Genomic DNA, 67,871 nt, shown 5'->3' with positions numbered 1-67,871 from the left:
ACCTGCTGTTGGGTTGCCGTCCCTGAATAAGTAAATTTAAGGAAAAACATTGAGAATATCCCACACCCAGAGGCAGACTTCAGCTTGCCCCTAAACACATATATGTACAAGTTCAGTGAAAATGGATGTAAACTCATACTAAACTCCAAAACATATACATGAACTAGAATTAAAAATAATGCAAGACACAAAAATGCTGCAGGGTTAAGCATGGTTTGTGAGATCTCACCCTCCCCCTCTACCGCTATTCAATGTAGATTAAACAAATACACTACAAAAACGCACATCAAAACTCAGTGTAAAAGAATTCTTGAGTCCGATGACAGAATAGGTAACAAATAGATGAGTTCAGTTGGTTCCTACTGGAATACCAATTGTTGAAAAACATGTAATCAAAAAAGTAAATAAAATATATTTTTTCAATTGAAAAATCAATGCTATTTACATCTTAATTTAAAAACAGGGTCTTCTTATTTATAGTGTTCTCTTAAAAAAAGATATTTGTACCTTCTGACATGTAGTGTTTGTTGTAAGTACCAGAACTGATAAGTGAAACGTTGTTTACTGATTGTCTCAAGTTAGTAGCAAAATTGAGTGTGTCACAAACATGATAAAATACACCATATTGCAAAATTTTGTGTCTGTTCAAGACAAGAATTCTTCAGTGTATTATTACTTGGTTGCATGCCATGTTTGGTTTTCATTTAATATCAGTGCATATGTATATCATATGAAGGGATAAAGAAACACACTTAAAACAGCTAACATGAAATGTATGCCGATGAAATAAGGTTTTGCACAGCCAAATAAATGTATGGTAAAAGAAAAAGTATATCAATGTGTGCTGAAGGAAGCACTTTTGTATCTGGCCAGTTACGAAGGAAAACTATTTAAATAAAACCATATTTCATAAAGTTGAAAAGAGATAAGATTTTCATGTTTCAATGATTGCTGCTTTTTGAAAAAAGTATTAATGAAAATAGATTTTAGTTTTTTGTTTTGGTCCTGTGAATTTCTCACTTATTACAAGTAATAGGAAACCTATATTTTGTACATGGGTTCCTTGCATCATCTGCATGTCCGTCAGACAAGATTCTACTAACCTCAACCTCATTTCATTGATCAGTGATCTAGGTTAAAGTTACATGGTTAGGCCCTTATCTGAGATACTAGATGCATTAGGTCAACTATATGTGGTGTATAGAATGAATTTAAGTTGTAAATGTAAGTCTTGCATGTTTCATCTGACCCCTTCATTTTCATGGTTCATTGGCCACTGCTATGTTTTATGTGGTTGTCTGATTTTTAATTGGCATAAGCAATAGGTCAAACATATTTGGTGTATGAAATAATGAAAAATTATGTAACAATGTATGAAAAAGAAGATTATGTATGATTGTCTATTACTAGTATACAAATGACATAGAAATTAACAACTATAGGTCACTACATTGCCTTCAACAATGAACAAAGCCCTTATCGTAGTCAGCTATAAAAAAAAAAACGGAAAAACAAATGAAAACGCTTCAAACGAGAAAACTAACGGCCTTATTTATGTAATTATGTACAAAATATTGAAAGAAAAACAAATACTTGTATGTAAAACAGCACTAAACTACAACCACTGAATCACATGTGCTTGACTTGGGAGTGTCACATACAGAATTTGGCGGCGTTAAACATGTTAACGGGCGCCAAACTCTCCCTTAACCTGAAACAGTTGTGTAAGAGTACAACAAAAAGACCATACTATAAAAACCAGTTGAAAAATCAGGTGGAGATCAATAGAAATACATCCAACAAAAGTATAGGGTGGACTTGGCTGGGTACTTGTACATCCCAATAACAAAAAGACATAAAGTACTGATCTGAGAGTTATTGACTGATATTTCAAAAGCATGCATCTGAGACTTAATCATCATTCAGTTAACATCCAATATCCAAATAATTTAGCATAAAACTTCATAAACCGTCAGAGAAAAACATAACTGCAATGCAAAGATACATGAATCGTTAGATTGTAGAGCCATGAATGTGTGTGTGTGTGTATATATATATATATATATTATAAGTACGTCTGAGCCAGTGACATCTCTACAACAGATTTATCCATCGGATCACCAGCAGTGATGGTGATACATGGCTGTGTACATTATGTATATACAACTCGTCTAAACATCAACCCAACAATGTTAGATCTATTAATTTGCTTTCGCAAAGTTTTTGTTCTTCCCCCGCCGGGATTCGAACCCATGCTACTGAGATATCGTGACACCAAATCGCCTGCACTGTAGCCATCCCGCTAGACCACACGACCACCTGGGCTTCAAAATGAAGCTTTTGGTGTAATAAAATTATTAAACATGACATCGGTTATATATTGCTTATTAAAACAGAGAGTTCAAATATATGCTTTAAATACAAATAATAATGTATGGTATGAACTAGCACAATTCTAAAACTTTAACGGGAACGACAATTATGATGGTACAAGAATGATTACGTCAATAAAATTACCAAATAGACAGCACTGAACGATCTAAATTTATAAATATTTTAAATTGACAGAGTAAAGTAGCTGCAACAGACTCTGAGTATTTAAACATCGCGAACAAACAGCCGTTAAAATGTAATAATAAGTTTTGAATAGGTATAACTAGAAGAACGTGGCTTGGTACTTATACATCCCTCAAAAAATTAAGCAATTTAAATTGGTATCTTCAACAAGTTTATTTAATGGATGAGAAAGGTTAAGAAATAGAAACAGAAACTGTAATAATAAGTAATATAACCTAAATGTGAAGCACTACACGGAGTCGAACTACATCTTTTCATTTATCCCATTTGTTGCCAAAGTTGTTAATTTTCTTTATCCAAAACCTTTCCCGAGCGAGTCTATCCTCCTTAGACCAAGCAGAGGTGTGGTCAATGATTTTAATGGTCAGTCGATTGAGATCTGCCTTAGTGTGGCCAGGGGATCTCAAATGTCGACTGAGAGGGAGGTCTGGCTTGCATTGGTAGTCGCTACGATTCTGTTTCTATTTCTTAACCTTTCTCATCCATTAAATAAACTCAAAGTGTGTTTAGTTAGATCTCCCACGCGACATAATAGAACACGGGAGCGATGAGAGATCGGTTTTTAATTAGATTGATGTATATTATATTTGATTTTCTTTTATTGCTATGTAAAATTCATAAATCGAAAATACACTGACAACGCCGTTGCTCACAAAAGGGGGAAGACAAACAGACAAATAATGATGACTTCAACTTCACCATTTGGAAAAAAAGAAAAGGTCACAATTGGGAAGCTGAAATCATCTCTTTCACGTCTTTTGTTGTAATTATTTGTGTTTATAGTCAATTCTAGCGGTAAGTCCTAATCAAATGACACATTCAAAACGTATGTTATATTTACCAGTACATGTATAATAATGATCTTTTTGTGGATCGAACCAGTCAACCCAATGGTTCGAATCATCCCTTTTGTTGACGCTCAATTCGTTTTAATAGTTAAATACATTGGTAACCCATCTCCAGCTAAACGGTTACATTGAGATCGAACTTTTCATTTGCAAGTGAATAACTCATCAGCCATGTTTCTTAGCTTATTCTGAAAAAAATGAACTAAATCTATCTGCAAAAAGCGAATTATAATGTGATTAAACAAAAACAAAAATCATATTTAATTGTTTGTAATTTACGACCCATTTACGAACCAAATGTGACCTTTATGGCGTTTTATGATAAATTTGATATTTAAGACCATTTTCTGCTATAAGTGAAACTTGATTATTCAAAATAAAATAAAAATCTATTATAAAGCGAATGCCCCTTTTAAATAGCAAAACGGTATATTTTTAGGATGATAATTTTTTTATACCATTTCACTGACCGTCTTATCATAATCACCTTAATTTTTTTATCATCTGACCACATAACAACATTGTTTTAACAGTAAGTAAATAGATGTAAAAATTTATTTAAAAATTAGTAATTACTGGTATTAACTAGGCAGATTCAGGAATTGCTTGTATTCACCAAATGCATCGGGAATTACATGTAATTCCTAAATTTTAGTAATTACATGTACTTCCTAATTTCACCTATTTACTGTAACATATATAAATCAGGGTGTCAGTTTCTCCGCTGAATTTGTCGTTCATGGCCTTTTGATCAATCTATTACCTAATATTTGTAGAGTCAATTTAAAGTTTGGTGGTTGTTTATATATATATATATATACTTACACGATTTGAGTTTGATATTCAATTCTGTAACATGTTGATTATGTTACTGTTTAAAACTGAAATCATTACTACAAGATAAATATTTGTTATTTTGTACTTTTTCCTGTTTTAAATACGGTATAAATACTTGATGAAAATGTATTTCCCACATCGAATGCCTTGTTATGGTAGTAAAATACAACGTCACAAATCTCACTATTATGCAACGATACATATCACTATGTTCTGCAAGTTTGTTATCAAATGTTACAAGCATGTTTGTAAATTGCTCTTTCAGTTTTTAAATTAAAAGAATTTAAGTTACAAAAATGATCAACCCTGGTATTATTTCATATCGATTAAAAAAATATTTTTGATATTGATAATCTTTCGAATGGGAAATACATTTGTAGCATGGAGAATACATTGTATCAAATAAGTGAACAAGAAGCCTGCAATCAGGAAGTGTGTCAGAAAATATGTATGAAGGTGACGAATATTTTAGTTACTGAGATGAAATTAATTTGATAACGAATAAATGTCAAGAACGACTGAAAAAGATTACATGCATTACAGGTTGAATTTCACTTAATGATTTGAAATATAGAATCAATAAAGCCAAACAAATATTTTAAAGATATATCAGGTAAGTAGTTAAAACTAGAAACCTAGCACATGCAACTGTATGGAAACATATAGGACATAGTTCATCATTCACTATACTGTGTAGACAGATAAGTAACGAATATGTCTTCAGGGTGAAAAATATATATGCAACTTTAAAAGAACAGTTTTACAACATTCTAAGGAAATATAACACTTTCGAGTTATGTCCATCACCGGAAAAGTTCACCAATTATGCGTGGTCATTATGGTAATAACTATTAGTGTCCATTAAGGCTTTTGGGTCATACAGAATGAAATTATAATAACATATAGTGCTCGAATAAAAAAAAAAAAACACGACTGGAAGGATAAAACAGTAAGTTGAAGAACATTTGAAATAAAAAAAAATTAACTACTCATGACTATTTTCTCCTATATTTAATGTGTTTCCCTTAGTTTTAGTTTGTAACCCGGATTAATTTTCTCTCAATCTATTAATGATTTTTTTTAAAAAGGTATACTACTGTTGCCTTTCTTTAATAAGTAAAAGATAAAGTTATGTTAGAATATAATGCACTGCAATAAAAGTTATATAAGTAATAAACTTAAGATTATATTATGAAACAATTATATTATTAGATATGAGATATATCAACTTCGTGCGTTCGTAGCGTAATCCAGTGTAAATAGGATCTATATGATTAAAATCATAAGAAAATAAGCAGAGTAGCCGAACTCATGGTAGATCAAATCAAACTCATTGTAAGTTTCACTAATTGGACAATATGGCTTAAAATATCAACTTTATCATTAAACACCAAAAAGATCACAATTTGGTTCCTAAATGGACCTTTTTCGAAAGCCTTTATGATAAATCAGTTCTTATAATGAAAATTAATTATATTTTCTAAAGTAAGCCTATTTTGGAAATTGTGTCAAATTATATGATGATTTTATGCAATTTTCAGACTTGAAAGCTTTAGGCAAACGCTGGCCACCACTTACGATCCTTCGTGTTTTGTAACCGAAAGATTCCAATGATGATTTAGAATTCATCAATACAAAAACGATTTAGATCGTTGATGGCGAACAAGGTAAATTATGGAAAAAAATCTCAAAATTGACGTTAAAAATACAAATAGTGTTTGTTCCATAACTTGATAAATTTTAAAGGAAGTTGCCAAACAATGTATTTTTGTCTCAAAGGTATTATCCTAAGACAGTTAGTATTTCTATGTGACATGTGTAGTATCTTGGTCTTAATAAAAACATCAAAATCTAAGGGCCAATTCTAGCACGTTCCGAGAACATCTATCTTTGCTTGAGGGAGTTAAATAAGTTTTTTTTAGGAATAATGCAAAACTGATAAGGAAACGCACACACATCTGACTTAAAATTCACTAAACGCAAACAGGTATCATATCATTTTGTCAACAATAAACATAATACTATTTGAGGATCTGCAATCGCGTTCATGTTTTGAAGATTACTAAAGTGAACTTCACTTGTCTATCAGTTGAAGGTCGTACGGTTATATATATATATATAAGACTACAGGTTTGTACGATGACCAATTGTTCCACATTTGCATGTCATACGAACTCTTTTTATCGATGATTCACAAAGAAGAAACAGTTTCCCTTAAAGCCTTCCTGCGCTCCAAGTTTAATATTATTATTGTACTTTTAATTTGAGTTTTTGACTTTACGAGAAAAGTTGATTTAAAAAAATTCATAACGTTCACTTTACGTAGATCATGTAGATGTATGTACAGTGTTCTGAATCTCAAGGACTGTAACGCATGTTTACCTTGGATCAACCAACCACAATGTTATCAATAACTAATTACTAGATTTTCCATTTTCGCAATTTGAAGATTATTTGACTCACATTAATTATCTTGAAAGTTAAAACACTGCTTAGGATACGGATTCACTACAAAAGATACGGGAACAGATATTAACGGAAGTTCAAAGAGGTCACCATTAATTTTGTTAACACTTTGAGTCGTTATCTCAAAGTACATAACAGGAATAATAAACAATCCTTAACATAGTACTTTTATATCACCCACTACATAGCAATACAATTTCATTATAAAGTATCCAACCTGGTGATAAACTTTTATTTATGAAGAGACAACGTGTTGCAGGCCTCACTGTTACTTTGAGACGACGAAATGTAATAAAAGCGCTGTTTCCTTGTTTTTGTATTTGCTTATGTGTTTAGTTTGTTTTTAGCTGTGTATGTACCGAGTTTTTGTCATGAAGAGATACCTAATATCTTTTATTTTTCTATTATGATAGATATTTGTAGCTATAAAAGTCAACTTAATGTCGGTTATATCAATATAAGATACTATATCTCTTAAGGTGTTAAGTGGTGTCTTAATCTATATATTATTTCTGTATCTTACAGGTTATGCTCTCTTAAGTTTACCTATTTTTAACTTCTTTGGAAAATATAATTTATAACTCATTGAAATTACATCTCACCTGCGTATGTCAATACACAAAAATTTAGCAAAGATGTTCGCTCATATGATGCCCAATGCCATCTTACACTCGCAGTGGTAAATAGTTCCAACCCATGTTAAAAGAGTTTGAATTGTGACTCTGAGACAGCAATAAAAGCATTGTTTCTTTGCTCTTGGTTTTTTCATGTTCTTGGAATCATCTTATGACACTAATTGATCCAACATATCTTTATTTCCATAACAGATGTTTCATGCTCTGTATACTGTTGGTTGTCCTTCCGTAATGTTTTCTTTATAGCTGTGGTATTGTCTGTTGTTTGTCGAATAATCATATTTGAGGAGGAGGACAGGGGGTACCCTCTTCTCCTTCTCCTACCCCGTTCTCCTTTCTCCCATTAGAATAAAACATCTCCTTCTGAGATATTTTTTCTTGAAATATTAGAATTTTTTTTAAAAGGAGAGATATTTTATTTTTTCTCCTTTCTCCAACTTTTTCTCCTTTCTCCCAGCCTTCCTCTCCTTTCTCCTACCCCCTTTCTCCTTTCTCCCACCCCCTTTCTCCTTTCTCCTACCCCCTTTCTCCCTGTCTCCCTTACCCCTGTCCTCCCCCTCATATTTTAAAAGTTTATTTTGTTTCAGAGTTATCTTCTGTTTGTTTTTGTCTGAACAAAACAAATGGTTGCATGCTAGAGTAGCCCAGTATCCACAAGGAATAACATGGAGCTGTCATTTTTTTTCTGAATGGCTAACAATCGGTAGTATACAAATGAAATTAAAATTTGCAATTTGTAGACAATTTTTTTTCCATAACACAAAATAATTCAAAATCAAACTAATGAAGACAAATGACATGAATACGGGTCAAATGAAATAAATACTTCCACTTTATAGATGTTCTATGTGAGTCAAGGCTCCGCTATGACCTTTTACATATTGTGACGTTGTCTCAATGACACTAATATCACATTTTCTTATTTAAGGAAGTTCAAAAAGGTGAACAGGTATAATTGAACCACATGTTGTCCTTATCGCGGGTACTCGAAAGGAAATTTAAAATTACCAGTGAAAAATCCACATCAAGCCTAACATTGCACCACAATTCCTGAAGATGAAGTAAGATACTCGATTCAATAGAGACCAGATGCCGTAGATGTTGGCAACTTTTCGGTCGTAAAAAAAATGAGGAAAAACAATAATGCATAACTAGCTACAAAGGGCCTCAACATGACAAATAGGACATACTTTAAGGCCTAAAAAGTAAAATGACACAAATACTGAACTCTAAAGAAAATTCAAAATGGAAAGTCCCTAATCAAATGGCAAAATCAAAAGCTCAAAGACATCAAATGAAAGGAAAACAACTTTCATTAAACTTATTAATACCAAAACAAAAAAAAACAAAAAAAAAAGAAAAGAAAAACATATACAATGATAGCCAACAATAAACGATTGATATGTTTATGCATAATCCAAAGTTTCTGTATACTTACAAAAAATCGATTACTATTATCAAAATTGACAAAAGCACCCGGATAAAAATTCACCACGAGGTTAATATCAAAGGTTCATTTTAATCTTATCAGTCGTTGCGCAGACAGCATTACTACTAATGTTAATAAAATTATATGTTTGCGTAATTCTAATATGGAATGTTGAATTTATTAGATTAACTCCAATTAAGATCAATTACAACAATAATTGGACATTCTTATTTCCGTCGTCAAGTAAGTAACACTTGTTATTAGGTCTTCCATCAAAAGTAAGATTCAAGGTTCCAAGTATGAAAACGGAATATGCATTTTTTCATGCAATTATTATTTTAAATTTTGCGTTTTGCTTACCAGAATAATGATATGCTTTTTTTTAATTTATTTTAATAAAAGTAAGATGCTATTTTACAGATTTAAGCATTAATCGAGGGTTGTTATAACTTTACATATCCGACTTTGCAAACATTTTCTATGAAATTAGGGCATTTATACTATGATCAAGTATGATTATCTTGATAACACTAATAAAATTACTTTGAACAAGCATCTTTCAAATATTGTCCATGTGTCCTTGTTTTTTTGTCATACTTTATTAATACAAAATAGAGATTTCTTAAAATTGCAAATAGAGATTTCTTAAAATTGCAAATGAGACATCTGTTCAACATTATACAGATTGCGTTTAAAGCAACTTTAGCAGTATTAAAGACATATAGTATAGTCAGTTATGAATTGCCCCGACAAGACTTATAACAAAACAATTAAAACGAAAACAAACCAACGGCCAGTTTATCACAAATCAAAAAAGAAAAAAAAAATACCAAATATTTTAACAGACCGCTTTCTGCGACAGCCACAGAAATTACAGGCTCTTCAATAATATATGTTTACGAAATTCCCGAATAACTAGCTACTGATAAATGCATCAACAATAAATAAACAATGTATATGCATCATTTATTTGATGTTAAATATTTCACAACAGACACTTGCATAGCGAATAAATTAGAAAATATGATCACCGTCGGTAGGAACAAAAATAACATCCACATGAAATCGGTGTTCATCTGTGACAAAGTATATCTTTTGATAAGTGTACTTCTGTATTGGGCTTCTTTCTATATAGCAAATGTAGGCTAGGAAAAGTTGACACTTGGGCAACTTTCGACAAGAGGCAAAAATTAGGTTATTCATGGTTACGAAATCCTTGACTAAATTATTTACCAGTTACACATGGAAAACGTTTATAGAAATATAAAACGTCACTACAGATATGTGTATACTAATTATATATGGAGTATATCTATTGATAATGGTGGTATTGTGCCGAACTTCTATTATGAGTATTTGTGTTTACTTCGAAATTCATGTATTTAACTAAATAAACTCATCATAGATACCAGGACTAAATTTAGTATATACGCCAGACGCGCGTTTCGTCTACAAAAGACTCATCAGTCACGCTTGAATCCAAAAAGTCAAATAGGTCAAATAAAGTACGAAATTGAAGAGCATTCAGGACCAAAATTCCTAAAACTTTTGCCAAATACAGCTAAGGTAGTTTATACCTGAGGTAGAATGTTTTCACCAAACTGTGACAACAAAATGAGACAAGGAATTGCCAAGGTAATACCTTCACACGTTCAGCTTATAATATTTCGTTTGTATTTTTGTAGATTACAGTGAACAATGCGATTGGTTTGTCTTTCTACTAAAAGGAAAGGTGTGTATATAAAAATACATGAAATTAACTTCTTAAATAATCATATAATGGGTATACAAGATTGTCCAGGATATGTCTACACTTTAGGAAAGTAAGATCATAACACATAGTACTTAATGCTTTCCTAGGTTTATTGAGTATCTAGATTGTCAGCTGAATTGATATTTGAATATACTTATCCCTTAACAACTTTTTGATGTAATGCACACAAGCATTATTTTTTTAGGGTATGACAGAACATAGATCATTGAGGTAAACAAATGTTAAGTAACATTTGTGTATTTAAAAAAATAGTTATTAAATGATTTTTAAAGTATTTGGTAAGCGTTTAATTGATCATTGTTGTAATGATGACATTACTTCATCAATTAGTCACTGCATTTTTAAAACTGTACAGTTCTGCGTATTTCTGGACAAAACCTTGATATAAAAAGTGGTGGATTACTGTATTCCGGTCCTTTTAATTTCATGTAAAATGGTTGACGACTATGTTATAAGGATTATCAGAAAGCTAAGCCTAGCACTTGCTTAGATTTGCTTTAAAAATCACTATGGTCATAATGTCGCGTAGAAACCCTTCTCTTACCATCGTGGCATAACTCTATGAGCTTTGAAATTTGCTGTAATATAATATAATATAATTATAGAAGTTATAACTTAATTTCAGTTGTATCCTGTGCAGTATTTTTTTCTGTGCTGATGGTCACACACCATTACCTGTTTTATGAACCACCTGGTTACATATGTCCATACTTTAGAGGACGTCTTGGTAATTTAATGTTCATATATGCATCAGTATACGGCATTGCAAAGAGCAAGGGTATGGTATTGGTTGTAGACACTTATGATCTAATCCGGACAGTATTTCCAAATTTAAATGCTTTAGCTATTGACTCAGCTTTTGACTTTTGTAACAGTTCAAGGTTAGTCTATGAAAGAAGAGCCTGCGCATATGACATTGATACCATGCAGTTTGATAACAAGAAAAATACAACATTAAAAGCATATCTACAATCTTGGAAGTATTTCAAAGATGTCGAAAAGGAAATAAGAAGGCAATTTGTTTTTAAACAAGAAGTGCAGGATAAAGCTCAAGCTATTATCAATAACTATACTAGGGAATATATCCAACACAGCAATATATCAAATAATTTACAAATCGTAGGGGTACATATTCGCCGAGGAGATTATCTTAAACCTGGAAAAGTTGCATTTGGTTATAAAGTGGCTACTAAGTCGTATTTGTATAAAGCATTTAAGGTTTTCCGTTCGAAATTCAAAAATTGCTTATTTCTTATTTTTACGGCACCGAACAGAGTAGATTTAAAATGGAGAAAATACCACATGAACGGAAGTGACGTCATAAACGTAGATGCTAATGAACCTGATGTTGACATGTGTGCTTTGTCAAAATGTAATCATACTATTATTACTGTTGGTTCATTTGGATGGTGGTCGGCTTGGTTAAATCAAGGAATGACTATTTATTACAGTGATGTAGTACAACCAAACTCGTATCTTAGCAGAGATTTCAGTAACGATATGAAAGATTACTTTCCGTCAAGTTGGATTGGAATGCAATGATTCATCAATAAACTATATGCATTTATGTTTTTGGATTTTTACATTGAATGTTTTCATCTATCATTTTTACGAAGTTATCTTTTTTTTAATAAATGATATCAAATATCAAGTATTCGCTCAAGAAAATGATTTTTAGAATGACACTGCTCAGTTGGTTATGTTTTACGTTATAAATAAAACAAAATCAAATAAATATGAAAGTTAGATTAGATAAAATCATCATAGAAACCCAGGATAGAAATTTTGTAATTGCGCCAGACGCGCGTTTCGTCTTCAAAGACTCATCAGTGACCAGGGTTTCCGCTGGCGGTCGCCATTTTCGCAATTTGCGAAAAAATAATAATTGTGGAGATAAAAATTCGTCATTTGCGAAAGAATTTGGCGAAAGAAATATATAGAACGATTTATTTTCCTCCATCTTGTTTATTTACTTTTTTTTCGAGTTTCTCGGACATTACCGGATTAGACAATACTCGGAATTCACCTTGACCTCATTAAGATTTGGACAAAAAATAAAAAATCAGCTGATTGCATTTTATAGCTATCGACAACAAAGGACTAATTAATAAAGGTGTTGATTGAATTGTTTGACAAAATGATATGGTTAAATGGCTTCCGCTAAATGTCACATAAAGAATTTATTTACCACTTTGCGACGCACGTGTTTGAAGCAAACTTTTGACGTCTCCTCTCCTTTTAAAGATAGTTTAGAAAAGAAAGCTTATGTTCAAAAGCAAGAAAAATCTCCGATTTAAAAGTTTAACATCCTTAGACTTTAAAATAGGTAATTGATTAGGGAGACTACTTTAAATTCGTTTGAGTGACACATGTGTTTCAAGCATAGTTTTACGTTTCAACTTTTTCATTTACGATGGTTAAGAAAAGAAAACTGTCGTTATGAAGAAATCTATTGAAAATGTTGGGAACAACACCTCAAATGAGAGTGACCCTTCAATGTAATGACTACACATGAAATGAGGGATCAATTTCATGTGATAAAAGCTTTTGTTTTGTTGTAAAAACCACTTCTTAGTACAAAAGGGCCCATCAGTATTTTTCTTTTAAAGAAACTTTCCCAACGAACTATACTGGTATTATATGATCATTTAACATGTCCATGAATTTTGTTATATTCTAGGACTTATATCTTCTTTATTATTAAAAGTATATTGGCCCCTCACCCCTCATTTAGCATGTTTAGAAAAGTTGCTTAAAATACAATGAATATTTTTCCCTTTTAAGTTAAAAAAAATCTGTGGTTTTAAAGTTATTGTATAGTGTTTATTCATTAACAAGTAGAGCTAAAATAAGTTTGAGAGAATAATCATACAATGGGCAAAATCATCTTATTTAAGTGAGGGGGTGGGGGAGGGGGGGGGAAATAAAGGTAAATTTAAACGAAAAATATATTAATGTTACTTGGCGAAAAAAATAATAAAGTGGCGAAAAATATATTGTTTTGGCGAAAGAGATGGCGAAAAAAATAATTGACCCAGGGGAAACCCTGTCAGTGACACTTGAATCAAAATATGTTTAAAGGACCAAATAAAGTACGCAGTTGAAGAGCATTAAAAACCTAAAACTCCGATTTGTTTTGCCTAATACAGCTAAGGTACTCTATTCCTGACTATCATATTCATATTTAGTCATTACATTTCCATCTTTTGGGGAACTTCTCTATTTTTGAAAAGTGTTTGGCTATAGATATTAATCATTTTGTTAAGAATTTAAATGATATCCTACATAAAGTTGTGAGGAAGCAACTCTAATTCACTTTCAAAAGGTTAATTTTTTGCGGTTAAGTAATACTTTTTTTTAAACGGATTTATATTTCCATAATGATTAAGTATTACTACCTTCAATATTGGTCCAATGAACGGAAAACTTTATCTTTAATTTGAAAAAAAAAGTCTTGTATCGTTTTTTTTGTTGACTAGTATATATTTCTATTCACTAGTACCGGCCAAAAAGACAAACACTAAAGTTTGCCATTAAACAGGAGTCAGTGAACTACAAACTATATATGAATCATTTATCATATATCACAATATAAGCTTTTTCAAAACAAAATAATAATAACTGAAACATGAATGCTATAAAATAAAACAAGTTTAACGGCATCAAACCTTCGTACGGTTGATGCTGCCGTCGAACACCCACGATTTTTGTCGAGAAAAAGTAAAATCACAAAAATACTGAACTCCGAGGAAAATTCAGTCGTAAAGTCCCGAATCAGATGGCAAAATCAAATGACAAAACATATGAAACGAATGGACAACAACTGTCATGTTTTGTCGAGGTTACTGTTGTTCATATTTTCGTTTTCTATGCTGTATGTTGTATGTGTTATATACTGTTTTTTTTTCTTAATCTTTTTTCTTTTTTGTTTACCTTGTGGTTGTGTCTTATGAGTTTCAATGTCTCTTTGGTATCTTTTGCCTCTCTTTCGATAAATTAACATGTTATGCAACAGAAATGTAGCCATAGCTTTTGGTGCTTTGTTTAGGCTGTCTTTCACAAAAGAAATATCATATTATATATTTGCTTTCGAAGCTTTACAAGAAAAAAGAAAAATTCCATTTTTACATCCAGTAAAATCAATGTTCAACTACACTTGTCTCGGTTTTTCTGATCTCTGCAATCACTATTTAAACATGTTAAAAAAATTAAGAAAGCTTTTGATTTTGCAATTTGATTAAAGGATTTTGCCATTTGAAATGTCCTTGAAGTTCGGTATTTTTTACTTTTTTTTTTACATCTTCTTTTCCATAAATCATTCTGTTACTACAGTTACAATCGTTATAGTTCCTCTTTCGGTAATAATATTATAAAACATAATACTGATAATAAAAATGATTAATAGAAACATGATGAATAAAGGCAACAGTAGTATACCGCTGTTCAAACTCATAAATCCATGGACAAAAAACAAAATCGGGGTAACAAACTAAAACTGAGGGAAACGCATTAAATATAAGAGGAGAACAACGACACAACACTACAATGTAACACACAGAGAAACGGACGAAGCATCAGACAAAATCCCACGAGAATAACAAATATAACATCAAAACCAAATACAAGAATTTGGGATAGACAAGTACCGTGACACGTCTTATCGCAATGTGAATTTACACTAAAAAATAAGAGAAAACAAACGACGCAACGTTAAAATGTAACACACACAGAAACGAACTATAATATAACAATGGCCATATTCCTGACTTGGTACAGGACATTTTTAAAGGAAAAAATGGCGGGTTGAACCTGGTTTTGTGGCATGCCAAACCTCCCCTTTTATAGCCATGTGAAATATAACATTAAAATGACAACTCAACACCACAGGACTACAATATAAATAAATTGGAGAATACAATTGAAAAAGAAACACACGAACAACAGCCAACAAAAGGCAACAAGTTGAAAATTTTAATACGCCAGAAGTGCATTTTATCCACACAAGATCTACTAGTGATGCCCAGATACAAAAGTTTCAAAGCAGAAACAAGCACAAAGTCGAACAGCATCGAGGACCAAAAGATAAAAAAAGTTGTGCCAAAACCGGCCAGGGTTTATGAATGATTTGCTTAATAATGTGTGCTTGTTAAGGAGAAAAGGAATAACAGCTAGTGGTTGGTAATAAGATGGGAACTCACTACATGTTTATCTTATTGCAAACGTACATGAATTCCTTTATTGTTTTGAATATGACAAAATTTCATATAGAACTGATAAGTCACAACTTGATATAAATTTGAAATAAATATCTGGAAATAGTTCAATGATATATTCTATTGGTTAAATAGACAAAGGGCATCGGTGACCAATTTGTCTAGATAGTTCATCTACAGTTACAAGTACCACCACCGATAGCCTGTCAATACTAGTATTGTAAGTTCGAATCATCGCGAGACAGCTCTTCCATTCCCTAGATTTGGATTGGCAGTTTTTCTATTATAGGTCGATAAATCTTTTCAGATAATTTGGCTTCCTTTATCAATAAGAGTGGTTGCCACGATATAGACAGGAAAGCTGAAAGTGGTCTTTTTCAATAACAAGCAATCAATTATTCAATTAATTAATCTAAATAAATATATGAAATGTGTCCATCTGAATGCATTCTAAATAAATCCAATATTTTTAACAGATTTATATCACAAGTAGAGATTAATTTGTTAGGCAAGATTCTACCTATAGAAATTTATATACACAACAAAAGGCAAAACCAACAAAAAATGATTTAAACTTTTAACGCTTATAAAAGCTGATAAGTCCAAGACGTTCCAGAAAGACCATTCTTTAATCAAAATAACTAGTTTGTTTTTGTGAGGCGGTTCAATATTTAGGATCATCATAGTATTTCAACCAATTAGGTAAATTTTATCTCAGTAATGGACTATTTTCAAACTAGGTTTTGGCGTACTTAAATCGAATTTATATCACAATGGTATGATTTTAGAAAAATGTTAAACAGTGAATAATGATTTCTTTTTAGCAAACAATCGATTGGACTAGGATTCTGTGTATTCTCATTATTTTTACATCTCTCCGTACGCTTGAAAAATAGCGGGGTATTTTTATACCACTGATCGTTACAAAAAAATCAAATACCAATAAATGTAGTAAAGTTAAGCAAATGCTAATAATAATTAAGCATGTTGAGAGTTCAACGTTCTTTTTTACATATGCATTCACCATATTTCTGGTAAAGTTATAATACTTCAATCAATAGGTGTCTTCTGCGAGGTTCCCGTCTGTAAAAGAAATAATATGTATAGTGATATGTGATATTATTATGATAATAGGATAAAGGAGGATATCATCGATCTCTCTTATTGGAAATGAAGATCACACACAGGTACACTGTGTGTCAGATACGAACCGACCAAGTAATCCATAACTGTTCAGTAAAGTTTTAATGACGGAAGAATATAGAATGAAATGAAACAACGATAATAATTTCCTTTTTTTATATTTCAAGTTTAAGTTAAAGCTTGAAAATATGCAGATGACTATTGATAATTTAAAGACACAGCTGGTAAAAAAACTAGAGAATATTAATCTTTCACAATATGTCTGTTACCCCTTATAAAGCCATGCAATATATAATATTTAATAAACATAGATAACCTCGTGGATTGTTCAGACTATTTTTTATAAGGACGAACAGCATAAAGATTCCTTCAGAAATAAATCGGTTGAAATGATTGATTGCTTCATTGTTACATTGTCTAAGTCTCTTCGCTTAACATAGACACTGCACCATCGTCGTAGTATCCACATGACAATGAAATATTTTTCATCATAATTCTGTTCTATTGAAATGAGACGAACATTTTTTTGTGTGTGTTGTTGTTGTTGTTGGGTGTCTTAGTTTCAAGTTGTAATCTTTTACCATACACATTCACAGATCACAATAATACACAGAATAAAAAAAAACTAGTCCCATGGTATAGAGAAGCATAGACACCAATGTCCCACAGTGCACGTGTAATCTAAACAAATCATAGTTAATATCAACGCACAGTCGTTTTAAAGATCGATGATGTATAATAAAAATTGCACTTTATTACTATAAAAAAAGTAACAAGTATATACATTCTCAACATCTTTACTTTATGGCTGACCAGTATGTTTCTCCGTTGAATCTACTTTCTCACTTAAACCGAAACTGCCCTCTCACGTGATTGAACTCCTATATCACATTCTTTCTCTCTTTTATATAACTCGTATTTTCCCTATTTTTCATTAATACAAAATGTGGAGATACATAGTCCTATGATGGCAAACAATTGCTGACTAATGAATAATCACTAGGGTACTATAGCAATAAATGAATAGGGCACAAGGACCCCATTACATACATGTATTATAGTATGACGTCAGAAAACGACTAGAATACCAGTGCTTAAATTACCTCTATGGCAGAAAATCAACAGGTCACTAGGACATCACTATATATAAAGTTATTATGGCTCGCTAGTCAAAGGAAGGAACATTGAAAAAATCCTGATAACTTTTATGACGAAATACCAAAATCTCTAGATGTGATTGATGAAATTTAATTTGAAACTATAAAAGCTGAAATAAATTAATAAAACAACTAGACTAACGTATTTAAATGTTACAGAATTGTTACAATGTATGCATTTGCATGCATATGACACACAGTAACTCACAATAGTAGTTACAAATCCTGGCGAACACCATGTTCGAGCTCTATTATAGAATCATTCTATGATTCTATTTTGATGCAGTGACTTTTATTGCGAATGGTACTTTCCGTATTTATTCCAAAATTGTCATCAAACAGTTAATAGATATGGAAAGATGTGGTATGAGTGCCAATGATCGAAGTCACAATTGGTAAAAAATAAAAGAGTATACTAGATACTCTGTTAACCATTGTACTATATATTGTAATCAAGACCTGATGTATGCATACAATTGTTTATAATTGAAAAAAGTCATAGTTTTGTCAGGCATGACAGGCTTAAGGAAATTTTAATTGTACACTAAGGAAGTTACGCGTGTTTATAGCAAAAAATGTCAGATGAATCGAGAATAGATAGAGGTGAGCTTTGTTAAGTAAAAAACCCAAAAATGTTTTTTTTTATTCTTCTTTCAATTGTTAAATTGTTAAATTATCAGTAAGATCATCATTATCATTTTATAAATCTTGTAAATCAACACAGTAAAAGGCGAATTTCTCTCTAATTTGAATGAAAACAATATAATATTTAAATACGTCCGTAAAAATACTCCATGCCGATTGATGATTAAGATGCCTTGATGGGGAAGTCATTACCGAGTTACTCAAATGCACCAAAACTTTTCTGTAAGTATTCAATATGTCTCAAACGATTGTCATTATCTTGTGCTACAACTTTTATTTGTATTTGTTATGACATGTTTTCCTTAATTGTAACTATGTCGTTACAATGACACACACTATTCAAAAGTTTAATTTAATATGCTAAAGATTGTATGGTTCATATGTTCATACAATAAACGAAATATGTTTTTGACATCTTTGATATTTCAAATCGTCTGAGGGACGACTATACCTCGAAATCGTTAGTCTAATCGATTTTTTAACAGCAACACTCCATCAATAATACAGTTATAGGAAACGCAAGCTCTGTAATATCGTATCAACTGGCAGATAGCATGTAAACATTTTCTATCATGGCATTGCTTGAATTTTGATACATAAAAATCATATCGTTAAACTGAATAGTGGATACCTTAATGAAAGCCAGTGTACAGAATGGAATGACTCATAATAATAAATAAATACAAAGAAAAACAGTTGTACATGTATATGTCTATCAAATAAATTAGATTGAAATACTTGACCAATGGCATTATATTGTTCTAAACTGACCGGCTGTTCGCATAGTAGATTCATGCTTGTCATGTGTACATTACATCGATTGGTTAACATGGTAGTATATAACAATACAACAATCGTGTCATAGTTGTTGGCAACAGTTGAAAGTAAAGGTAGTTCACGTTAAATTCTACTTTGTTTTGTCTTGCTGTAATATTTAATAATTCTAAAAAAATGTTCTTACTCAAGCTATGTCATGTAATCTTTTCAGGCTTCAATACACATATCACACATATCATAGTACAGTACGATAAGGTGTAAAAACAAACAATATGTCAAATCAAAACTTTTAAATAATAAATAATATCATTCACACTCAAACTATTATTCAGAACTCTATATAAATACAAAATTAAAGTGTGCTATTTCAAAGATTCAAATGCAAACCACAACCGTTATTCAACACTTCCCTTCAACGGTTAAATAAACTTTTATAAATCCTTTTTAACAAAAAAACCTGTAGCATATAAATATGAAAAAAATGTGGTATGATTGCCAATGAGACAACTGTCCACAAAAGACCAAAATGACACAATCATTAACAACTATATGTTGTAACCCCCCACTATACTTCTTCTTGCGTTAATAAAGTTAGAAATTACACTATCAACCAATAAATCGATTGTCGCAGGGTCAGTATTAGCATGTTTTTTGTCGTGCTAGATCTAGTCTCTGAGGTGTGATACCACCATTGATGTTCCCCCTATAAGTCTATGTTAAATTGCACGTTTAAAAAAAAAGGTTTTATCCTGCCAAATACTATAGAAAAAATTCACAAAACTTTTCATTGCATATAAGAAAATAACCATCAATTGAAGTTGCATGTTACCAATATTTTGGTTTACCTCTTCTTAACCTGTGTACAAGCTTTATTAACAATTTTACCTCAAGTTTCTAAAATCTTCTATAGAAAAAAAAAAAAAAATTAAAAAATAATGCTGAGTTGAAATACTGAAGATATATATTTATGACCCAGAAATTTTTACTGCAATGAGATGTAGGATTAATTTCCTACCACTGTCAAATTAAAGGGAATACTTTTTTCTATGGAAAAAAAATCACAAAACTTTTCATTGCATATAAGATAATAACCATCAATTGAAGTTGCATACTACCAATATTTTTTTACCTCTTCTTAACCTGTGTACAAGCTTTATTATCAAGTTTCCAAAATATTCTATAGAAAAAAACCAAAATAAACAAGAGTGCACACGCTGAAATGTCTCGCCTTCTATAATAATCATTGATATTATGTATGATTATTACAACTGTCACATAAACTTAACATTAACCAAGATAACTAAAGAAAGAACAATGAACCTTGAAAATTAGGTCAAAGTCAGATGAACCATGCCAGGCAGACATGTACAGCTAACAAATGAATGCTTCTATACAACATATAAAATTGACCCATTACTTATAGTTTAAGAAAAATAGACCAAACACAAAAACTTAACACTGTGCAATGAACCGTGAAAATGAGGTCACGGTCAAATAAAACCTGCGCGACTGACATAAAGATTATAAAATATGTTTATACACCAAATATAGTTGATCTATGGCATATAGTATTAGATAAAAAAAAGACCAAAACTCAAAAACTTAACTTTGACCACTGAACCTAAAAATGAGGTCAAGGTCACATGACATCTGCCCGCTAGACATGTACACCTTACAATCATTCCATACAACAAATATAGTGGACCTATTGCATATAGTATGAGAAACACAGAACAAAACACAAACATTTAACTATAACCACTGAACGATGAAAATGAGGTCAAGGTCAGATGACACCTACCAGTTGGACATGTACACCTTACAGTCCTTCCATACACCGAATATACTAGCCCTATTGCTTATAGTATCTGAGATATGGACTTGACTACCAAAACTTAACCTTGATCACTGATCCATGAAATGAGGTCGAGGTCAAGTGAAAACTGTCTGACAGACATGAAGACCTTGCAAGGTACGCACATATCAAATATAGTTATCCTATTACTTATAATAAGAGAGAATTCAACATTACAAAAAATTTGAACTTTTTTTCAAGTGGTCACTGAACCATGAAAATGAGGTCAAGGACATTGGACATGTGACTGACGGAAACTTCGTGACATGAAGCATCCAATTCTTCCATCGTCTAAAATATAAAACTTTTAAAAAGTGAGCTAACGCCGCCGCTGCCGCCGCCGCCGCCGGATCACTATCCCTATATCGAGCTTTCTGCAACAAAAGTTGCAGGCTCGACAAAAACTAATAAGCTTTGAAATACCGAAGATATATGTTTATGACCCAGAAATATTTACTGCAAAGAGATGTAGGATTAATTCACTACCACCGTCAAATTCAAGGGAATATTTGTTTTCGACCTATACTGTATGCAACCTGATGTGACATACTATGATTTGGTGGCATAATACCTCTTATTGTTCTCCATATCCTAGCTCAACAATGTCAATTGATTTGAAGTCATAATTGATAGTCTACATTATTAGGAGAATAAATAACATCTTTATTATCCTTTTTTAACATGAAACACTAGATTAAATTGTTCTTATCTGCATAACCATCTAAATGTATATATTAGCACTGTTAGGTACTCTGAAAAATCCTTTGAAGTGCGCGTTGTCCATCAGGTTATAAGGGGTTTGCATGCACAGGAACATGAGTTGAATGCAACGTACTAGGACCTTGTGTAACCAGTCTGCATGCTGAGCTCGTTTCTCGCCTGTTTAATGACACTTTAAGACAATGCAATATTTACAACGGTATTACATAAGCGTTTGTGAACACATTAATTTGACCTTTGAATTATCTTCATCCTTCTCAATTATACCGTCGAATTGGAGGAGCACCTCTTCTTTTGTACTTCTCAAACTAATTAAAGGGGCACTAGCTACGATATATATAAAAAAATAAAGTATGATTTTTTTTAGATCAATCATTAATCTAATTGGAATAATGAAATAATAATTTGCTTTTAGCAATCAATTTCCTTTAATTTTGTTGAAATAAGCGATTAAACATAATTTTTGACTGATTCACTTGCAAGTGAAAACGTCATCATCATTGTAACCGGTATTCATGTGAACTTCAAGTTAACCCCTAGCTAGAGATTGACAACGCATGCATTGTACGTGTACTGGTTATTTAAAGAAAAAGAATGTCAACAATGAAAGTGAAACTACGGTAAATCATTTGATTACTAATTCGATGCACATAAAATCATTCTGATATGGTTAAAAACAATGAGAAACATATATTTCTAATCTATAAAATAAAATCAAACAGACCTATAAAAATGCAATTGCACGTGTTGGTTTAATCTATTCGTATCTTTATTTTTGTTTACATCGCTTATATGGTCATCTGAGGTCAAATCGATAGTTAATTAGATAGCGTCTGGACTAAAATACACACGAAACGAACCTATATATTATCTACCCCATGCTCTGTAAACTGTTTATTTTAGACTTTTGATAGTTTGGATAAATGTTTTACATTGTTATAAACCAAATATGAGAATTTGAGTCAAATCGGTTACAATGAATTTGACAGCTAGTGCCCCTTTAAAGCGATTGCGCTGAACCCTAAATTTTACTTTATTTTTAAATTACACAATGTACATGATGTATGTCGAAACCATTTACAACTGAACAAGGTTTTTTTTATACACAACGTTTTGAAAGTCTGTTGATACACTTGCGTATCGGTATGTCGAAATATTCTCTAATGTTGTGATTTCTGATAAAATTGAATGCTCCTCTTATTCTTTCTGTGCATCTTCAGTCATTTCTGACAAAATAAACATCTTCACTTTATGGAGATAATGAATCTGAACTACATAATTATTGGTATGACCTCATTTGGGATGAGGTTCGGTTTGATATTTAAACACATCATATTAACTCTATTTTAACCGTGAACAGAAAGGTATGTAAACTTGCTGAATATTATTTTCTAGTAACTAGGAAAAGACTTTGAAAGGAGAGAACACGCTTTTTGACAAATATAAGAAAACATCCGAAGCAGTAATGGCATTTTTTAAGGTCAGTCTTTCAGTTCTGAATTACAGATACGGAAAGAAACAAAGTAAAAGAAAATTTATACATTGCCATTAAACTGCTTTCATTTATCAATTTCGGTTTTGGATTTTAAAAGTTAAAATCATTTTACAAACCATAACATTGGTCAATTGAGCAATTTAAAAAAAATCTATTGCTTCCATGAATTATTTCTTAAATCACACATTTATAAAACTGTTATTACTTATTTTTGTAAGGTTATGGCAGATCATGACTTAGACAAGAATGCTCACATCACAAAAGAAGAATGGAAATTTCCTTGGTGTAGATATTACAATTGAAGGTAAAAATATAACACTTGTTAATTTATATGGACCAAATAATGACTCACCATCTTTTTATAATAAAGTTAATGAAATAATAGAAAACTTTAATTACCAACAAGTTATTCTGACAGGAGATTTTAACTTAGTTCAAAATCAGACATTAGATACATATAACTATCTAAATATAAATAATCCAAGAGCAAGAGAAAAAATCTTTGAACTTATTGAAACTTATGATCTAATTGATCCCTTTCGAGAATACTACCCAGACAAGAAACGATTTACATGGAGAAAAGTTAATCCTCTGAAGCAAGCTAGGCTTGATTTTTTTCTTATATCTCGGAGTTTCTATCAAAATGTAAAAGAAGTAGAAATTCAAAACAGCTATAGATCTGACCATTCACCAATAGTTCTACATTTTAAAATAAGTGATTTCAATATTGGGAAGGGTTTGTGGAAATTTAATAATAGTTTATTATATGATATAGAATATGTTAAATCTGTTAAAGAAAAAATAAAACAGGTAAAAGATCAATATGCAACTTTAGTATACAATAGAGACTCACTAGACCAGATCGATTGCTGAGATATTCAATTTACAATAAATGCTCAGCTGTTCTTAGAAACATTAATGACAGAAATTAGGGGTAAAACAATTTCCTTTGCATCATATAAAAAAAAAGAAAAAAATAAATTGGAAAATGCTTTAGTAAATGAAATTAAAAAATTAGAAGAAAATATACAAACCACAGAAGCTCTTGAAGATCTCAACCAAAAGAAATCTAAATTACAAATTTTAAGACAAGAAAAAATGCGTGGTCATTATGTTCGCTCAAAAATGCAATGGATAGAAGAAGGAGAAAGATCCTCAAAATATTTTCTCAACTTAGAAACTAAGAACTTTGTTAATAAAACAATTCCAAGACTAGTCAATAATGAAGGCTAAACAAACAAGAACATATTTTATTGGAAGCTAAAAACTTTTATAAAAATTTATATTCAAAGAAAGATACAATAAATAGTGTTGATCTCAATAAGGAAATTCCATTTTTAGACGTTCCCAAGTTAACAAATGAAATAAGGGATACCCTTGAGGGAAAAATCTCCTATTTAGAATTAACAGCTGCTATTAAAAGAATGAAAAGTAACAAAAGCCCAGGATCTGATGGATACACCAGTGAGTTTTTTAAATTCTTTTGGATAGATTTAGGTAAATTTGTTCTTAGATCAATCAACTATGGGTATAATATGGGTGAAATGTCAGTATCCCAAAAAAGAGGGATAATTACTTGTATACCAAAGGGAGATAAACCAAGACAATATATGTAAAACTGGCGACCAATAAGTCTTTTAAACACAATATATAAACTCGGGTCTAGCTGTATAGCAGAGCGTTTGAAGTCTATTTTATCACTTCTAATAAATAATGATCAAACAGGGTTCATTCCTGGAAAATACTAGACTAATTTCTGATATTTTATTGTATACAGAAGAACATGATATACCTGGTATTCTCCTCCTTATTGATTTTGAAAAGGCATTTGATTCAATTTCTTGGAGTTTTATTGAAAGTGTTTTAGACTTTTTGAATTTTGGACCTTCTATTAAACATTGGATCACTACTTTTTATACCAAAACTCAATCTGCAGTAACTCAAAATTGACATCTCTCAGATTTTTTTGAGATTCAGAGGGGCTGCCGACAAGGGGATCCCCTATCACCTTATATATTTTTACTATGCGCAGAAATACTTGGTATACTTATACGAAATAATGACAAAGTTAAAGGAATCACTATAGATGACTCAGAGTATCTCATCTCACAATATGCAGATGATACCTCTCTTATACTTGATGGATCACCCGAATCTTTGGATGCATCTCTCCGTACTCTAGATAAATATGCAGATTTATCAGGTCTTAATATAAACTTAGACAAGACCAAGGTTGCTTGGATTGGGAAGAAAAAGTTTAGCCAAGAAACTATGTGTGTTAAGTGGGGATTGGAATGGGGTTCCAGCAGATTTACACTTCTTGGGATAAATTTCTCAGTGGATATTAGTGAAATTGAAAATTTAAACTATAACCCCAGGTTGAAAGAAATTGAAAACATTATAAAAACTTGGACTAATCAAATACTCTCACCAATTGGAAAAATAACAGTGATAAAACACTTATAATATCAAAATTAAACCATCTATTCCTGTCCATACCTAGTCCAAATAGCACAAAGCTTAAACATTTTACTGAAAAAATATTTTCCTTTATTTGGGATAACAAACCAGATAAAGTCAATAGAGACACCTTATCCAAACCACACTGTTTAGGAGGACTAAAAATGATTAATATTGAAAACTACATAAAAGGTCTTAAACTAACCTGGATAAGAAGAATAAATAGAAATAATTCAAAACTAGTAAAACTATTCCTCTTTTCAAAAAATCTGAATTTTTTGGAAATGCAATTTCTTGGTCCATATAAAAAGTTGAATAATCCATTTTGGAAAGAAGTATTTGATGCTTGGCAAGATCTTCAAAATGTACAAAATAACTCTCAAATTAAAACATGCCCTTTATGGAAGAATGATGGAAAAGATTGGTAACCATTCAGTATTATATAAAGATTGGACAAAAAAAGGGGTTTGGCTGATCAATGACTTGTTACAGGAAGATGGAAACTTTATGACTTTTGATCACTTTAATAATGTATACAATATTAAAACTAATTTTCTCACATATCAAGGCCTAATTTTGTCAATAAAAAAGTATTCAAAAGAATATCAAATATGTCCAAATGACTTAAAGAGAGAAAACGGTCCAGTTTTGCTCTCAGTATTAAAGGTTTCTTTTTAATCCCAGAAAGGTTCAAAAGATATGTATAATATTTTGAATGGTAAAAAGTCAAATCCTAAACAAAAATGTGAACAAAAATTGTCATTAATTCTCAATGCGAACTTCAATTGGAAAAATATCCATGTATTGCCCTTTTATATTACAAAAAAATCAAAATTGCAGTGGTTTCAATACAGAATAATACATCGAATTTTAGACACCAATGAACTTCTCCTTAAAATAAAAATTAAAGATACAAATATTTGTAGTTTTGGGTGCGGAGGGGTCGAAACAATAGAACATATATTCTGGACTTGTCCATATATATCAAAATTATGGGAAGACCTTGACTCCTGGATATTTGAGAAGACAGAAATAGAATTAACTTTAAATATTGATTTGGTTTTATTTGGTATTTTAACAAAAACCGATAAAAATGATATAAGAAACATAATACTTCTGTTAACAAAATTCTACATTTATAGAAGCAAATTAGCTATGGAACAAACCAATATAATAGCACTTAAAAATTATTTAAAGGAAAACTTATTAATAGAAAAAAAGAATTTGATAAAGCCTTTTCAGAGGTATGTTATGAGGAGGAAATATAGTTACCTGTGAAATGATGCGTACATTGTTTGCATTCTAAACATAGCTGTTAAGGTAGCTATGATCGATACATATATATACAGATATCAAAATATGTTGTACTTTCAATAATTCTATCTATTAAAAATATAATAAACTTATCAATACCAAAAGTTGAAGACCAATTAACAGTTACTTGGCCGACTGCAATAGTACGAAAAGATAGTAAATAAAGATTGGAACCAATTGCACCCACACGAGCGGGTTCGAACTCACAACCTTAGTGTTGTCTTGCTAGTGGTTACAGTAGTTGAACTACTTTTTATTCTCTTGAGAGACAACTTGGTCATCGTGTCCCCACGAAAAGAAGAACGTAAGCCAATGATACGCTATAGAGAAAACTTAAGATTAATTTAGATTAATCCAATAAAGGGAAGTATGTTATAAAGTGCTCCTGAAAAGTAGACAGGTCTACCTGTAATAGTGGCACCGTCCTGTTTATAAAGACAGATAACAATTTTGCACAATTTGTAGAGTTTCTGACAATGAACTGGAACTTAGTTTAAAGATGGACATTAAGACTAGTTTTACATGAAATGGGTGTACAAAAAGAGAAAACAGTATAAATGTACAACCACAATAAAAACATTTCTGGTAAAAACAGACAACATTGCGGACAATGATAAAAAAGGACAGAAATGCAACAAATATGATTCACTACACAGAAAATTTTACATTTAGCAGCACTAACAGAAAACAAGAAGTAAAATTAATTCTAAGATTTTGCTAAGTGATACCGATTTATAATTTTTAAGTTCTATATTCAACCTTTTAATTTCAACAGAAGAAGTTTAAACAAGAATATCGTATTGTTTTATTTGGGGACGACTGTAAAGACTTTGACTCAATATTTCAAGCTCTAGATAAAAATGGAGATGGAACGGTAAGCCTGCAAAAACACATAGGTTATATTAACTGGTAAACATGATTGATTTTTTCAAGTTGATTTAAGGTCAAGTAACAGTAAATGAACGCCGTCTAGCGGATTCCGCGAAATATTGCGACGTTTTGTACGAATATACGTCCCTTTGACCAGATTTTGCTATGTTAAAATTGCACCCGGCGACTTTTCGATGGGACAACGTCAACGGTAAATTTGACGGAAAGTATGTTACTTCTAGGAGAATGAACTTGTTTTTCTAAAATTAAAAATTGAAAATGAATATGAAAACAGTCCTGAAGACGATCTTCAAAATGAAAATCAGGACATAGGGTGGTAGAGTTTGTATATCTGCCGACCAGTTAAAACAAGTGTGAAAACTGTTGCTCACTACTATTTCTACATAATTGTGATGAGAGAAAAACAGTGTGGTCTCGGAAGTATTCTATATGTAGTATGTCAAAACTGTCCTTTCAAAAACCCTATATTCACTGGGAAAAGACATCGTCTAGCAGAAAATAAGCAGAAGCTAGGGGTGAAAGTTTGGGACATTAATACTAAAGTTAAAACTTAGTATTGTACGGTAAGACTATAATATCTCCCATATTTTGAAAATTATCACACTAGTCGGAACAAGTAAAAATATTTTCAAATTAGAGAAAAGGAAATGAACCACATAAACTAATACTGGTCATAAATTCGCCGCTGCGTCAGTCATAGATGGCACTAAACTATCATAATACACTTAAATTTATTAACCTTGTTCACGGTTGGAACAATAGTTTAATATTCATACACAGTTTTTAGACTATAACAAATTAAAAATAAGCAAAAATGATGTTTCACGATCATTAATCCATCGCTACATTTTGTAATCTAACGTTGTTTTTTTGTTTTTGTAATGGTGCTTTCTTTCACGTCCGCAATTTCGATGTTAAAAATAGAACACAAATCTTTAAATAGATACATGTATAAATAGTATATGGTTTAAAGATTTATACAGGGCTTAGTATCCTAATAGTATTGATTCGTACGGTTGTCTCCTCAAAGGAAATTTGTTATATATATATGGGTAAAAATTAACCGAATAAAAAAAAATGTACCCTAGCTGAAAGTAGCATTTCAAATATACAATAGAACTGTTCTCCATTCTATTTCACTCATAAAACATGAAGGTTGAGAACGAGATTATATCGATCACCTCTATATCATAGTACTACTATATATACCGACTGAAAAATATGCACAGTGTCACAGACTTTCAGTACCTAAAGTTAAATGTAAATCCCGTAAGTAGTGAGTACTTCAATAAGACAGTAACCAGACAACAACACAAGTCCAAAAGAAAATTAAAAAGGAAAAGACATCTTATGATATGCATTTGACGGGGGTGGGGTGCAGGGGTCCTGATCCCGAAATCCCGGACTTAAAAACATGAAATCCCGAGGTCCCGAATTTATAGAAATTTCAATCCCGCCATGCCGAAATTCGAAAAAAAAAAAAAAATAGCCGGATCCATAAAGGATCAATCCCGAAATCCCGTGCTGAAAAACACCCGATCCCGGAGTCCCGTTTAAGGTCCCCTTCATTTGTGTAGATGGACTAAATAACAAAACACAATATTACCAGTCATGTCTCAGCCTGTGTGCGATTGTTTTTTTCTTGTTTTTTTTCGGTTGGGGGAGGGGGAGGGGAAAAAGGGGGGGGGGGGTTGTAGACATATCAAACATAAATATGTACATCTGTTGTTATGTCATATGTCTCAACCTCCGTTAATTTGGTTTCCTCGGAAATGTTTTTACACGATGAGAAAGGGAAATTCAGAGAGAGAAGCACAATAATTTATTGTCACACATGATTAGATCTCAAAGGGAGTTGCAGAATAAGGAATACTGGCGAATGTCAAAATTGAACAAAAAAGTGCAAAATCATAAAGAATAACAACGGAAAATAAAATAATTATTTAATATAATAGTGTAGACCATGTACAGAATTTTACAAAATCGTTAATTGAAGATTTTACAGAATAAGCGTTATATCTAAAGATAAAGAACATTTAGGTCCACACTTCATATGGACCCTTAAAAATCATTGGATTATCTCGGTGTTGCTGGTCAGTAATGAATAAAAAATCACTGGTCAATTTAAAGGTTGTTGTAAGTGATGCAATATATTCTTATTTTCCTGTTCCCCTTATGTAACTTCCAGTTTTATTAAAGTTTACATCCATCAAAGCCTTAGTTTAATTTAGTTTCCTGTCATTACTACCCCCCCCCCTTTTATGTGTCGCATGTTGTGTATCATGTACTGATTCTATATATACTTCGAGCATACATATGTACACTTATGGAACAATAACCATTTAGTAAACCTTTTTAAAACGTTTTTGTAGACTTGTATACAATAAATTTTATACAGAATAAAAAAGATATTAACAAAGATGTCAGTTTGTCTGCGTGTTTTACTTGTTAACTTGAAGATGTATAAATAACCACACGACACTCTTCCAAGAATTTTTAGAATCATTGATATAATGTTTGTTTTTATATGCGATGTTAAGCAGCAGTATATGGACAGAACACGTTCTGTCGTGATATAGTACCAAAACACAAGCTTTTACATGTTCCGCTGCTAAAAAAAACGTTTTTTTTTTCAAAAGTGGCCAAATCATATATCGGAACGGAGAAAAAGTGTAAACAGATGACTTACAAGATAGTCTAAGGGATTTATGAATTGGTTGGTCCGAGTACACAGTTATTTCGTAGTGCATTTCTTTTAGACAATAAATGAAAATTAAAAAAATCCCACCTGCGCTTTCTCAATAATATTTTTACAGTGTGTTGTACTACTTTTGGGACAAATTATATCAAAATTATAGAAAACTTCATCAGCTTTAACTCAAAATATGGACAATCTTATGTTAAGGGGGTCTTGAAATCTTTTGACAGCTTCCGAAGTGCTAATTTTTGACCTTTTTAAGCTGGACCTAATCACTACTTTACATTAATATTTATGACCCAAATTTTTTTACAGTGTCATTTCACCCCCCAACTTGCTATACGAGGCATAAAACATGGAGAAATTAATTTGGAAGGGGTGTCACAAAAATTGGCAAGTAACACACTGTCCACACTAAGGACTATAGGACGATAACTGTGTACTCGGACCGGTTATCCAAAAATGACAAAGTTCAACTATCTCTCATTAGAGCAAATATTAATAAAGATCAAAGCCCTGACCAAATGCAAACAGACAGCAAAGTACGTTCTAGGATTCAAACTGTAGATGATTTGCGGAATAACTATAAACTATAAAGGGGGACGGACGGACGGAAGGACGGGCGGCCAGACGGAATGACGGACGGACAGACGTACAGGGGTAGTTGAGGGGGCATAATAAAATATAACTTTATTTACACCTTTTATTGCGTCAACTTGTAGACAGTAACCTTGATGATTTCTATTTTTAAGATTTTACCATTTTTGCGTTCATGTACTTACAACGTATTTTTGTCTGAATTAGTAATTGATTTAGATATGTATATTGATAATGAACATACATGTATCACATTTTTTACAACGTATAATTTCTTTTTAAAATGTTCAATAAAAGAGGTTCTGATTGGGGTTTCCGGAATACAGAATAATGGGCAAAAATTGCAGAATAAAATGCAAAAAAGAAAAAAAAAGAAAAAGTGTATAATGAATGAGGTGCTAAAATATAAAGAATAAAGAATATTGGTAATACTAAATAAAAATTTATGATAATTATCCAGACTCTTATGATAAAAAGAATCTATCAATACGAAACACATAGTCATCGTGCATAATCAACACGAAGAACGTTGGAAATTATTAGCATGATAACTTGACGTTATATAATAAAAATTACGACGTCACGAATTTTGATGTTTTTTTTTGTCAAAATGTTGGGTTTGCGTCGCTTCTACAGGGAAAACGAAGTCGGTGACCATATATTTTTTTAATATCATCTAATTCGTAAGACAAAGAGGAAAAAAATATTAATTTAAAAAAAAATTCTATGGAGCGGTTCTCGTGATTTATACCAGAAACCGAAAATTGTAGAAGAAAAATATAGATTTACCCTATATATTCAATGTAATTTAGTACCCTCTCGGACCATTTTTAAAATGGATTTTTCTTGAAAACGAAGTCGGTGACATATACTTTTTTTTACATTTTCTGATGTATATTTTCAATATCTAATTGAGTTCTAAGTTTTAAAAAAATCTATGGACTAGTTTATTTACTGATCCTTGACCTTAACTCCAACCTGTTGAAGCATTACCTGCATTTTATTTTGTTAAAACATGAATGCTTGTTTCAATCAAATGAAACAACCAAAAAGAAACCTTGCATTATCCTTATTATACGTTCCAATGCTTGAAACACAAAACAAGACTTTTTGTCTCTATTTGGCGGTCATGAACAGTATGCATACAATCATTTGAGTATTGTCATTAAAATATATTTGCGTACACATTGATAGAATTCCCTGTTAAAACCAGTCGACGAGAATGCAGACTGAAAATAAATTCATCTTGATATTATCGTATTATATATGTTATAACGTTCCAATTTTTTTTTTATCAGTTATTAAGTTGCATTATGAGTCAGGATCTTTCCTTGAATCAAAATGTACCAGTATACAACGAATTTATTATATCATCCTGTAGTATATATTGTCATGAATAAGTTACACTATAAATCTTAAGAGCTGTTAGCTTTAGCAAATTGTATTGCATTTGTGATGCTTTCGTCGAGTAGATTGATCTCACTACACAACTCGGCATTAATTTTTTTTATTGTGGTTTATGCTCTTTTATGCTCAGAGTTAACGCCTTCACTTTTATATTGACAAACTGCAATGAATCGTACAACACTTATAAAACTATCCTTAACAGAAGATGTCTTGTGAAATTACACATAATTTTACAGTGATAAGAAGTTTCATTTGTTATACTAGTTGTCAAAACATCTTTAAAACATCATTAACCAGAGTGAAAATAAAACATACTCAGTATGATTTTGTGTTCCGTTTTGCCATGTTTTGCAATCCCTCATCCTAGATAGTCAAATAAAATGTTAAGATATTATAGCATTCGTTGCATTTACATATAGATAAAATAGTGATCAATAAAATATTAAAACATACAAAAACAAATATCTTCCGCACGATGGTCTTCAGTAAAAGTGTAGGATACTGAATAAAAAAGGAAGTATTGCAACACGGACATCTATTTGGTATACGTAGTGCAAAAATATGGACAGATCAGATGAAAAACCGTCCTTTTACAAAATTATCCAAAAAAAATGAAGACGTTTGAGTAATGTAGTATCTCAAAGTGCCTTCTGTTGCTATGGGCAGCTTTTTGTTGAGGTTATTGTCTCTTTGACACATTACCTGTTTCCATTCTCAATTATATTATGAAGTTCTTAGATGGTAAATAACACATAAACCAGTAATTAGGAGATAACTGTATTGTATATCAAGCTCCGATGGCATCAATTGGGGATTTGATGGTCTCAAATTAAGTTTACTGGCAACGCGTTAGCGGAGACAGTAAACGGGTATTTGCGACCATCAAATCCATAATTGATGCCGTCGGAGCTTTAAATTCAACATTGTTATCCCCAGTCTAATGAAACTGTGAGAAAAACAACGTTCAAACATGTATTAAAAATATGTTATATTCCGTCTGCGCTTTCGCGCACGTCCCATAGCATCAATTGTCAATTGATGCCATGAAAATAAGTGACGTTATCCAATCAAAATCAACGTTGTTGCATTAGAATACTTGTTTTATACAAGATAAATTTAGGCAACATTAGTCCTACTACCTTCAAACCTCATAATCGATTTGAAAAAAATTAAGGTCGCATACACAAATCGAGGGAATCAAATTGATTATATAACAGAGCTAACGCGGAATACAATTGACATGTTGTCCTCAATATATATTTTAAATAAAAAAAGTTTGCCTATTGATTTTGTTGACGTAGAATTTATGTCCATGCAAGAACGGGTATCAGCTGAAATTGGTACACCACAAATATAATTATAAAGTATTTGATATTGTTGATTTTATATGCAGTCAATATGTGACACTTTAATAAACAAATTATTGATATATATGTTTTTATTGTGTTGATTGTTTGATATATCCTGGAAGTATTCCTCACATATTTTATGAATATTTAAATGTGTTCCAGATAGCGTTTAGAGAACTGGTCAATTACATAGAAAGTACAGGTAAATCATTGAAAGATATGTACTTAGGCCACACCAGGAGACAGGTGACAGGTGTGTTTTCGTATGTCTGGCATATAGCCATGGGAATGCATGAAAACACCAGAAGGATACACTTCAAGGTACTAATATTGTTTTTCCTTTTGGAGGGGAGACAATGTTTTCATTCATTGTAATTACTTTAATATTATTAAGTAGTTATCAAAGGTACCAGGATGATAATTTAGTACGCCAGACTCGCGTTTCGTCTACATTAGACTCATCAGTGATGCTCATATCAAAACATTTTAAAATCAAAACAAGTAAAACAATAGAGTGACGTTTTGCGTTCTTTGGTCTCTTACTATATTTTTTTTAAGTCAATGGTTTGCACTTCCTATCATGATTAATTTTCCTTGAAATAGGGTTCCTGCTGAAAAGGAAGTTATCAAATCAACAGTTCCAAGTCTTGAAATAGGTTTCATTCCTTAGTACGTCCGACGACCATTCTCAAGATCAGTAGAATCAATACAAGGAAATAACGTGAGTCTAAATCCCTCAATTGAAAATACACCTTCAAAATACTGATGGATTCAGTCGCGGATTATACCAAGCAATAGGCTAAACGCGAGAAAGAAGACTAAGATACTCTTTCTGAATGGATTAAGACTGTGAGGTCGTTAATACAAATCCGAATTAAGAAACTGAATGGGTCTATCAATACCCACGCTACGTCAAAAGACCCAAATGTTGCAAAACACTTGTCCTACCTCCATGACAAATATGTTGTTGTCCCCGCAGAAAAAGCTCAAAACAATATCGTTTTTGTGTGTAAATATCATTACATAAACTGCTTGATAAATGAATAAGGTATGGACAATTCACTTGGAAACTCAACATATACCCTCACGACATATACCAAAGTAAAAGTAAATCCTAGATAATCATAGGTCTGTTCTATTTTCCTTTGAAATCTTAACCAAAGATGGAGAACTGGATCTTCCATCACTGTATTGGATAAGAAAACTACATAAGTGTTCTTTCAAACAACGGGATATATCATGGTCCTCTAAGTGCACCACGAAACCTCTTTCTAAATTATAAACATCTATTTGATCCGAAATCAAAGCCGGTCTCCAAAGTTATTGTGAAACTGCCTTTTCTAGAGGTGGCGTCAATCAAATGTGGATACTAAAAAAATCCAAAGATATTTTAGGGTACATACAATCTGAGACTCTCTCATTTTACAAAAGTTTTCCCCAGTCCCAACTTGAAGACAAATTGAAAGAGTTGGTATTACTTTGTTTCATTAAACAGAATAGCGAACATAGATACAAGTATCCTCTCTTGGGGAGGGATACATCCTACTTTGTAAAGAATCCCTCTGATTCAATCAAAACATTATCTGAAACTGAAATTATCAATATACTCGATTTCTTGATTGACAACATATTTGTTACGTTTAGAGGACGGGTTGTTTTAACAGACTGTCGGAATTCCAATGGTAACCAATGTTTCTTTATAATTATGAGGCTTACTTCATACAGGAATTTCTTCAGAAGAAAGATAAGAAGTTAGCAGTATCCTTTAACTTTACATTCCGCTATATAGATGGTGATTGACCTAGAAATAAAGGATACTAAAGCTACAGCTATGTCTACCTCATATCTTGACTTACATCTAGAAATTGAGAATGAGGGTCGGTTTATAACAAAGCTGTACGACAAAAGAGATGTTTCCAGCTTCCCAATTGTGAACTTTCCATTTCTATGTAGCAACATTCCAGCAGCGCCTGCATACGGAGTACATATCTCCCAATTGATAAGATATTCCCGGGATTGGATGATTTTCTATCATAATTTCCTTTATAGAGGATTGCTACTCACAAGGAAGCTATTAAACCAAGAGTTACAAATCATACCTACGTAAATTTTACGGACGCCATCACGAGTTATTTGACCGTGATGGAATAACCGTTACACAGATGATATTGGATATGTTCCTTATGTCGTTACTACAGTACCCTTCCCTTTTCATGAATGTGGCCTACCGTGTTATACTTTTAATCGGATTTGTAATGACATAAGCAACACGATGAGTGCCACATATGGAGCAGGATCTCCTTACCCATCCGGAGCAACCAATATTTTGGTGGGGTTCGTGTTGCTTAGTCTTTAGTTTGTTATGTTGTATCTTCTGTACCAACATTTATTTGTTAGTCTTTTTATTGTCCTTTATTTTCAATCTATAAGTTTGACTCTCGCTGAGGAATACTTCGTCCCTTTTTTAAGTATGTTGATGATTTAATGATTTTAATGATTTCATCTTTTGAAAATAAACTCATAGATACCAGGACTAAATTTTATATATACGCCAGACGCGCGTTTCGTCTACAAAAGACTCATCAGTGACGCTCGAATCCAAAAAAGTTTAAAAAAAAAGCCAAATAAAGTACGAAGTTGAAGATCATAAAGATCCCAAATTCCTAAAAGTGTTGCCAAATACAGCTAAGGTAATTTATGCCTGAGGTAGAAAAGCCTAAGTATTTAAAAAAATTCAAAATTTTGTAAACAGTTAATTTATAAATATAACAACATCAATGATAATTCATGTTCGCACAAAAAGTGCTGACTACTGGGCTTGTGATACCCTCGGGGAAAATAACTCTCCACCAGCAGTGGCATCGACCCAGTGGTTGTAAACAAACTCATCATACCAGGACTAAATTTTATATATACGCCAGACGCGCGTTTCGTCTACAAAATACTCATCAGTGACGCTAAAAAAAAATTTATGCCATAAACTAAAGTCAGGCGAATATCCAAACTACTGAAACACCACTTTCTCAGTTGCATAAACTGTCTTACATTGACAATCTTTCTTAATAGTTTGACTAATATAACTTTAAAACAATTGTCATAAGAATCCTGCTGCCTTAAACTGATATTTTGGTTTTTGTTTTATAACAATAGAACGAAGATGTCGACCGCACTGTAGGAATTAATACATGGTACATTAATACTACTGACTTCGATATAAAAGAGAAAGACAAAGATTTTATGGTGGACGTAAGTTCGTAATGAAACTTCAATTACATTTATTCAATCAGTTATTGTTTAATTACTTCACAATTAATGCAAACGCTGTTTCAATTGAGGATTCTAATGCACACCACTTTATTATATCGTTATTCAGGAGACACATTCAATGTATAAACATGAAATGCAATCATTCGTTATGGCCTTAGTTATTATTGTTTTACATTTTTAATATATAGGCAATCCGACTTTCTGTACAGTAAAGTTAACAATCGTGTCTTTGGACATCTGTCCCGGTTGACCTAGGAACCTGCCCCGCTTGTACTTTTAATGTCATACAACAATCACTTTCCATTTTGGCGTCATATATTCTGTATTATGAAGTCCAAATTTTAACAAAGCCTTTGTTATGTCCAGTAATGGCGGACAAATAGCGATAAGGTGTATACCAAAGATGCAACAAGCTTTTTATAATGCAGCTAGAATATTTTATCTTTTCTGTCCTTATCTACCATATATATTAACAACGTGATATTTCGTGCAATGTAAATTTTGTGTCACTGTTTACCTGAAATAAGGGGCTCGTTTAGTAAACCGTTAATTTTTTTTTCATCAATAACGTTTTATACGTTTTTCGCTTCATTGTGTAATAAATATTCAGTCAAGGTCTGAAAAGTATTACATATTCAACAGTTTTTCAACCTCATTTCCTTATATTATAGACATATTATGTTTCAGACAAACTTGATAACTGTATGACTAACAATATAACATAATTTATGTCCTGGTGTGTTGTCTGTTCATTACATTGATTTGTAAGTGAGGAGAACAAAATATACCCTGAATAAAACTAAAAAGCTTTAAGTGTATAAATTATAACTCAAATGATATTGATGGTTTAAAATGCCTAATTACCAATTATGTAGAAAGTGTATTTATATGCTATTTTTCGTTTATATAATTTTCAGCAAGGAAAACGTTCCACCTTGAAGTATTTAAATAGTTATGTAGAAAGTCATACTCTTCCTAAAGTGTCTGCGGCAGAACTCAAAAAAAGAAAAATACCAACGAAAACTACATTAACACCACGAGAAATGAAACAGCTATTAGATGTTTAACTCTTTGTTCCAAAACTAGATGAAATTATTCATAGTGTAGAATTGCTATGAGTAAATGTATTGATTGATATGTTTATGCCCCACCTACGATAGTAGAGGGGCATTGTGTTTTCTGGTCTGTGCGTCTGTTCGTCCGTCCGTCCGTTCAGGTTAAAGTTTTTGGTCAAGGTTGTTTTTTTTAATGAAGTCAAATCAAATTGAAACTTAGTACACATGTTCCCTATGTTTCTAATTTTTATGCCAAATTATAATTTTGATCCAAATTTCACGGTTGACTGAACATAGAAAATGATAGTGCAAAATTTCAGGTAGAAATTTTTGGTAAAGGTAGTTTTTGTTGAAGTTGAAGTCCAATCAACTTGAAACTTAGTATGCATGTTCCCTATGAAATGATCGTTCTAGATTGAATGCCAAATTATAGTTTTTACCCCAATATAGGGTCCACTAAATATAGAAAATCATAGTGCGACTGGGGCATCTGTGTACTATGGACACATTCTTGTTATATATATATATATTTGATAGTTTACGTGAAATAATATGTGTATTTATGTTCTTAACTTTTAATGGAATTTCAAAAGAATAATATTCATATTTCATTCGTAGTTTTTGTGTAGTTGAATGGGTTTTAAAAGAAGTTTTGACTTCAAGAGATATGGTATAATTTGTTTGCTTATGCATTAGCTGAAATGAACGTATATGTACGCATTGATTATTATTTGTTCAGCAATAGTTTACGGTTACACAAGAGACAGCTACTTATCCCTGATACTTAATCCCCAGGTGCAACTTGTCGACTCAATGTAAGATGAATACACCGTTGGTGTCACTAGTATCGAAAGTAATTCCTTTTTCTTTTTCCTGAACTTTTTGTTTTTTTTCTTCTGTTTTTTCATATGCATTGTTTGAATTCATCTTTGGTAGTTCTGTTTTACTTGCTGGGTAAATATGTTTGTGCGACCTCAATCACACCTTAACCTGTGACAGTTGTGCTGCAGTACGAAATAAGAACAATATAAAATTTCCACAACAAAAGACATAAAGAACATATCTCAGAGTACTCGCAATTACTGAAAGTTATATCAAAACAAATAACAACAAATGAAATAAATACTTATATATGACTAAAACATCAACATACAACATCCAATGTATTTTGTGTAAAGACGTCATTAACAGTACAAGTCAGAGAAACACATGATAGTGTACAATATTGAACTATCTGTATCAAAAAATTATGGTTCAGGGCATACTAGTATATGTAATATTTAATATGGTTTTAATTTACGGATAACAAAATCAATATTTATAACAATACAAACAATCGTATCTAATTTTCCTGGCTCGGTTTGCAACATTACCATGAAATTTCGAAGGTGTTACTCCGTTTGAAATAAGTTTTTCAGATATGTGCAAACTTGAAGATAAAATCTTTGTATCTACTGTAGAATTTAGTAAAGATGTGGTAACGAAAATTCCCAACTTAAATATTTACAAGTAATAACGAGATTTCGCTCATTGTTATCTAAAACATCACTACGGAAACGAGCATACCGAATCAGTTAGGAAAAAATAAAGAGCGAAAGAAGGTCACGAAGGAACACCACGGTTTTTGAAAATGTTATACTGAATAAATTTTAAATTTAATTTTAGATGAAACGCGTCTTCTGAATGGCTGACGTCGTTTTGTTTATCATATCATAAACACAATTTTGTAATCAAACTTTTTATATGATTTACGCCGGTTTAAGATGGAATTAAGAATTAAATTATAAGAAATAACTGTAATATTTTGTCAGTCTATTCGAAATAACATAAAAAAAATATGGTGCACATGTATTATAACCCGCTACGCGCGTTATTCAGCGTGCACAACATATTTCATGTTATTTCGTCATAGACAGAAAAAATATTACAGTCATTCCTTAAATATCTAAATCTAGGAAACAACAGTTATTGCTGTAAATTGGTAAATTTCAGCATCATATCAAGAAAAGTATACGGTACTTACATTTATTACACTGAATGACCTGGTTAGTTTTTGTCTCTGCTAACTTATATTTTTCGTATGGAATATATTTGATCATTGTTGTCCAATATTTTAATTGTACAATTATTCATTATTTAAAATAATTATATTACATGGTTATCTCTATGTCAGTTAGCTTGTATAGGTCTGGGTATTCTTTTAATAATTTTACATCAAATAATCATAGAGCAAAGGTGAAATTCAAAGCCGAGACAATTTCATTATTTATAACACTTTCTTGAATTATTTCTAAGGGTTGATAAGTTTATATTTGAAAACTAAGATTCTTACTCGATCCAGAAAGTTGACCTAAAATGGATTATGCATTAGGTATTTCTCTAATTATTGTTTAGTAAGTGTTAAAGCACCCATTCATCTCTGAATTTCAGAACAACGCACCATATTCATTCAGGTTCTTTTGATTTCTAACACTTAGAAGAGTTCTATGATGTTTGACATCAATTACCCGAGTATAACAGTTAGTTGTAAGGGCTTTAGAACCGACATGATAACATATAATTTCTGAATGATATTGTGCTTAATCCAACAATTATTAAGAAACTTATGTTCCTATTTATCAAAGCAAAATTGACCTCGGGTGTATGTAGCTTTTCTTTATTACATGTTGGTCCCTTTCGGCAATAAAGTCCTTTAAACGTTGGAGTATTCATTCGTCAATACCTGTAATAGTATTGGGTTTTCACACAATTTGAAGTGTTTCATATTTTTCTAATTGTTTCCTCGTTTACAAGTGCATATTATGACAATAAAATGACATTATTGTTCAACTAAGAGTTTCCGTTTTGACGAACACTGTCGTTATGGATGTACCGGAACGTATTTTGGAAATATGAATCAAAACCCCCGTAAACAAAGCTTCATTAATAACACTAATACATTTGGAATCGAAAGCATTCTAAAGAGAAAACAGAAATTGTAATATTTAAAAAAAAAATCTGACTATGGTATTTAAAAAAAATTAAATTGGTCTATATAGGTCGTGTTTCAAAAAAATTATCATGTTTGTTTAAGCATATATTTTTTAAACCAAAATGTAATTGAAACATTTGCAGAGTGATCTGTATGTTTCCATACATTATAGAAATAGATTGATGATACTATCCTAGAGTGTAATTGGAAATGGCAATCCTAATTGTTTATGTTAAATACTAAAAAAACATTCACGTACATACTTGTCGAGGTCTTTAGCCTTTTTGGCTACATTGTTAAAGCAAATATATTTGATGGAATTCTTTAGAAAATACAACTAATTGTTAATGCAAACAAACAATAAACACCAATAACATATTGGTTGATGTGGTTTATAACCTCTTTGACTAACTTATATAAATATTACCGGTTCAAGGGTATAACAATTTATTGTGTTGGGTTTTGAACTAAATGAGTTTAATAGGATCCACTATTCTCGACAGTTCTGTGTTGTTTATGACTGCTGTTTGTCAGCTAGATTTTTTGTCATACACTTGTATTGGTCTGTTTTTGTTCGATTAATGGTGTTTGATTGTCTCGTTGTTACTTTCTCATGGCAACTGTATTTATGATAACTGTAAACAAACACACATTGTCCTCGTGACTTTAAAGTGCTTTTGAACAACCATGACATCCTGTTCTCCTTAATTTATGAAATAGCAACAGTTGATAGGTATTTCAAAGTACCAATCCATATTAATAACAATTAGTTTGTTTCCGAATAATTATGTTTTATGTTGAAATATATATGCCTATTTGAACAAAAAAAAAATAATTTCCAAATCAACTATGTTTCTTCAATGTATGATGCTCTGCATAATCTACAGTGCCCACGGTAAGCCTTAACGGTTATTGAATGAATACATATGCAAGTAAATTATAAGTTGTACTGTATAAATTGGAGTGTTACAAAATAAAAACTAAATTCAACGGTCGCTAGCATTGCCTTTAACTTTGGGAATAGCTAATTGGTATGCTATATACTACATGCACGTAAATATATTTGTTCTCTGAACTTTTAATTGCAAAGTTGAAAATGAATAACACTTAGGATTTACAGATACGAGATCTGCTAAACGTCAAATCGCTATGCAGGACATAGCCTGATGTATCAGTTCTTCCTTAGAATGGTAATTATGGTATTCAATATCGACTACTCATCTCGTTTCATGGAAGTTTCTCAATGGTTGGAAACAAATATTCACAGTGCACGCACAATATCTTAAGTTATTATTATCATTGATAGTTAATTTAGTTACATGTATTGTGTGTAAGATAATCAAACGATCAAACCAAGTGTAATTTTTCTTTAATTTTTAAAAAATTCATGGTGTTACACAGATTTTGTTTTCTGTGTAATAATTATACTTGTTTGTAAACCCGCTTTACACACAGGATTATAATTTCTTTCCCCAATTATTCTACCCTAAATGATCACTATGTTATGATTTCCTGATAAATTGATTCTTAATTTGCTTTTGTTTTATGTTGTTTTCTTCTAAATCAATTAGTATTTCGGAAAAAAATGTCACATTTTCTTATACAACAAAAATTAAATTTTATTATTTAAAGATAGGCTTTTAAATGTAACATTTGTACTATCAATGATGAATTTTAATATCAAATATCAGTGAAAGTCCATTGTGTTGAGACATAACATGAAACCTATTCAAACTAAACAATATTTGTGTCAGGCTTCTGTCAATATTTATTTGTGTTAGTATTGCACGAGTTCGAATCCCGGAATATTTTTGTTTTGTAGATTTAACATTGTAGTGCTGATATTTAGGATAGCTATGAATATGATATGTGTTTTCAGCCAAGAATCTTCTTCAATGGAAATCCAATGGATTATTTTACGACAGCTTATTCTTTTAAATTGGATCAGCATTGAAGAATGATTCACGACTAAAAACCTACATATTATAATTTCATAAATATTCTAAATATCAACAGACAATGTTCAATCTAAAACTTTGCAGACGCAAATAAACGGTTCGTCTCAAAGTTTAAAATCATTGATGAATAATATTACGTTTACATCATTCTTCGATTTATCGTTTTACACTATTTGGACGAAGGAACATATTTCAAAACTTACTAGAACACAAGCGCGAAATCGCGTGCATTTATAACGTGATTGAAACAGATGTCTCTGGTTGAAAGTATTTAACCGTTTACGGTGAATTTTTATAAAAGATTGTATAAATGAAGAATTTCAGGAAAGGTATTAAAAATCATAGATAATGCGACAGGACATTTTTTTTAGCCCTGTCCCTTTTTTTCCAAAGTCCGATATTTTTTTGTTTTCTTTTGATTTTAATTATTTGCGCGTTTTCTGTATACTATGAATATACACAATATTTATTATAAATAAAGTGTTTAGAAATTAGCTATTTACTATCAATTCCAACATTATCACCCACAGTTGTCATTGATATATTAAATAGAGAGTCTCTATAAAGTATAGTAGTATCATCATAGTAAACATGCAGATAAGCGCGAAAAAAATTGTCATGTCCCCGAGTAGTTATAAAAATTGTGTGTACATTTAAGACAGTCCCAAACGGAAGTCTTGTATATGACATGCAAGTCAGCCCGATGACGGAAACAACACTTTTTTTTCGATATCCCCTCCCCCCCCCCAAAAAATAAAAAAAAAAACAAACTGAATTATAATCAGAATGGGTGACAAATGAAACTACGCATGGTACCTATAGGACACAGAGGCATAATGATTAATTTGAATGAGGCGACACACAAAATGAGGTCTTCTCATTTAATAGTATAGATTTATATCTCTCTTTTGTATACCAATCTAGCAACATGTTTTACGACATCTAACGTTCAGTTTACTAAACTTTCTAGTAAATAAGTACAGCAATAAATTCACATCGTTATCGTAATCTGCCTTTTTTTTCGTCTACTATTTCACTACATTTTTAATACAATCATGATTATGTAAGTATTAATATAGGTGAGTCTGTCAATGCAGATTGAGTCACATGCCAATATCGATTTATTTGTTTTTGTAATGAATTTAATGAAATTTGCGGAAGACATGTTGTAACAGTACTTCTGTCCATCAGCAATAGTTTGTGTGATTTTTAACTAATCTTCGCGTCACTTGTTGTACACGTTCAATTGTGGAATGGGTCAAAGGATATTGATTCAAAAGTCAGAAAAGGCCATATCGGTTATATGGTTACAAGGGACTACTCTGCTGTACCATGTTAACGAGTAGATGTTTCCATTATGAACTGGTAACATTAACGGCACCATTTGATGTTGTGCTTTATGAGCATTTCAACAATTATTGTCTCTTAAGTGATGCATATTTTATAAACATCTCAACAGAGCTTGTTCTCATTAGAGTGTTTTTGGACAGGGTCGAAACAGTAAGATCACAAAATACTTAATTCCTAGTAAAAGTCAAAACGAAAAGTCCCTACTGTTTGGTTGTTATAGATAATCCCTCACCTCAAAAGACAACATGATTCCTTTCCCTGTTCTCGAAAATGATATTTGTCTGTTTTGTAAGAAGGTAGATCTGCTTACTCTTTCCCTTTTTAGCACATAGTTTTGATTTTCAACTATTTTTGTCATGCATAATGGTCTATAAATTTCATCTCTGACTATACAAAGGGGAGGTGTTCGATCAAAGAAAGAAACTATATTTCCATTTTCGTCTTACTTTAATTAATTTTTGGGGTTAAAGATCGGGAATCTTTAACCGTTATGCAGACCATGTGGTAACAATGAAAATTTATATAAATATTCTTCGCAAAATGTATCGTTAGTTCCATATTTTTCTTTATCTATACGTATCGTATTTAATATATTTTAGGTTATTATAATATAAACTGTATTTGTTTAATAACTATTGATACAATATTTAGCCCAGAATTCGAGGCAAATAAAGTGCAAGTACAGTATTGGACCATTTGCATGGTCTTATTCGTATTGTGGGATAAAGAAAGCGTGTTGCTTCATCGATAGTAACTGGAAATGCATAGACACAATTGGTGACGCTTGGTCCATTTCTTACAGATGCAAATTTCATGAAAGGTTCGTTTAATGCTATTACATCTTAATTTTATATTTAGCTCTTACTTTCATCGCCATCGAAAGAACGTTTTATTTTATTATTCGTTTTATTTCTTTCGTCACAATCTGTCATTTAATAGTAGTTTGCTGTACTTAATAGTTTTACAAAATTTGTTTGCGTGTTAGAATGTTTAAACTGCACTCCATAACCATCTGTTTAATCGAGATCTTTTGGGTAAAAATTTTTTCTTAATGTGTATGTCACTTAATTCAAGAGTATGTAATTCCTTTTCGATACTTGCTGTTTGCCTTCGTTATTTTCACTTTTTGTTTTGAGAATCAATTAGGCCGTTTGTATTCTCTTTTTAATTGTTTCACATCTATGCATGCCTTTTATATCTTACTCTATGGTTTTATCACTATTGAAGGCAGTAAGGTGGTCTTTAGTATGTTGCTCATTTATTCGTTGGTTTTTGGATTGATGTTGAATTTGAGATCAACAGGATTAAGACGAACAAACGTACGAAAGCGTATCACTGACGAATCGTACAAAACACGAGCTCCTGTGTTATAAATAATAATGTATAAATTTGACAAGAAGCCGCTGGTTGAAGTAAAGTAATTAGCATCGTCTACTTGTAGTCATAAAAAAGGTATTACCTGCACGTATCTGTATCTTACTACTCACATTAATAATTCAATGTGTTCTAGATCAATATACACAGCTCTGCTATAAAAATTGAGGTAAAAAAAGGGTGTTAGATAATAAAAAGGGTTTATAGTATAGGCATTAAAGTAGTTTTCTGAGGGATTGGTCAGTTTCGTTAAAGGTTGGGTAGGGAAAATCTTTTCTTTTATTCTTTAAGAAGGAAAAAGGTAAATAAAAATCCCTATGTAAGAAAATTATCCACAATTAAATAATTGAGTTGATGATATATATCAACTTTAAAGGTCATCGTACTGACACAAACGTGACAGATGTAAAACAATACAGAACATATTAGTTTAGTAATTGAAGTGAACATATTCTTGACTTTTCTAGTGTCTGACAAGAGCTGTCCTACTTTTCATAAGATTAGAACAGTTCTTTCATAGAAATGTTTTTGATTTTGTTTTATCTATGTATAAGTTTACATGCAATTATCTTCTTTTTTTTCAACTTCAGATTTTATTTTTTTTTCAACTTCAGACATGCGATTATCATCAATCTACATACTTATGCATCACTTCATTTATAAATATTTGAATACAGTATTCATTTAATCTTAATTTTTTCTCAAAAGATCTACCTGTATTTATTAAGCGGTTCCAATTTCATAGCACTGTATCCCGTTCTTTAATGTAAATATATAGAAACAATATATTTTTGAATTCAACATACAATAAGCTATAATTTGACACTAAAAATTACATTTCTATACGAGTTATAATATTTTTCACAACAAGATATATAAAAGTTGGATTTATGAAACTCTGATATTTGATACACAGGATTGCAAAATATTATCTGATTATTTCAGTTAATCCTCTTATAAAAGCGAGCATCCCATTCATGCACCATAATAATTGTATTTGAAGGTCCAAATCTCATAACAAAACCACGACAACACGACATCTGATGAACACAACTACTTTACCAGCCTATATGAAGACAACATATAACCGACGACAAAGAAATAGAAACATGAATAGGATGAACATTGGTCAAAATTCTGACAAAACCCTAAGGTACATGTAAATATGTATGGAAATCACTGGAGAAATTTTGTAATGAACGTATTATATTCGAAACAGACAGTAATAGAAAAGATCATTACCGTTTGGGAAAAGAAAAATATCTTTCTCACCAAAAGTATATATTTTGAATACGGATATGTATACGTAGACATCGTGATTAAATTGGGAAAACACGTTTTAGTACATTTTCTAACTAGATTTCGTCCTTTCAAATCAAGATTTTATTTTAGAAAAAGTTAGACGATATGATACTTTCAAAAAGAAGCCTTGGTGATATGAATTCACAGTTATGGAGGTTCTTTGTTAGTTGTGATTTTTTTCTTATTTTAAAAAAAAAATCTTGTCAAATGCTAATTTTGGTCGAATTTGTAAATATAGTAGAATTGGATTCGACTGCCATACAAGTGAGAGGTTTAGCGCTATACAACAAAGTTCATTGCACCATTTTCTACATTTGAAAATACCTGTACCAAGTCAGGAATATGACTGCTGTTTTCCATTCGTTTCATGTGTTTTATCATTCGATTTTGCCATTTTATTATGGACTTGCCATTTTAAATTTTCCTTAGAACTCATTATTTTTGTGTGATTTTACTTTTTATCGTCCTTCAATACCTATATCACTCTGCTCTTTCGCTCCGTAATTCTCGTATCAAGACCCAAAAACTAGACCAGGCATTATCAGCGACGTCACAATGTGAGAGAATAAGTTATCTGCAACGTCACAATGGGAGAGGGGACGTTATCAAGCTTACTTTCGTCAAGCGTAAAACTGTCTTCGGAAGTGGGGAAAGACAAGTAAAAGAACGATAAACAGATAACCGGTTTTTCTTCGTATAGATAAAAATATCAGCCGCTCAACACAATGTTAAACGCTCACTCGTCAAACAGGTTCACATTGTGGCTCTCGTCTGATATTTTACGATATCAATTAAATCATAAATAGTTGAACTTCCTCACTAGAACTTTTACATTTGCAATACCATATTTAGAACGAAACAAATGGATGCGATATTAAAATTAACAAAGTAAAAATTGAAAAAATACGGATACTCTGACGTTCTGAATTTTAACGGAGTAGTTTACGCGGAAGTTTTTAACGAAGACTTGTACTTATACCAAGTCACATCAGATGTACCATCAATTACTTATTTACCTACTTACAATAACTAGAAAAGCAGAGTGTAAAACATCGATGGAACTGAAAATGTGTCGCTTGGTATTGCACAATCAGATAAAAAACAGTACGTGTGTAAACCAAAAGGGACATTCATAAGTTAAAAATAAACTGACAACGTCATGGCTCAAAAACATTAAGATAAATAACAGCAGATGGAATGCAGCATAGAAAACCAAAGACCGAATAATATGAACCACGTCAAACACCACTGAGATTCTAATGTGCTCCAGAAGAGTATGTAGGTCCTGTCCTTCACGTGGGACCCGTTGGTTTGCTTACATAACAACACATCCAGTAATAAGTCTAGTTGTTATACCACCATTAATTCTCCCCTATAACTGTTATTTAAATTTAAAAACAAACTGGTGCAGAAAGTATCATGTTTTCAAATAAAGAAATACATGGCATGTGAAATGTTTTGTTATTTCCAGTACTATAGACAAAGTGTCATATAATATTTTATTGCATATACGAAAAACAAACATCACTGGAAGTTAACCAATCAAATGTCTATCTTTTGTTTTTGTTTACAAGCTTTAGTAACCATGCAAAGTCGAGTTTCCAATATATTCTATACGAACACTCAATAGAAGAATAATGGTCCTTCAAACCACTCAAGATACATATTTATGATTTTTTTTACTGCAATGATATGAAAGATTAACTGATGTGACGTACTATGATCTGTTGGTATTACACCTCTAATTCGGTAGGTCGCATTCGGGGAACCTTGGACAGGACGGTAGTTACGGAAATCAGAAAAAAACCCAACATCTATCATCTTTTTAACGGATATTCCATAACAGTCAACCAAATCGTGATGTTGTCTGTAAAAAGGAATGAATTCAACGGCACCACTAGAAAGTCTTAGTTTTATAGTTCCCTCTTGAGCAGAAGTTATCTGTCATGGAAATCATCGTAGGAAAATACAAGACCTGGGATATCGTATTAGCTGTAAAATATATAATTCGTATGTAAAAAAACAATTATAACTCGTTACACTAGTTGCCTATAAAAATGTAGAACTGACGAACGAATGAACAGAACACTCATTCCGCATAAGATAAGCATCGGTATATCAATTATGTGTTGACATGAATTATCATTTATATACTATAAATTCACTCTTAGCGTTCAATTAATTGAAATATTTAAAATTTACTACCACAAGGTTATAAATTCGTATTTCAAAACACCGTTCGAATTGTTTGGGCGTCAAGGCTTTTCGGATTCGTTTTTTTTTTTCGTTTTGCGTGTTTTTAACCGTGACAATAAAGTTGAGATTTACACATTACGTTAGCCTTTGATCTTCTGGCAAAAAAATTAAAATGAGAGCTTTTACCTCATCATGATTTTAAAATGGACAACAACAATACAAGTAGTAGTCACTTGCTTTTGGTGTCATGAATAGAAACAGCATATTTTTTTCTTGAATTATACTAGTCTGTCGTTGTAAACATCTGTTTTTAAAACAAACCGTCATATGCATATTTCAGATGTGGCTTAAGGTCTTTGGTTACTACACAGCTAAAAGCACGTTTAAATTCATAAATTCTTTTTTTTGCTACATATATTTCCTTCATTTGTAACGAAATTGTACATAAGTTTGTTCTGCTTTTTAATCTTATTTTAAACAAAATATTCTTACTTTCATCGATATTTGATTAAAGATTTTTATAAGATGTCACTTGGAAAATAAGAACAAAAATGTTAGCAGTTATATGGTATTTATTTAAGAACTAATATACTGTCCAGAAGATTTCCAAGATATATAAGAAGCACAACAGAGTACAGATATTCAGAATACGAACCTACTTCAGAGGTCAACCTGTTCCGAATTCTTCCAGCGTAAGAAAATCGTATACTTAATACTTAAAACGTGTAAATAAATACCCAAAACATATTAATTGAAATACAAACCTACATCCTTCATTCTGAAGATAAGTACATATCGGTTTGAAATAAAAACAACTCCAATATAGTAAACACAAGACAACTCATTTCAATCACCATTTTTCTCTACTCTGTACGGTTTGATGTTAAACACATTATGGCAAAGCCTATTTTTACCTCAAGGTGTCTTGATGTTAGTGTTGTAAATTACTGTAACATACATGTAAGCGTATTTTTTTTTTACTTTTAATTTTTTTATTTCAAACAATTACAACATATACATTTGTACATGACATTCTATTAAAAAGATCAAGAAAAATAAAATTTAAATATTAAAAATAGGGAAGAAAAAAACAAACAAAAAAAAACAAAAAAGAAAACAAAATAAAAAAATCGCAATGGTTACATCCCTATCTCTATTCGGAATAATCACATATTCGTTTCAAAAACATTCCATACTTGGTCAAATTCAGTTAAGAAATAACTGATGCAAGCTAAACTTTATAGTAGTTTTAACATGGGTAGGCATTATATTCGTGATTATTTATGCCCGAACGATGGTGAGATAAACCTATGAAATCTTTGTGTGGCTAAAAATTCTATTTCAATTAATTTAGAGTAATAGTAGTGGCAATGGTAATCTTCGTCTGTGTATGTTGCTGTTTAAACAACGACAGGAAACAACGTAGGATGAGACTTAAAAATAGAAGACGTCTTCAACAATCAAGGGCCTTACAACAGACAAATGAACAACAACAGTTTAGCGTTATAGGTAAGATTTTAAAAATCAACCTGAAACAAAATCTCCCAAAAAAACAATACAAAAACACGTTACTTAAAAATAAATATGTTTGTCTTCTTACCTTGGAAATGCTGAAACCTCAAAAAATATCGAAAAACACATTCAACAATCAAAAGTATAATAAAAGGACAAACAAGACCGTTATTGAAATATCAAAATTCAAAATAAAGAATGTTGATAAGAAAACATTAAATAAGAATAACACACTATCGGGATACGAAATAATCTTTGTGCTTTTAATTCATTAATGTAAATATCTTGTATAACAGATGTGTATTTATTAACACTAGGTTTGTACTATGACAATGGAAATGCTGTTGCCGGTGTTACTTATCCAAGGACACAGCTGAGCTATGGAGCCGATTTGGAAAGGCTCATCAATTCTACATCTGGCTGTTCAGCATCTCTTCCCACAGTTAACCCACCAGCATATGAAGCTATCATCAATAATGGCAATAAAACCGCTATTGATTCATATAATCCAAGGACATACACAGGAGACGTTGAGAAAAGACACACCCAGCATATACCAAATAACGGCACAGTATTTACATTCATTGACGATACAAAATATATACCCACAGTTAGTCCACCAGCATACGAGGATATCATGAAAGAAAATGCAGCCGCAATTGTTTCATATAATCCAGGAACACACACACAAGACAACGAGGAAAGGCTTGCCAATTATATTGCGAATGACGGTACTGTTACTCATTTATAAGACGATCCAACATCGACATCTACGTGCACAACAAATCCCCATAATACGAACATTATATGTATAAACATATCGAGATCGAGTGCACGTTTTAATCTTTGCATTTAGACATCATTTGTTTTGTCATCTTTTTTTGTTGGACATTGACTTAAATGAATTTACCTTTGGACTTTTCTATTTTCTCTTTTATTGTAGTATTATCATTGTAATTAAAACACAAAGAATGTTACGCTGCCAATATGAATAGTGTAAAAATAAAGATAAATCTTAAATATGTTAGACTCAGATTTACTTAAGGCCTTTAATCGACGTCTGTTCCTCAAATCGACATCTTAATATGACATAACAATCTCAAATCGACGTCCAATATAGTGATTCTATAATCCGACGTCCTGTATTGCAAAAACCACATCCGATTGATTTTAGTCGTCTTTAATTCATGTTCAATATCGATAAATAATGAATGACTGGGCTTAATTTACACTTATACATGCATATGTTTTGTAGGGTTTTTATAACAACTAAAGTTTCCAACATTTATACATAGTTTCCATAAAATATGCTAATAAATGTTTATTTTTTAATTTTTTTTTTAATTTATCACATTTATTGAAATCTGTACATTTGTTAGTTTATTGTTTATCTTAATGAAAAGTTTATCCAACAGATCTACAAACTAGTGTATCGTTCCTATTCATAATAATAAATGATACTAGTATGCATGTATGTGTATGTCAATGAGAAAGCAACCCAACGACAAAGAAAACCAAACGACATCTAGAAGCATTATTTAGTCTCCCACAAGAGATAAAATAAAGATGTACACCTAATTGATTTGACATTATTATAATTTGGACGCTCTGTAAGATATTCGTATCCAATTTCTGAGTTTAACACTTGAAATTGAATACGCAAAAATTGTTCTGCTGTCCTGAGTGTTTGATGGCTTCTCATTGGAAATCATACCACATCTCCTTATGCTTATATCTGTCCATTAAACTATACAAAAATGCATAATCACTGAGCATAAATTTATTATTTACAATAAAATGTCATTCTCAAAACAATGAATCATTACAATTCAAAAACATACCAAGTTTTTTTATATTATTTATACAAGTAGTAAACAGGATAAAAATTGCAATATGTTCAAAACCATTAACATGTGCTGTGTTGAGGCACTAATTATTCATATTCTGAACATGGTTCACTATCAAAGCAATATTTTCTGCAAAGCTAATGCTTAAATGTTGGTTTATATTTAAGACTTGGTCTTTATTTTTAATTTCATGGATGCTGTTGATAATACTATTTAATAAATCAGATGAGAGTCCAGTCTTTGGTATGTTTATAGGGAAACCTGAAGCTTCATTTTCAGCATCAAAGTACTGCTGGAGCATTGTTATTAATATCTTCTTCTTATTCATAGCGAGCCTTGGCTTCTTTGGTTTTTTGGCCTCATAGTCATTTGAGCCGTCTGAATGCAGTGGTTCTTTGCATAACTCACACATACATGCTAGTTCACAATTATCACAACAGTTATGATGAAGAACTGTTCTGTCAAAATGTACACCAAAGAAATCACTAAGAAATTTCCACCTACACTCAGAAGTCATTATAAAATCTTTCATTTTTGGTTCCAGTGGCATATTGTTACCAATATCATAATTGTTGAAGTACATAATGGCAGAAGAATCTTTACCATTACGTCCTGCTCTTCCAACCTTTGCATATAGGCTAAAAAGAAAATAACATATATGATATATTTTAAATGTACATACAATATATAGATATGTACATGTATATGCTATACATCTAAAACTGACCAATTTATTATGGAATAAATATTTACACAGGATATACATGATATTTGCAGTCATTACCTGACAAATATACCTGTTTTGCACACGTTAAGTTCTTTTTAGTTCAGTGTTTATGTCTGAAATGCTTAAAACATAAACAACTTTGTATTAGTTTTCTTTTTCTCTCTCTCCTTTGAGTACTAGTGTCCTCAACATCTACATTTACTTAATAAACACACTTGTAGCCTGTTGTTCAGTAGTTATAGTTTGTTGGTGTAGTGCATGGCTCTAGGAGTTTTTTTTCATTTCTTGTATTGTATATACATGTAGGCTTGACGTTGATTTTCATGTCTGAATGTTTTATACTGGTCATTTTGGGACTCTCTATACATTTGTTATTGCTTGCTGTTTGGTGTTAGCCATGTGTTCTGTGTTGAAGACTGTACTGTGATCTATATACCAGGTATAACTACATTGTGACTTTGGATAGAGGGTTGTCTCATTGGAACTCGTACCACATCTTCGTATTTATATACATGTTTTCAAATGAACAGCATAGTTGCATAAGTACAATTTTTTTTTGTGAATTAAACAACAGAATTGAGGATCAACTTACTTTCCAATGAATTAGGTACACCAAAATGAATTATTCTCCTTATATCTGGTGCATCAGTTCCCATGCTATATGCTTCTGTAGCAAACAAAAGTCTAAGAGAGTCACTTGACATCTGCTGGACAACATGTTGCTTCAACTGAAAAAGGAAAGTACAATGCTAAAAACATTTATCAATAAATCTTCATTTTAATTAGTCTTCAAATAAAAACATATTGAATTAAACTATTACTTATATTAATATTCATGAATATTTAGCAATACATCTCTGTGATGCGATTTTTTGTTGATACAATGTTATGTAGAATGAATACCCAAGCTTTTAATTTTAAGAATAAAGTAAAATTTTACGGTTCACAATGGGAAGTTATCTCTTTGCAAACATTCCACACTTACAAGTAGTTGCTTCTTCTAAACAAAATCTTTTATAGTTTTTCATTGTAGTTTTCTAGTATATGTACCTATAATTATTTGATCATGTACATGTACATAGTAATAAGCTTTCAATTTTTTCCAGTGAAGTTCACCTTAAAATGAGGGTTGACACAAAGTTTATATCTTTTTTTCAAGTTTCACGAAATAACTTTAATAATGTTAGAAAATGCACATTAATCAGTTAGAACCGGAAAGTTAAATATTATATTGTCTTCAAAATCAGCATTGGTAAATATGTTCCTCAAAACAAAACACATATACTTTTAAACTATGTGCATGTACATGTATTACAATTTACTAGTCTACACAAATCAAAATATTATTTGCTTACCTGTTCTGTTGATGGAGCATGGTACTGACTGACCAATGTCTTCATTGTTTCATCAACAGGTGTGCCATTATTTTCAGGAAGCATTGCTAACTGGTATCCTGCTGCACACCATTTCAGCTTGGAATATATGACTGTCTTTGGAAAACGGTCTTGCTTTTCTTTCAACTCTTTGATAATAGGCATGAGAACAGATCCATGAGAGTCTGTAGAATTCTGTACTGGTCTTTTCTTGCAGGTTAGCTTAATATTGTCACGTACAATCGAAGTGCTTACAATTTTCAGGTTCGTGAGATGTAGTGTTTTCTTAATTGCCTTACAAGTCTGTTTTGTGGCTGTCCCAGTTAAAGCTAGCACCTTTGCATTTGGGAATGTTGATCGCAGCATTGAGAGTTTTTTATAATCTTTTCGAAAGTCTGCCCCCCATTTCTCTACACAATGAGCCTCATCTATAACAATAGAGGTGGACGTTTCCTGCCATGCTGCATTACTAAAAATGTCAATAATAACTTTATTCAGGAAATGTTCTGGATGTCCAATCACAAATTTAAATTTAGCACTGACGAATTTGCACAAGACACAGTCTAAAGACATAGTAGAACAAGAATGTTTTTGGAGACGCTGCAACAATTCCGGAGAGACACAAATGGCCATACTGCCATATCTATCTAATTGTTCTGTGATGATTTAGTTTAAAGGGTTTATAATTAAAACTGATGATCGTAGATGCAGGTGAGCCAATGATTCAAATATCAAGGATTTGCCGTAACTGGTTTTCAAACAAGCAATCACATCGGATTCTTTCAAATGTAACAAACAATCTACTTGCTTAGGCTTCAGGAATCTGTATTCAGTATTTCTGCAACTGTTGATTGTAAATAATGCATGCATTATGCGGATAATTTGTTGTAACTTCTCTATAAACATTGTATCGCACCGATTAACTATGGGAGGCGCCATGTTTGTTATGATTTGATGCTTTCCCACAATTCAGTGCTGCGGAAGAGGTAAAATTGTCCAATCAGATAATCGGAGTAATTGTATTACGCCTGGCTAACATGTAGCGGAGCTAATCAGTAGCCAGGACCCCAGGCTATTCTCCGGGCACTCCGTCTTTCTCCACTAATAAAAACTGACCGCCACGAAATAGCCTATATGCGGTGCTTAAAAGTTGCGTTAAAACACAAAACATCGAGAATCAAAAACTAGTATATTGAAGATAATGATTATAGACAAAGGTTGCTTGGATATAGAATGAAACAATTTCTTAAGTGTCTCTGTTTTTATCTTTTTTTTTAAATTTAAATAAAGAAGTCTAGTGGTAAGCAAAGTTTATCTCAGATGAATTCAGCTGTTCCTTTATATGACAGATCCATCTATTGGATCAACATTGGAGGTAGCACACGGATGAAAACACATTTTATATTCAAAAATACCCTAAATACTGATCCCATGCCTAATATACCATATTCTGTGTTATAATTCTAGGCTCTACTAACATGGAAAGTAACACTAGACAAACGGAAATGGAAATTTTTGTTCATTTGCTTCCAACATTTGGGTTTTAGATGACGGTTTATCAAAATAAATACGTCATACAAATCGAATGTAAAATGTGGTATTAAGGCTTTCTGGCACTTGGTCAGCATCGCTGCTACAGGACTTCTCGCTTTTATTCTGTGGTTAGCAAGTCGAAATGTACTTTTGCATTGTTTATTTGTGTGTTTCTCTGTTCTGAATGTTCTTGTATCTATTATTGTATTCCTGTCATGTAATGTTGTCATTTTAGTATTATATTTAGCATTGCTATAAAAACGCGATGTTTTGCTAGCCAAAAAAATCAGGTTCAACCCAACATTGTTTCTTAAAATATTTTGTACCAAGTCAGGAAAATGGCAATTGTTACCGTATAGTTCGTTTCTGTGTGTGTTGCATTGTCGTTTGTTTTTTGTTGTTGCACATCAGTGTTTCTGCTATTTCGTTGTTTCCCTCTTATAGATTATGTGTTTCACTCGGTTTCAGTTTGTGTTCCTGGTTTGTTTTCACCCAATCAATTTATGACTTGCGAACAACGGTATACTACTGTTGCCTTTATTGATGATATCATCAGTTCAGCAGTCCTGGCGTACTAAATTATAATCCTTGTACCTTTGATAGCTTTTTTTCAATCTTGACACTTTTGTCCGTTTGTAAGTCATATTTTATTACTTGAAATCACTATCACCATTTTGACTTGTAATTGTTTGACTTGTTGTTGAAAAATACTTCGAATATTTGTTTAATTCAAGTAGAATTTGACAACCAGTGAATGAAGTATTTACAAGGGAAATTAATCCTGCCTTATTCGGATGAAACAACAGGAACTGGAATATAATTTGATATGTCAGAAACGCGTTTCGTCTACAAAAGACTCATCAGTGACGCCAAGATCGAAATGGTTAGAAAACAAAGTACAAAGCTGAAGAGCATCAATGACAAACTGAATTTATATACATTTACCATTTACCTACTTCTAAGTCTGTGATTCGTAATGAAATATCCTATGTACATTTTTAGCTCACCTGGCCCGAAGGTGGCCAGGTGATCTAAAAGAACATAGGGGTCAAATGCAGTTTTTGGCTTATATCTCAAAAACGAAAGCTTTTAGAGCAAATTTTTAGATGAATCAAACAACCCATTGTTGGGTTGCTGCCACTTAATTGGTAATTTTAAGAAAATTTTGCAGTTTTTGGTCATTATCTTGAATATTATTATAGATAAAGATAAACTGTAAACAGCAAAAATGATCAGCAAAGTAAGATCTACAAATAAGTTAATATGACCAAATTGTCAATTGATCCCTTAAGGGGCTATTGTCCTTTAATGACAATTTTTCACAATTTGAAAAAATCTTCTCCTCTAAAACTACTCAACCAAATTCAACCAAACTTCAACTGAATGATCAGTAAGGTGTATAAAATAAAGTTTGTGTTTTTTTTGCTATTTTGTCAAGAAACATGGCCGTCATGGCTAAAAATAGAACACAGGGTAAAATGCAGTTTTTGGCTTATAACTCAAAAACTCCAGCATTTAGAGCAAATAAGACAAGAGAGTTATAGTATTTATTAAGTCATGGTCTACCTGTCCTGAAATTTTTAGCCCAATTGGGTAACTGGTTTTTCAGGTATAATGCCCCTGAATTGATGATTTTAAAGAAATTTTGCAGTTTCTGGTTATTATCTTGAATATTATTATAGATAAAAATAAACTGTTTATAGCAAAAATGTTAAGCAAAGTAAGATCTACAAATAAGTTAATTTGACCAAAATTGTCAATTGACCCCTTAAGGAGTTATTGCCCTTCAAAGACTTTTTTCACAATTGTTCATCATGTTGACTTACTTTAAAAAATCTTCTCCTTTGAAACAGCTGAATCAATTTCGGCCTAACTTAGGCTAAATGAGTTTCAGAGTATTTAGTATAAATTATATATTTTATTTCCTTGTATGTCAAGAAACATAGCTCCTATGGCTAAAATAGAACATAGGAGAAATTTATTTTTTTTTGCTTTTGAAGAAAATAGGACGATTCAAAGAACATTTAAATAAATTGAAAAGCCAAAATAATCATTGATGAGAGATTTAACCAAAAAAAATTACGGTGAGCGATTCAGGCTTTTGAGAGCCTCATGTTTTATATGAAAGATGCATTAGATATACCTTTTAACTCTTAAAATATAACGCACACTATGACACTCCAAATTCATTCGAATCATTCAATAATATATAAGGTGTTTTTCCTTTATATTCAGTTGTTACTATTAAGAAATAACTTTGTTGACTACTTATAAAAAAGTAGTGATTTTTTTTGTGTGTTTTGTTTCTGTTTCATAAAGGTTGGTTTCTTAATTAAAAGTATTTCATTCATAATGATACCAATACAAGTTTTAAGTTTAAACCTTATTACTATTACTACTGTTGACAGTCGATGCATCTTTATATCTTTCATGAAAAACACAAGAAAAATACAAGTTTTTAAATTTCTCTTATCCCCCCTTTCCATACGATATCAACTTATGAATATATTAAAACTTGGAAGACAATTTAAACAGAAATCGTCGCTCAAGAATATTTTCATCGAATGTTATGTATGTTGAAGACAAAACAAAAATCTTGAATTTCACTCACTTATTGCCTGCAATAATGTCATGCCTTCATTTATCGTATTGCCTAGGTTTTAACCTTAATGTCTTACTTCACTTATTGCGCTAATTCATATATTGTATATATTATAACATCCACATACATTATATGAATACATACAAAATAAGGCAAAAGCATAAGGAAATGACTATTTTTAAAAACATTCGAAAGCGAACTATTGAAAAATAAACACATTTAAGTTTTTATTAAAAAATGGGTTCGGTTATAGTTTTAACTTTTATTTAATGTTATCGTTAACGATTTTATGGTATGTCTTTCAATATATCGGTTTATTGCACAAGTACAATATAACTGAAATTGTATGTCAATATCGTCGCATTTTTGTAGTTTTGGATGAGAACTAGAAACCGGGAAGAGAAATATTTACTTACTGTTTTGAATTTGGGGTTGGTCACGTTGTATTTTTTCTTCTTCATTTCTATCGTTTTAGATTCATTAACTAATATCTGTTTTAGCTAAGAGTAATGTATGAGGTTATGCGATTATCTATTGAAGCCAAATATTTCAATATGTTGTAATTATTTATATAAACTTTCTGAATATAGTCAATATTTAAATTATTGTTTTGAAATATTCATGTTTTTTTAATTTTCATTTGATATTGAGATTATTGGACGGCGAATAAGCAGCCAGCTGCTAACTTCACACACATCGTATAGTTTAATCAAGGTACATTAAAGGTGCATATGATATGTAAAAGAAATTGTTTGTAAATACACATGTACACACAATAAGGTCAAGACAAAATAGAATTCTTTAAAAAATGAAAAAAAAGCAAGCGAACTACCCTAAAATAAACATTGTTTTGATTTAATAGCAGTTCGGGTTTTTCCGTTTTAGCTATGGATGACTGATATCACTAACGATTTAATTTTAGGTCTTCAGAATACAGGTATATTGCACAAGCACCACAGAAGAAAAGAAATTTAAGGTCAATAATTGTGTATGAGGTCTAGACTGGTGTGGGCGTCGTTAACTTTGATTTTTTATCTGTTCTTTTCAAAAATAAATAAGCTGATACTATCAGACAAATCATCATTTATATACGTCATCTATGAAAGGCTACAATAATATGTATGCAAATATTTACACACAACATGCATTCCCTTTATTAGCTCCCTATTCAGAATGATGTTTTTTTTTACAAATATGATTGTGTTTACGTATTAACCTTTCTTTAGAATATGATAACAGGAACTGTTCCTGTTGCAGTAAAAATAAATTGGAATCCCTCCTATGAAACTTCCTGTAATTATCAGACGACTTGTTAAACGCAATGGAACGTAATAGTTTCCACACTTGTTTTCCTTACATTTGTATTTGATTTATTTGAATCATCTGGTAAGTGATACTAACATTTATTATTGCATTAATTTATGTATACGGTTTCTATATACATCTCGAATAGTTGCTAATGGATCCTTAGTTGTAATCCTAATATAACGCTATTGGTCCCAAGATACAAATCTCGGTCGGCTGTGTGTAAAGGATGTTGTTTGGTCCTCTATACTCTTCAACTTCCTACTTTATTTGGCCTTTTTAACTTTTTTGGATTCAAGCGTCACTGATGAGACTTTTGAAGACGAAACGCGCGTCTGGCGTATATACTAAATTTAGTCCTGGTATCTATGATGGATTTATTTGTTCCCACATATTCTGTACCCATAATCAACCATTTCTTCTATTTAGAGTGATATAACATGTATAGGCGTATAACCAAACTACATGGAATATTTTAATTAAATAATTAATATCAGTACTATTTTGGATTAAATGAAAAATATACGATTTCTAACTAGGTATTTTTCATTGAAAAGCGAAATCCAATTGGCGTGATTTTATTTTAGTAATAGTTCATCAAACTCATTCAAAAGAGCTTTGATGCTTAATAGAAGATAAAACAAAACAAATTGTCCTAGCTAACATTATCTGTTCTGAATTTCAACAGTTATTGCTTGCTTGAATAATATACCAAAAATATACTAAAAACTTTCCCCTCCTTTCTCCAAATACTGTTCAATCAATTGATTTTAAAAAGCTTTGTTAAACGAAATATCTCGATTGCTGTTGTTTATATTTAATCTTTGTATAATTATTCATATTGATATTGTTTCTTCTTTTCATAATGTTTTTCTGATTATTGTCAATACTGTTTGCGATGCGTTAATTTACAATATTGGTATTACATACTAGTAGACGACTATTTAGATTTTAAATGTGTTTATGATCATCAAGTATGAAAAAATCTAATACGTATACGCCATATACAAAATTTCAAGAAGGAAAGATTTGTCACTGTAACGCAATAATAAAATGCCCGTTGATATTATTTACCATTATACTGAAATAAACATATTAAATGGGTGACATGTAATGTATAAAGTAGCTGCTACCATTGCTAAAAATCAAAGATACTGGCACGAAAATTTACTTTCTCTCTTTGCATGTATGTATGTTTTACGTACAAACAAGAAATTAACAGGCATTGTTTTTCAAATCGTGTTTAAATTTCAGTTATATCGTCTTTTATGTCTTTTATGTCTTTAATGATAGATAAATAACCAAATAATAACCATTAGATTAAATTTTATCGACTTTTGGTCACCGTACGACCAATAACAACGAGCAAATTATATATCTCATTTTTAATAAAAAAACAAATGGCATAGACATGACGAAATGTGAAAAACGAAGTTCGATTGAGGTCAAAGAAATTTAAACAAAAACGACAAAAAAAAAACCAGTACAGCAATTAATAATTACACCACTAAATAACATGTTCTGATTTGGATTAGACGGAGATGAACATGAATAATAAACCCACGTCTGCAATTGTGACGACCAATTGATATTCCGGAGGAGGGAGGATGATTTTGAAAACAAATAACTCAGCCTTGATAATCACAACAATGAATGGTTTGTTCTGTGGTAATTTGAAAATAAATAACCTGACTTACACTGTATAAAAAATAAATAACTCGGCAGGTCTTTTAGGCCATTTCATAAATGTTTTCCAAAAGTATGGGATGAACTAGATTCGTCATAAAATTCATCTTTTTTCAACAAAAAAGAGTCACTTCCCAAATCTTTTACTAATAAAATTCTAAATATTATTTAGATATACTTGAACTTGAAATGTCTGAAAATGGGTTTCATATAACTTGAGGTATATTGTCTTAGGAACACTTACCTCACTTTTATTCAACATGGTCGTAACTACATTGAGGCTAAGGCCTCATGTATGAAATTTCACAACCAAAATCTTGTCTGCAAATAAAATTGATTTCAAGAAGCAAGTTCTGTTCTCCCACGATTATTGCCTCTGTTTTTTGTGAACCTATGTTTCTTTTTTATTTTTAGATTTTTCAGTGTGCGTCATTTCTGTGTGTTATCTGTTCATCAGTTTGCCTTAAGTGTTGCATTCCTTTTGTATTTCAGTTATTTTGTTTTATACTGATTTGATTATTGTTGACTTGTTGGTTTTTTTGTTATGACGGTTTATAGATTTTGGGAAGATTCGGGTCTCACGATAAACCTCTCCAAATGATCATGTGCTTTGAACGTTATTCAGTATTTTAATGTTTTACTATTAAGTTGTAGTGTCATGATGTCCTCATATTCAACCAACCTTCCAATGATAAATTATTAAGTGTAATCAATGAACTGTCGTATCAACTACACCATTGTTCTTTTTTTTGTTTTAATGAATGTCCTGCTGAATAATGCAGTTTAGAATCATTGCGCTTCCATCACCTTTTTGCCTTTAATAATATTTTCGGTTGCACTTTGTAAATACAGCTGATTTAAACTACGCCTCTTTTGGGGAGATATATGATATTCACAGATATATTAATTTGTTAACTGTACTCTTGGCATGTATAAAATTCTTGGACCACGTCGATGATTTCAATAACAATCATTACACATACGTCAGGTGTTTGGCAATTATGTATTTACTAATACATATAGAAAAATTTGGGAAGTGACTTATCAAAACTCTCAACACTCATTGTTTATTTATGTATATTTTGAATTTTGTTTTTAATTTCTGACAGTTAACATGTTGTACATACATATCAACTATACTTAATTTAAATGTATCTCATTTCTTAGAACTTATGTTATAAGGCTAACAAAGGTCATTTTTTATTTCCGCCTATGTTTTTTTTTGTGTGGAAGATATCAATTGAAAAACGCATTTTGTTTGTAAATTCACATGTGAAACGCATGATTTACGTTGCGTTTATCTCATGTCGTAGTACTTGAACTTCAATACAACCAATGGCTTTTATTTCACCATCGTTGTCGTTGTTTAATTTATTTTTGTGAAAGATATCGATTGCAAAACGCCCTACATTTGTAAACTGAAATATGAAATTCTTGATTTCAGAAAACCGACACTGTCCAGAGATTCTTCAAGATATACTAGAGGGGAAACAGGAAATTAGATACACGCATATTTAATGGATAACTCTAATGAGACGGAAACAAATTCTGGAGCTATTGCGTAAGGAACGAGTAAAACATTAAAATTGATTAAATATATTTTTTGGTATTAAGCTAGAATTTTATTAGATAGAAAAACCAACTCCGTTTATTACTATTAATTAGTTAAACTAGATATACAGAGGCTGGTATTGTATTTACGCATTACAGGCACCCAAACCTCATTGAGCTAAGCTGACGGAGTTTGATGTTTGCTGTGAGCAGGGGCTCCGTGTTGAAGACCGTACTTTGACCTATTATGGTTTATTTTTTTAAATCGTGACTTGGATGGAGAGTTGTCTTATAGGCACTCATAACTCATCTTCTTATATCTACTTACATACATTTGCCGTTTTTGATTTTTGGTTAGACGTATAGCTTTTGAAGTTGCAGCGAATTAACAAATTCGTGGGTTTCTAATGCTTAGATTTTTGTAAATCCCAAAAGCGTTTCGGACACACCATATGTATTAAATATTTAGTTCGATTAACGAAAAAGATTTTAATAAAAAAAAAAACAGTTGTTTTGAGCTGGATTGTACTACTTTTTTCACTTTGAAGCACCAGTTTTTGTTAACATGTGTCTGCATGTGAGTAATTGACAAACATATTCTCATAAAATAGTTTTGATGCATTGTATCATGGAATAAAAGGCTATAATTTTCGGAAAAAAGATATATGAGACAGTGAATACTATTTAGACGCTATAGAAGAAATGAAATAATGTCACATCTTTTGTATCTGATTGTTTTCACAGAGAGGTACATTTGAAATACGCTAGGCCTATTTAACCTATAAATAAATGTTTCAGAAACATTATTTTTCTTTTTATATTAAGTTTGTTTTAAACAAAAAAATTATTTTTAATTCGTTTCAGGGCAATTGTTTTGCCTTTTGCAGTTACCATTTCATGTTGCCTGTCTTGCTGTCGATACTATATGAGGAACGAAAATGCAAAGAAACTAAAAAATATCAGACGCTTTCAACAATCAAGGACCTCACAATTAACCAACGAACAACTACAATATCGTATTATTGGTAAGATGTTCGTATTTGGATATACTTTAAGGTCATTGTGTGGCTTAAACACCAAGTAAAAGTTTGCTCAAGGTTTGATTTTACCAACAAAAAAATGGTCTCAAGCTGCATTGCAGAGATGCTTATTTTCAAAATGCACTTCTGGTGTAGTTAAATTTATAACAATAATAGTATAATATATTACGCGACCAAACGATAATCGTTTATAATCAGTAATTCAAGATCTACTGGATATTTCAAATTGCATGTATGTGTAAGTGAATTTCATATAAAGTGTGTCCCCCTAGGCCTATTTCCCCCGAAAATTATAATAACAGATACTTTTTGCGCTGCAAGCGTCAATTATTGTATTGATTGCAGTTTAACACTTCATTAAGAAATTACGATGTGAAAGAAGCACAAAACCAAGTCGAAACAAGGCCATCATTCAAACCAAGCCAAAAACAGTTTCGTGGAAAACAATTTCGAAAAAGTTAATACTATACAAACGTTGATACAAACATACAATGTACGATCTGTATTGTATTATTTACTGTGAGAGGCATATAATGTTTAACAACCGTATCAGCTGCCATTATCATATAGAATAACAACTGTTGTTTAAATTGATAAAGTAGAATTTGCATTGCAATTGAAGCACGAAAGTTTCGTTAATTAATTTGTTTATTGTGTCATTTGTATGCACGGGTGACATCCATTTGTACTACGTTTCAATACCATAAAGTCCATCATATAATGCGTGTATTTTCTGCCTTGAACAGGGTCTTAATTTTGACTTTACGTATAGTCATTTTATTTAATCTTAAACCATCACAAAATTTATGAACTTAATAGATCTTAGTTTTTGTCAGTGGTTTTCAAATATAAGGACTTACTTAGCCAAATCTACTCATTTGATATTTTGAATGTGTATACCAACAAATAATCATGCTAGACAATTCTTACATCAGGTTTGTACCATGACAATGGGAATTCAGCTGCTATTATCTCAAATCCTGAGACACAGACTGGATGTCGAAATGGTTGGAAAAGTCTTGCCAATGCTACCTCAGGTGATGACATTGAAACAAATTTTCCAGACGATACAGCATATACTCCCACTTTGAATCCACCAGCATACGAAGATATTATAAATCGAAATACAGCTGCCAAACTGAATGTTTCCTCTGATCCAAGAACACACACAGTAGTTGACGTATATAACGGCGCTGTTACTAATTTAGCAGACGATACAACATCTATACCCAAAGAAAATCCGCCAGCATACGAAGACATCATATAGAAATAACGGGTGTATACAGTTGTAGTTACTAGCGTTTTTAAATATGTACTCTGCGCATTTGTTTTCTGTTTTAATTATAAACTTGAATAAAATCAACTTTTAAATTTAATGTTTTTTTTCTGATTTGTGATTAAAGCATAACAACTGCGTATACTGCCATTACAAATAAAGATAATGTATGACAATGTCTATAGATTACATTTAAGTTTTCAACGGAAGCGTTAATATTAGATGAATGGATGAACTCAGTAAAGACCCGTCCAATTTGCATTTAATTGATCATGATAAATTCAACAACATTTACCGTTATCTTGATGATATTTTTTCGTTAAATTATCAAGAATTTTCTCAATATACTGCTGAAATTTATCTCAATGAACTTACTTTAAATAAATCAAATGTATTCGGTAATAACTGTCCTTTCCTAGATTTAGATATTTCGATTGTAAACGGGAAACTCCACACAAAAATTTACGACAAAAGAGACGACTTCTCGTTCCCTGTTGTTAATTTTCCATTTTTAGATGGTGATGTTCCTTTGTCACCATCCTACGGTGTTTATATTTCACAGCTTGTTCGCTTAGCCCGTGTCTGTTGTGATGTTTTTGATTTTAATAAACGCAATCTATATATTACTGGTAAATTATCAAACCAGGGATATCGTTACCATGAATAACTTAAAATCTTTACCAAAATTTTCCATCGATATAATGATTCGGTTTTGAAGTTTGGCTGTAGCTGTAGGAAACTTATTTCAAACGGGATAGCACATCCTCATTTTTTCGGAAATGTTGTTAATCGTGCCCGTTTAGAACAGATCCATGTGAACTTGTCGCTCCATTAAATAAACTTATTCTAAAAGGTTACCTATTCAACACTGTAATAAGATCATTGAATATTGTTTTTTTGTGTACAAATATTGATTTTGATATCAGTAAATTAAAAGCTAACTAAATATAACTAGTATGTTATATACATATACATATTCATGGATCTTCAATCTGTCGATACCTGTCGGTAACTTGGCATTGCACATCACGTTTTCCCTGGCTGTTTATGACGTCTTTACACTGAACCCATTGGATGTTGGGTGTGTACGGATTGATAGTTAAGTCTTAGATGTATGATTTTTTATTAGTTGTTAGTCTGGCGTACTAAATTATAATCCTGGTACCTTTGATAATTATTTGAACTAGCTGTCATATAGCTGCGAGTACTGTCAGATCTGTTCATTGTGTCATTTTGTGTCGGAATGTATAAGTACCCGGCCACGTCCACCTGTGTTTTTGTCCATCTGATGAGTTATAACTGATTTTTATAGTTCATTCTTATGTTGGAATGTTAAACCACTGTCCCAGGTTAGGAGGAGGATTGGGATCCTGCTAACATGTTTAACCCCGCAACCTTATTTATGTATGTGCCTGTCTTAAATCAGGAGCATGTGATTCAGTGGTTGTCGTTTGATTACGTGTTACATACTTGTTCTTCGTGCATTTCATTTTTATAAATAAGGCCGTTAGTTTTCTCGTTTGAATTGTTTTACATTGTCTTCTCGGGTCCTTTTATAGCTGACTATGCGGTATGGGCTTTGCTCGTTGTTGAAGGCCGTACGGTGACCTTTAGTTTGTGTCATTTTGGTCCTATGAGGACAGTTTTCTCATGGCGATT

General features: G+C 31.6%; 2 protein-coding genes and 2 long non-coding RNA genes across 4 annotated transcripts; 3 read left to right on the top strand and 1 right to left on the bottom strand.

Annotated features, from left to right (window-relative positions):
- The first annotated feature begins 8,898 nt into the window (after positions 1 to 8,898).
- LOC143043193 (galactoside 2-alpha-L-fucosyltransferase Sec1-like) lies at positions 8,899 to 12,217 on the top strand. Its single transcript, XM_076215608.1, has 3 exons — positions 8,899 to 9,035; positions 10,478 to 10,524; positions 11,192 to 12,217. The coding sequence occupies exons 2-3, from the start codon at positions 10,491 to 10,493 to the stop codon at positions 12,106 to 12,108; spliced, it is 951 nt and encodes a 316-aa protein (XP_076071723.1). The 5' UTR covers positions 8,899 to 9,035; positions 10,478 to 10,490; the 3' UTR covers positions 12,109 to 12,217.
- Positions 12,218 to 42,410: 30,193 nt separating this feature from the next.
- Positions 42,411 to 52,286, top strand: LOC143043192 (uncharacterized). The gene is made up of 6 exons (XM_076215607.1): positions 42,411 to 42,475; positions 45,540 to 45,708; positions 47,266 to 47,415; positions 50,342 to 50,452; positions 51,115 to 51,269; positions 51,590 to 52,286. The coding sequence occupies exons 1-6, from the start codon at positions 42,430 to 42,432 to the stop codon at positions 52,021 to 52,023; spliced, it is 1,065 nt and encodes a 354-aa protein (XP_076071722.1). The 5' UTR covers positions 42,411 to 42,429; the 3' UTR covers positions 52,024 to 52,286.
- Positions 52,287 to 53,066: 780 nt separating this feature from the next.
- Positions 53,067 to 56,178, bottom strand: LOC143043191 (uncharacterized). Its single transcript, XR_012968247.1, has 3 exons — positions 55,202 to 56,178; positions 54,439 to 54,574; positions 53,067 to 53,757 (listed from the first exon to the last, which is right to left on the bottom strand). It is a non-coding gene; the product is annotated as an uncharacterized LOC143043191 (long non-coding RNA).
- A 4,421-nt stretch (positions 56,179 to 60,599) lies between these two features.
- On the top strand, positions 60,600 to 66,312 carry LOC143043189 (uncharacterized). The gene is made up of 4 exons (XR_012968246.1): positions 60,600 to 60,740; positions 63,790 to 63,906; positions 64,761 to 64,921; positions 65,872 to 66,312. It is a non-coding gene; the product is annotated as an uncharacterized LOC143043189 (long non-coding RNA).
- The last annotated feature ends 1,559 nt before the right edge of the window (positions 66,313 to 67,871 follow it).

The sequence above is a fragment of the Mytilus galloprovincialis genome, chromosome 8, assembly GCF_965363235.1.
Source record: "Mytilus galloprovincialis chromosome 8, xbMytGall1.hap1.1, whole genome shotgun sequence".
Classification (NCBI taxonomy): domain Eukaryota; kingdom Metazoa; phylum Mollusca; class Bivalvia; order Mytilida; family Mytilidae; genus Mytilus; species Mytilus galloprovincialis.
Note: the sequence above shows the minus strand (reverse complement) of the source record. Positions and strands in the feature narration are given on the sequence as shown.

Bases quoted from the DNA above. Each gene is read 5' to 3' on its own strand.
- LOC143043193 (XM_076215608.1), top strand. From the start codon at position 10,491: ATGCGATTGGTTTGTCTTTCTACTAAAAGGAAAG. The intron at 10,525-11,191 runs GTGTGTATATAA...ACTTAATTTCAG, and splicing joins TCTTTCTACTAAAAGGAAAG to TTGTATCCTGTGCAGTATTT.
- LOC143043192 (XM_076215607.1), top strand. From the start codon at position 42,430: ATGTTTCTTCAATGTATGATGCTCTGCATAATCTACAGTGCCCACG. The intron at 45,709-47,265 runs GTTCGTTTAATG...TTGTATTTGAAG, and splicing joins AGATGCAAATTTCATGAAAG to GTCCAAATCTCATAACAAAA. The intron at 51,270-51,589 runs GTAAGATTTTAA...TATTAACACTAG, and splicing joins ACAACAGTTTAGCGTTATAG to GTTTGTACTATGACAATGGA.